Genomic DNA, 72,089 nt, shown 5'->3' with positions numbered 1-72,089 from the left:
TGGTCCCAGCTGTTCCTTGTTTCCTGACTCTTGCCACAAAAGCCTTCTTGCATGTTCATAGACATAATAACGTAATGAGTTATTTTTTATGAGTTATATCTTTCAAACTATTCGGGTTTCAGGTGTGGTGCAGTTATTTATGTTCTTCTTGTCATATTTCAGCTCATGCCTTCCCAGATAATAACTATTGTTCAGCTAACAGGCACATGATGGTATTAGTAGTGAGAGGTGTTATAATCTCTCTTTATCAGTCTGTCAGCAGTAAAAGTCTTTCTTTTCTGGAACACATTAACGCTCCTCTTTACTGCAGTACTGCAACACGGAGAGCACGCATTCTTTTCTAAATATACCCTCAAACAACTGCACTGACAGAGGAGGCTTAGAAAGTTGGTACTTAACTCTTTGTAGTACTACAGTGTCCCATATATACTGTGTGTATATGGTATATGATTAAAAATATAATAATAATAATAATGATACCGAAGACTGCTGGGATAGGCTCCAGCATCCCCCCGCGACTCTGATGGAGAAGCGGCTTAGAAAATGGATGGAATAATAATGATAATAAGTTCTCTACCCTCTTAAAAACTTGGTTCTTCAAGTGCTTAAGTGAAGACAATGATTCTATGTAGAACCATGAACTCTCAAACAGCCATCTACATGCTTAAAAGGTTCTTTGCATGGTCAAATTGTTCTTCAGATTGATGGAGAATGTTTTGTACATGGTTCTACATAGAACCTTTTTGAAAAGGTCTCTATATTCAAGAGTACTTATATTGTTACGATGTCAAGCTTGTAACAACAGAAGAATGCTATTTGTTGCTATATAAAGTGTTCATCATTCTATCTAGAGCTATTTTCTTTACCCTTGAGGAACCATCTTTTTTAATCTTAACTTTAGAAACCATTAAGAAATGTAAGTTTTTAAAAAATTAGACGTAAAGCTTTTGTCAAGTTTACACTTTACAGAATGAGGAATGTTCTGTTTGTCCTGTGACCTAGTCCTGTTTTTTTGTCCCGAAAATATACAAAAACAAACATGCACCACACACACACACACTTCCATGCTCTGCCATTGCCTCTAACTCTTCTCGGAGAAATAAGCATTTTTGGTGAGCGTGAGCTGTAAAGGAGCCGAGCGGCAGATAGGCCGTAAATCTGACCGTAAAAATGCCGTGCTGTCAGTGGCGCTGTCAGCCATCAATCGCCCTGGGCCGCTCTGATGAAGGAGAAATAGGTGATAAAAAAGCAGCATTTTAGGGAAATTATGCCCAGCCTTCCATTTGCAAAGTGCTGCAGAGGCATGGCACCAGAATTCTAATGAAAGACTGGTGCAGAGAGAGAGAGAGAGAGAGAGAGAGAGAGAGAGAGACTGCAGAATAAGGTGAAGGCAGGGAAACAAAGAATACATGGTTGCTTTGTAATGAGACGTGAAGGAATGAAGAGTGAAACATTGGTATGAATTTGTTCCTGCATTATTATGATTTATTCAGAGTACATATAACAGTGTATACAATAGCCTTCATAAACCAGCCTCACTGATAAACATCTGTTAGAAAAGTTGTGTTGAAAGCCCATTTCAGAGTGAGGTATGAAGGGTGAGATGAGCTCCTGGGTGATGGAGAGTGTCAGAGAGCAAACTGAGTCACGGTGCAGACAGCTGATGGATGAACTTGCTGTCTGACCTGTAATTCTACCTCTTAATTGGACCATCTCTCTTAATTAACTGTAATCACATCTTTGCCTCTGGTGCAGATTTATGTAAGAATGATGTAATACAGTCTGTGTGATCATGTGACCTCTGCAGTCCTCTGTTCTCTGAAACGGCTGCTCAGGAAATATAACTGTTTAGGCTTCAAAGGCTTTTTTAAGCTTTTTCGAGCTGTTCACCTTCAACAAATTAGGAAAAGATTCTCAGAAAAAAGAACCCTTTTTGGTGCTATATAGAACTCTTTTTCAGAGAAGTTCCTGATCAGCATTCAAATGCTTCTTTGAGTGTTCATGGTTCTGTATATATTCTACTTAGTGAAGACAGTGGTTCTATATAGAACCATGAACACTCAAAGAACAATTTGCATGCCTAAATGGCTCTTTGCATGGTGAAATTGTTCTTCAGATTGATGCAGGGTGCACTGTATATGGTTCTATATAGCACCATAAAGGGTTCTACTATTGCAACAAGCTTGACATTGTAATAATAGCAGAACCATTTTTGGTGCTATATAGAATAATTTTCAAAATGTTTCTATCTTAGAACGCTATACAACACATTATCCATCAGTCTGAAGATCCATTTCGCCAAGCAAAGAACTATTTATTCATGCAAATAGTTCCATATAAAAATCATAGTTCTAAATCGAACCATTGCCTTTACCAAACAACCTCTGAAGAACATTTTCAGTAGTGTAGGTATTGCATAGCACTGTTTACTTGTTTAGTTATATGCAATCTAACGTTACTGCTTTTTATGCTTACTGTTCAGACAAACAGCTTTGACTTTCTCCAATGTTCTAAGATGTCTGCATGGCACTGTGTTTTCTTAGAAATGTACAGATAGCAGAAATACATCTGACAGGTTCTCACATTCGTTTTAATAAGCCTATATCAAACCTCTGTTTCAGGAAGAATGACCAGATTCTCTCCTTCATTCTGGGGTACTTTGCTGCCACCTACAGCACATCTGTGGCCACTAACATCAGAGTTTTCCTTTTAAATGAGATCTGCACTCTGATGAAACACACCTGGTACTCAGGGAATGTTACACTTGCTCAGTTTGGACATTTTATATTTTTCTTGCAATGATACACTCTCAAAAGGTCCATGTTGCATTCATTTACTTATTTATTCTCAGTGTAAGTGGGCGGGGCTAAAATGCTGCAGGCTGAATAGATGGATATAGTTGATTTTTGTTACATCACAAAAGCAATGAATTCAAAATGGTCATGTTTTTTTACATTTAGTTTTCATACCTGGATTGGACAGTGGCTCGATGTAGAACCATGAACACTCATAGATACATTTGCATGCTTACAGGGTTCTTCGTATGGTAAAATGGTTTTTCAGATTGGTAGAAAATGTGTTATATATGTTCTTTTATTGTTGTAAGCTTGACATCGAAATGATAGAAGAACCCTTTTCAGTGCGGTATGAAACCATTTTCAAAAAGAACCATGTACAATACATTTTTCATCAATTTGAAGAGCCATGTTACCTTGAATAGATCCATTTAAGCACGCAAGTAGTTCTTTAAGTGTTGATGGTTCTATATAAAAAGAACAGTTAAAGAACCATCTTTTTAAAGAGTGTATGGTTGGACACTTTAATAATGTTTACATACTACATCAAAATCTTTAATTATAAAAATGTTTTTTTTCAGAGCGACAGCATAACAGCCACTTTTGTTTCAATTGATGTTCTTTAAAAATACATTTTTGTAAGTGTTAAGTGTTAACCCTTTCAGTAAGTAAGTTCTGAGTGTGCAGGTTCTTTTTAAAGAATTTCCATACAATGTAAACCAGAGACATCACTAGAGATTTATGGATTGAGAGGCTAAGCCTTTACTTGAGGGGTCTGGGGGCATGCTCTCACAAGAAAATTAGAAAAGAGGTGCTAATGTCTTTCACAACAGCCACAGATCAAATGAAGGTACTGAAGTCAACCAGTGCTTTGCTCTTAGATCAGTTACAGCTTATAAGCATGTGATTCAAATGCACAAACTATAGACTTGTGCAGTCTCAGATGGCAGTAAGTCAAAATATAGGACAATTTTACAGACTACAGAGAAAATGTGTCTCCTAACAACCACCTGTAGACACCAAAACCATCCCATCAGATTAACAGCACTTAAAGTTTCATCTTTGAGAGAGAGGAGAAAATCAAGCTGCTGCAGATCTGAAAACATCCACAGGTGTTTCTGTCCATCCTTACACTTTGAGAAGACAACTCAATGCTATGGGTCTGAAAGGATGTGTAGCTGTCAAGAAAAGGAGACAAACACATCAGACAAAGAAGCTGAACAATGGACTGACCACCCCAGAGTCCAGACCTCAACATCACTGAATGTATTTGGATTACTTCAGAAAATGATCAACCAACTTCTAAGACTGAACTTTGGAGAAAATGAAAGTGAGTCTGGAAGCTGTAAAGAAGGGAAAGAGTCACACACTTCCTACGTAAAAAAGATTATATTTAGTTATAGTATGTCTACTTGGGAACCTCATTTGAATAGTGTAACACTGAGGGAAACATACAAAACAATGACATACTGCACAACCTGAAACAGTCAAGTAACCAAAGTTATTTCATCCACAGATATTCTCACTATAATGGCTTTATGCAAATGACAGTGTGATGTGGCCTGGCTGGCTGGAGGCTCATGCATTATATAAGCATTATATGCTGCATGCCGCCGTGCTAGTAGTACAGCAGTAAAAAGCTGGAGGCACACAATTTGACAGCCGGACCATAAAATGTGCGCTTTGTGGCTCAGGCAGTTGCTCGGGCATTTTACACCAGCAGCTGAGTTGCACTGCAGAGGCTTTCTGTTGGTCAGAGTAACTGCTGATAGTATTTGTATGTACATGTAAATAAATAATAGAAGAGCAAGCTGAGATTTGCACTTATCCACATTCTGTGATAACTAAATATGGGCTATTCTCATAAGCATAACAAATGTTACAAATAATGATGTCTGGTTGAAAAATCAAATGTTAAAATAAATTCAAATTTTGTGCAGTTGAGACCAAATTCCCATCACTGCAAAACAATATGAGTTGAAGATAAACAGTGGGCCTCGTTCACTAAGTAGATTAGTGTTAGATTCATTCCTTGTTCTTAAAGTGCAGAACTGTTCTCACCTTTATGCTCTTGAGTATGCGTAGATTCTGTTCTAACAAGAACAAATGACTAAATCTTTGAATCTTTGAAAAAACAGCATATGTGGGTTTTAAGAGGAAATTTCTTCGTAAGGATATTTGGCAAATGAGGCTGAAAGTCTATTCCCAACGTTTCATTTCATAATCTGTATATTGTTGTATGCGAATGTTTGGGTGTGTGTTCTGTTTGCTGTGTGTGTAGAGACACATTTCCACACATTTTAATGCAATGCTACTGTTTATTAGCTGAATTTCACATAATCGGGAAAAGCAAAGCATAATTTGTGACCTAAGTGATGTACCAAAAGTGATGGTATATTTAAAATTTTAAGCTTGATTTTTCCCCTAATATGTTATATTTTCCCCTAATATAATTGAAATTGTAATTTTGCATCTAAATTTGCAGACAAATACCAAGTGTGTTAAAACTTATTATTACATCATATGCATTTTAGAAAATATAGTACTAAGCAGTTTTATCTCATTGACACCACATGTCGACAGTCAGTGAGGCCTTCCTTTTCATATGTGGCACAAAGTACACTATATTTCCAAAAGTATTCAGTCTCCCATCCAAATCATTGAATTCAGCTGTTCCAATCACTTCCATGGCCACGGGTGTATAAAACCAAGCACCTAGGCATGCAGGAGTTGGGCTCGGCTCCTTAGTTCTAGTGAAAGGAACTATTAATGCTTCAGCAGACCAAGAGATTAGTGCTCCCAATTTTGTGGAAAGAGCTTGGGGATGGCCCTTTCCTGCAGTGCACAAAGCAAGGTCCATAAAGGCATGGATGAGTAAGTTTGGTGTAGAAGAACTTGACTGGCCTGCACAGAGTCCTGACCTCAACCTGATAGAACAACTTTAGGATGAATTACAGCAGAGACTGCGAGCAAGGCCTTCTCATCCAACATCGCTGTCTGACCTCACAAATGTGTTTCTGGAAGAATAGTCAAAAATTCCCATAAACACACTCCTAAACCTTGTGGAAAGCCTTCCCAGAAGAGTTGAAGCTGCTTTAGCTGCAAAGCATGGGCCGACATCATATTAAACATATGGATTAAGAATGCAATGTCACGAGCGAATACTTTTGGCAATATAATGTATTTTGTTGTTTTGGTTCACGTCTTTACAGTTTACAAGCAAAAAAGAGAATTCACAGCCAAAGAAAATACAAACTATTTAAGGCTTTCTTTAAAAAAAAAAAAAAAATTATAAATATTCACAATTAGAAACAGATATGTGGACACACTGCTTTACTGAGATTAAGAGTAAAAAATAAATAGAAAAAAGAATAATTGAACTTTGTGCTCCCACTAATCTACTAAATTATATGATTATTGTTTATCTGCTTAAAGATTTTGACAATCTGACAGTTTGAAGCTGTTTTGTGAGAATGTCTGTAATGTGTTTCTTTGTTGTAAGATTCTCAGGACTGACCAAGAGGTATGTGAGAGAGGAAAAGAAGGGTATACACAGAAAGGGAGAGAAAAAGAGAGATGACACTGTTTTTCTGTTTAGTTTCCCACGGGTGTTTGGTAGTTATTGAGAAACCAGCAGTTAACATCACAAAGGACATATATGTGATTACATTTTATTTCCTTGCAGCTGATATCGATGCTTCATGTTTACAAATGAACTCCAGTGTCCAGGCTTTTCACTGCACTACAATTCCGCAATTCCGTCCTTATCACTCCTGTAACAGAGCCACCTTACTGGGGGTCTCTGTTGTATTTCTTCTACACTGCCAAGCACTCTTATCATAGCTTTGCACTGAAGTATCTACACCCCCCAACTCACCCCCCAGCTTCTTTCCAGCCTGTAGCACATTCTTTCTTATACAGTTTCCTTCTGCATGAAAAGGGTTTGTTAGGGGGAAGGGTGGATTTATGAATGAACAGCCAGTGAAAAAGAAGGGGGAAGGGGCAGGTTTGATGAGAAAGCCATGTAATGCATGTCTTCATTGCTAGGGGGCATTGCTATACATATAAACGCATGTAAGGATACATAGTCAGCAGTAGGAATCTGCTAAAATGGAGAATTGTGCAGACTTGAGGGGCTCAGGTCCTGGGGCTTTCCTCAAGTGAGGAAACGCTGTGAAATATTAGGTCTGTGTTGTTTTTACATGTTTTCATTTTACAGGAAGCATGTGAATCTACAAGCTGCTTGGGTTTGTTTCTTGATTTTGCGTTAAAGTGAGTCCTGGCCCCCTTGAATAACCATGTCCACTCACCTAGCCTTCATACCTTCACTGAATAACCATGTCCACTCACCTAGCCTTCATACCTTCACTGAATAACCATGTCCACTCACCTAGCCTTCATACCTTCACTGAATAACCATGTCAACTCACCTAGCCTCCATACTTTCACTGAATAACCATGTCCACTCACCTAGCCTTCATACTTTCACTGAATAACCATGTCCACTCACCTAGCCTTCATACTTTCACTAAATAACCATGTCCACTCACCTAGCCTTCATACTTTCACTGAATAACCATGTCCACTCTCCCAGCCTTCATAATTTCACTGAATAACTGTACCCACTCACCTAGCCTTCATACATTCACTGAATAACCATGTCAACTCACCTAGCCTTCATACTTCAATGAATAACCACATCTACTCATTCAGTCCTCATACTTTTCATCCAAATTACCCCCTACTACTCATCCAGCCTTCATACTTTCATTGCATAACCCCAACCACTCACTCCGACTTCATACTTTCACTATATAACCATACTCACTCACCCAGCTTTCTTACTTTCATCCAAATAACCCGAACCATTCACCCAGCCTTCATACTTTCACTATATAACCATACTCACTCACCCAGCTTTCTTACCTTCATCCAAATAACCCCAACCACTCACCCAGCTTTCATAATTTCACTGTATAACCATACTCACTCACCCAGCTTTCATACCTTCATCTAAATAACCTGAACCACTCACCCAGCTTTCATAATTTCACTGTATAACCATACTCACCCAGCTTTCATACCTTCATCCAAATAACCCCAACCACTCACCCAGCCTTCATACTTTGACTGTATAACCATACTCACTCACACAGGTTTCATACCTTCATCCACATAACCCCAACCACTCATCCAGCCTTCATGCTTTCACCAATTAACCACATTCACATCCACAGCCTTAATCCTTTCACTATATAACCACATCCACTCACCCAGCCCAGCCTACACATATGTACATCTGTTCGCTGAATTTATCTTCTATGGCTGTGGTCACCAACCCAACTTCTGGAGATCTACCTTCTTGCAGACTTTAGCTCATCCAGTCCACCTAATTAGTCTCATTAATGCCTTCAGAAGTCTTTGAGCAGCTGAATGAGGTGAGTTAAATTCGGGTTGGAGGTGAAGCCTGCGGGATGGCTGATTTCCAAGAAAAGGGTTTGTAACCACAATTCTATGGTATCTCTCAAAATGAGCTTCTGTGACAAGAGTCTACTTGAACACGGATTTTAAAGCTAAAGCAATTGAAGTCTAGCCAGACCATTAGTTTACAGGCATGATCCTCTCCACTGCCTGAAGTGAAAGTGTGTGCAACAAGAGAGCTTTATTTTTAGACCACACTTCAAACCCCACGTCAAAGTTTTTACCGTCACAATCTGGAGAACAATATGGGGACTGTGCTGTCCAATATCCACACAAAACAGAGCCTCTTTATTCTCCAAGAATGTATATAGAAAAACATCCAAAGGCTTTGCCATCTCCTGCAGAGACATCACTTCAGTTGCGAGAAGAGCTCAAGAGACATGAGCAAGACCCCAGCAATTATTTTTGATGTCAGGGCATTTCTCATTCTTGGTTTATCTGTTAGTCTGGACATGTTAGTCTGGACATGTCTCCCTCGCTCTCCTGCCCCTTCGCTCTCCTTTTCTCGGTCTCTGGGCAGGGTCGTAAAAGTGTCCTTTTTTGAACTGCTGTGTAAAAAGAACACCTGCATGTCGACACACAGTGAGCTGTGCTGCAATGTCATTGGCATGTTTATGACGTAGAGGTTCTTTGTGGCCCACACACGATAGAACTATTGAACTAACACACACACACACACACACACACACACACACACACACACACACACACACACACACAAACAAACAGTACTGTGCCAAAAAATCACAGAGCACCCTTCAATTACTTTTTTCCGGTGATATTACTGAAGAGATTAGATGTAAGATAATCCACTTGCATGAGGAAGCAAAATAAACAAGTGGAGAAAAAATTTACCTCCTACCTACCATCTGGAAGTTGTGGTAGTCACCAAAAGTGTCCCCATCAGATAAATCACACTTAAAGCTTTCATCGTTGAGAAAGAGAAGAAAATCAAGCTGCTTCAGATCTAAAACAATCCTTCCAGAGAAGACAAGTTAGCGCTATGAGTCCGAAAGAATGTGTAGCTGTTAAGAAGCCTTGATTTTTGGAGTAAAAATAAGTTGCATTGCCAAAAATAAAGGTTCTGTGCAGGTATATTTTTCATGCAATTGCTATTTATTTGTATTTTTTAACATTCAGGGGAAAAAAGAAGACAAAATATGTGAAATATGCAAAAGTTTTAAATATAAATCATAATTGTAAATGGAAATATTGAAATTTGTTTCTTGTAGAGTATGTGGTGACAACAAAATGAGTATTTTTTTTTCCAGAAGTACTATTGTAATTTTAAGCACATAGCAGAATTTAACAATTAAATTTAGTACCTAATTACTGTTTTATGGGGAACTGTTCTACATCCTGCATCCTGCTTAGGAAACTGTTTACTTCTGCTTAACATGTTTAAAGTGTTAGGTTAACTTTCTGTGTTTAATGTCATACTGTCGTAATACATCGGTAAAGTGTCACCACATGACTAGGCTGTAATTAAAAGCATTTCAGTCTCTTCAGCCTTCTGAGCTGCAGTGATTTACAGCCCAACGTGAGACCTGCAAAGACATCTCAGTTTTACCCTCAGACAGCTGCACTGTCTCTTGGTGCTTATTCCTTATCTTCGCAACAAAGAAAAGAGAAGAAAAAGTAGCAAAAGTACTAAAAGTATTAGACTATTATAGTCATCTGTGCAATGAAAGCTTGATCTTTTCATTGTTATCAGTTTATCTGTGGTGAAAGTTGGTGTATTATCGTTACAGCTGTAAAACTTGCTGGAAGAAAGAGTTGTTGTCCTTTGCAGATGTTCCAGCTCACAGAAGCTTAAAACCCTGGGCAGAATTTGCTACTGAAATTCACAACTGGCTTAGACTTACCAGTAGGGCCTTTTTCACTCATCTGAAATGGCTTCCTATAAGACTTCCTATAAAACTAGAGTAGGTGACTTCCTAGAAATCAAGAAGTGTAAAGTAGTTTTTGAAGAAATTGAATAAAAAATATATATATAACCCCCTGCTTTTAGCCCTCCTTCCAAAGCCACTCCCTCAAAACACAGGCGAATGTACAGCCTGTCTAGTCATGACAGAAAGCCAATATAAGCTAACATGAGATAAATACTAATGCAAACTACAGTGCAGACACTATTGAACATATACACACAGATTACATACAAGATGAAGATTTTCAATGTTTACCAAAAAGAAAGATTATGTGATTTTTAAAAATTATTTCATTCCTTGGCCTTTGCTCATTTTCTGTATAGAACAGTATAAGGGAATAAAAGATGTTGAGGTGCTGTGTCCCTTCGCTCTGTTCTCCTACATGGCCTGCTGTAAGTGTGTGTGTATGTGTGTGTTTGTGAGTCTGTGTGTGTGTATGGACAACATTGATATTGATATGTGTTGATTAAAAAAAAACATAAACACCACACAAAGGATGAGGTGGAATGGAAAATTCGAGTGAGAAGCTGGTAAAAAGTAATGCAAATATTAGCACTGAACTAATACATAATGTAGCTACATAAAATGCTAGTTATATTGGCTGCATAATCCAAGAAAGAAACATATTCCCCCATAAACAAAACAAACCAGATAATTAAATGCCCAACAGAGAAAACACACACATACACACACGAGCAGAAGGCAAGATAGAGAAAAATCAGCCTTAGAAAAATAAATCACCTGCTGCACCTTTAAAGTATAAGACTGAAGTGACAAAATCGGCTGATTAGCCATTTTGCTTCCTTGCTGTTGATGCTCCTACCTGCTGTAGCTTCTACCTGGCAAGAAATACAGCTTGAGCTCAAATAAACAAACATTACTCACTGCTGCCCTCTAAAGGTGTCACATTAGAACTTGGGCTGCTTTCATAAGAGCCATGACATACCTCAATTGTTTTCGTAGATGTTTGATCCAATTAAATTTTGTTTGTTATGACAAACATTTGTTGTGAAAATTAACAACCTTGCAAACTAATTGCTGTCAGCTTAAATAACTGTAATAAGATTAATATGTAAAACACCAATTTTTCTGACAGGCATTGCACTAGATGCCCTAGATGTCCTATTCCAGACAAACATTGTTGTCTCTTTATGTTAATATGTGGTAAACCTAATAATGACTGCTATTTTGGAAATGTTTGAGAGAATGGGATGCCAACGTGCCACCCATCATGGCACTACGGATCCCGTGATGCCCAAAACACAAGCAAGCATGCACTTTCTGATCTGAGGGAACAATGAGCAGACCATGAGAATCTGTGAAATCTGTGAAAATTAGGGTTGAAGAATAAGACAAATGAGGAAAATGTTTGGTTCCTCTTGTTCCTAATATTGATTTTATGTATTTACATGTTCAATGGCTCAGGATGCAAATTAGTTAGTGTCAGTTGATCACAACTAGACGAGGATGATACTCTTATTCTGAGCCTTTGAGACTCTTATTTCCTCAGCTCAGTGTGAAGCAGTCGCTCCACAAACTTCCCCATTAATTACTGGTGCTTCTTAGGAACAATGTTTGGACTGTGGTGCAATGCTGTCCATGATCTTGTCCCGGTCAGACTTTTATGTCTCCTGTTGTTTAAGGCCAAGTGGTGGGGGTAACAAACAGAGCCTCAATATAAACCTGCTTTAGTAGGTGAAAGTCCAGGGGTTTAAAGCAATGCTGTGTAAAACTGTATTTTTTATTTAAAGTGAAAGAATTAGCATCATTGAATCAGGAAAAAAATGTTAGCATCACATTGAGATTTTTTCACATCACGCTGTACATCATTACATATTAATATCACACACAAGCTCAAAAAGAAGGTCTGGCTTGATGTTTAGCCCTCAAATGATCTCAAAATCAACGTTACGCTGATGAAGATATGATGACAATAGTAGATAATTCACTCATATCCTCAGAAGATGGATCTTTGCAAGTCTATATAGCACCAAAAAACGGTTCTACTATGGTTACAAGGTCAAGCTTGTAACAATAGAAGAACCCTTTTCAAAAAGGTGCTATAGAACTATCTGCAGTACATTCTCCATCAGTCTGAAAAAACCTTTCATGATGCAAATAACACTTAAATCACGCTATATAGAAACATTTTCTTTATTAAAGAACCCTTGAAGGACTATCTTTTTAAGTGTGTAACAACAGAAGAACCCTTTTTGGTGCTACATGGAAACCTTTTAAAAAGGCTCCATCTACAGCACATTCTCCATCATTCTGAAGAACCTTTTAGAGATTAAAAAAATCTTTCTTCACACAAAGCTTCTGTGAGTGTTTATGGTTCTTTGGAGGACCATATTCTTTATTGAAGAACACTTCTGTAGCTTTAGGTTAAAATTCATCAAACATTTATCTATTGGATATACTTTGGATACTGTTTCACAAGAGACTTGAACTTGGTCTCAGTGGAAGCTGTCTTGTGTTCAAATCCACAAGTAGCATAGGTCTAATGGCCTCCAGGTTCCTTATGTTGAGGAGGTTCCTGATCAATGTTTGACCCTGAACTGGCTCATCCTTGAGGTGAATGCCATTGCACAAAACTGATAAAGGTGCGCCACCCCAAGCATATCTGCTACAGATGTGGAGAGGAATAAGGCATTTATTGTGTGCTGGCCCACTGGAGACAAACTACTGTTTCAGGGTTTGGTAAAACTCTCCATGCAGAACCTTGTGCCTATTACTTAATCAAGCAGCCAGTATGAGAATAGGTGCTGTGAACTTGAATGAATGAGGGCCCTGTGAAAAGCCTCACTGATTCAAGTCAAGCCATCTATTCAGCGTACTGCATCACCGACTGATGTGTGTGAAGTCGTGCTGGAAGACATCCAGACAGAGAGTAATAGAGAACACTTCTCTTACTGCTACTCCCTTAATACAGACTCCATTTTAGAGTTACAGAAAGAAAGTGACAGAAAACAGTTTTAACTTAATGGCATCAAGTAAGCAATAGATCTCTACCATCTATGGGGTATTTTTCCACGACACATTAAAAAAACCTGAATAGGATTTCAGTTCTTGCTATCAGATTGAGAGAGCTGGAAACAACATCTAAAAAAAAGCTATATTCTAAAAATAAATTCTAAATTGTCTCTAAAACATGCTTTTATTGACAGCAAGACTAAACAAATCCAACTTATACTTATGACCCTATATTTACGAATATGTAAAATTTATATGATTTCAATTGGTAGTTGGAATGTATGATAATAACATCATATAAACTTTCCTGGTCATGTGATGCCATAAAATATTTGTCCTTCCAAGGCAAAAGTCAAATTTTCCTCATCTAAATAATAAAACACAGACTTTTTATTACTGCTTTTTAGTAAAACTGAGATGAAGTGTTGTTGTTATATGGCAACACAATGCAATAGAGGGATAATGACTTTAATTTTTTTGTGGTTAGTTTTACCAATCAAAAAGGTCTAATATTACTAATCAGCTTCCAAAATGACCTTCAGTGGTTGCTGAAAATTTTGGAATAATGATTGAAATGACTAACATGAAATGACTTACTGTATTGCTCTGCACTAACACACGCACATAAGCACGTACAATTATACAGGAACATGTACAGAACCAAACAAAGCTTGTTTTTTTCTCTGTTAAATGGAAATAATAATATAAGCAAAAGTCCTTGCACCGAGGAGACTAGCATAAATATTAATAGCATTAATAGCACAAATCTGAATCTTTGTCAGATTTAGATTGACAAAGACATTTTAAAAAATAGTAATCAACACATACTTTACATTTCCTGTGCTCTTAATGGTGATGCAATAGTGCTTGGTCACTTTATCCTCACCTGAAAGAGTGAAGACTTTGCTAAAATGCCATTGGCTTCAGCTGTTGTCAAAGGAAGAGGACATTGTCAAGTGCCATTAAGTCCTGTTGGAACCAGTCTTGAGCAGGTACATTCTTAGAAGAAAGGGGGGCTCTACATAGTACCAAAAAAGGGTGCTTTGGCTTGTAACAATAGTAAAAACTTTTTTAAAAAAGGTTCTGCATCAAACCATCTGCAGCACATTTTCCATCAGTCTGAAGGATACTTTCACAATGCATAGAACCCTGTAATCATGCAAGGGGTTCTTTGACTGTTCATGGTTCGATATAAAACCGTTTTCTTTACAAAATAAACATGCCGTTTGAGACTCAAACTGGGTTTGATGCTGCACTCTTACAACAGGTCATTTCTTGTGGAGTGGAAAATGCCTCTAGTCAACCAAGAGTATTCCCAGGAGCAACTTTGAAGGCTCTTAAAATGCACTTTAGAACATATAGAGAAAAGATAAAGCATCTTATACTTATTGGCTCTTGCCAGTGGTAAGGAAGAGATGTGTTTACAACACCAAAGATGGCAAAGAGTGTATTATTATTGTTTTACAATGATTCACCCAACTTGTAGTTGCAATGATGTCCGGGGATAGATACTGAATGAATGAGCAATCATCTGCATGAATCATGCAATTGAATTCTCCAGACTTTGAAAGCCATCTGGAAGATCTCAAGAAGGTGTTGGAGTGCTTGTAAAGTCTTGTGGTCCAGAAGCAAGCTCTGCAGCCCTAGCCAAAGTAATGCCAGCTGTTTTCACCAGACACTTAACTTAAGTATGAAATCAATGGTGATGGTGTGTTAATAGCAGTAGAAACTGGAACACACTGAGTTCTCCTTAAATTGTACAGTTACTCCTGGGCTTTCCTGGGTTTTATTTTTGAGAGGTGAAAATAATGAAGCAGTTGGTGCAGGAAGCAGCTAAGGAGACCAAACACATAACTGGCAAGGTCAGCAGTAACTTGACCTTGACCTGCTTCAGCTGGTACAAGGCACATGAATCACTGTCTCCCCTCTGGAATGCACAGGAGTTTCAGTCAATTCCTTTGAGAATGGGAATGGCTTAGATTTGACAAACAGTGCATAATCAGCAGGGCAGCTATCTTTTACAAATACACGTACAGAACAGAGTTACTATTTTAAGGATTACATTTTTGTTTTAAGCAGTAGAACAGAATTAAGCAACAAGCCATGAGAAGCCATGCATCACTACAATTTTTTCTTATTTAGCACAAAGCTATGAGCGCTCTTCTTCCCACGCTGGAGCTGAATCTCAGACTTATTGCTCTCTACATAGTAAACTACATATGAGTTTAAATACTGGCTCCTGCATCCCAACACTGTATGATATAAATAATTATTTGGGATTCAGCCACGTTCATATTTGATAAGCAAGTCACTCCCCGGATTTAAAACTTTTACATTTTGAAGTCTCTAAAAAGTGTGCTATGTAAGTACTATTAGGGTGTATAAAGCTGTATGAGATTGGGTCTAAAAAAAACCTTTCAATGATTCTTTGCTTTGTGAAATGTTTTTTTGGGTTGATAGAAAATGTGTTGTTCATGGTTCTGTAAAGAACCTTTTGAAAAAATCATTGGTTCTATATTGCACCAAAAATGGTTGTTCTATGTTTTTTTGTTATTATTAGGGACAGTGAAGGTGGAACAGTTTGGAGATAAAGCCAGAGAGGCCAGGTTGAGATGGTTTGGACATGTGTTGAGGAGGAATAGTGGATATATTGGGCAAAGAATGTTGGAGATGGAGCTGCCAGGCAGAAGGAGAAGAGGTAGACCTCAGAGAAGGTTTATGGATGTCGTGAAGGTGGACATGGAGATGGTTGGTGTAAAAGTAGAGGAGGCAGTGGATAGGGCAAGATGGAGGCCGATGATCCCCTGTGGCGACCCCTAAAGGGAGCAGCTGAAAGAAGAAGAAGAAGAAGAACATTATGTCTAGCTTCAAACAATAGAAGAACCCTTTTTGGTGCTATAAAGAAACATATACAACACATTATTAATCAATCTGAAGAACCATTTTACCATGCACAGAACCTTTTAAGAATGCAAATACTATTCTATTATGGTAAAGGACAGCTATATCATATCTGTGCAGTAGATTTTTGATGTTCTTCATGATAATGCACAACCTTGAAAGAACCTTGAAACCAAACAAGGCAGTTAAATGAGTCAATAAATAGTCAATAAGTAGTTCCAAAGTAATGGGATCAAATGACATCAAAGATTGCATTAAAGATTATATTTTTAGCCATGTGATTTGTAAAAAAAATGCTGTTTTACATTTATTAATTAGTGGACCCAGCAATGCAGTTACTAGTTAAGAGAGTTATATTCTTGTATAGTTTCATGTTATCTAAAAGTACGGTTTAAATGTTATGTTGAATGTGTGCTGATTATTTACAGGTGGAAAATAAGACCCTCTTTTACAAGTACTTCAGAGTTTGCTCCTCTATGTTAAGTACACTCTTAAGAAGATGATTCTTCATGCGTCTTTGGTGAAGAAACTGATTCTATATACCATCATGAATGCTCAAAAAAAGCCTTTGCATGATTAAATTGTTCTATGCATATGAAAGCATTCTTCAGACTGATAGAGAGTGAAGAGTGAACGTCGGATATCCAATGTAATTTTAAATTGTTAGTAAGCCAAAATCTCTTGTATCAGAAAACAAAAATGTGGCTGATAACAATATTCTAGCTGATAACCTGTTCCAACATTTCGTTGCTCAGTGCATTTTTCTAAAGATTACATATCTGAAAATACCTGCACAAACAAACTAGTACATTATGCTACACTATTTTTTACAATCTTAGTTCTATGTAGTACCCCAAAAGGGTTCTTTGGCTTGTAACAATAGTGCAACCCTTTTAGGTGCATTGTAGAACCATTTACAGCACATTCTTCATCAACCTGAAGAACTCCATCATGATGCAAGGACCCTTAAATCATGCAAATTGTTCTTTTAGTGTCCACTGTTCTATATAGAACTTTTTTCTTGACTAAATAGCCCTTGAATAACCAATTTGTTAAAGAATGTATCCATGCATATGTGTATCTTGTTCTGCTCTTAATTGGATTCAAGGTGAGTTCCCTGAAAATTTTATATTAACCATACAAAACTTTGAAGAGATTCTAAAAAGACTATTAAAAGACTGAAGTCTAAACCCTTCCACATCTAAAGACAATGTGTCATTAGTCGCAGAGTTTTTAGCCACAGAAGATTTGCTTGAGCCAAGAATAAAAATGTATGTTAATAGTAAACATGTTTGATTTTACTGGAAGGTCAAGATGAGAAACAAGCTGACTTAAGACAGCCATCCTGCCAAACTTACACCAAATGATTGAGATAACGGGAGTGTGACACAACTCTACAACAGTTTTTTGCACCTATGTAGGGCTTTTGTAAATTTTGTGTCACTGAATGCATAAGGTAAGCCAATGGATAACCTATTTTATTCCTTCATCCCTCAACAAGCAGTGTCACACTATTCTGCCAGGGTATAACCCTCCAGCGCACCAGATATGAAATACATTGCTTTGGCATGTCAAACTGGGCTCCTTTTAGGCTACAGCTCTGTAGGAATTGGCGATTTCCCACTTCTAATGCTTTGAATTAAACTCGTAGTTTTGGCAATTAGCCAATGAGATGAAACGGGCCTGTTAATGAGGAGGAACACTGAAGTTTGCAGTACTTTGGCCTACCAGCACTGGAAACTGACATGTGCGCTACACTGTCAAAAGGCCAGTAGGATGTACAACCCCATTTCCAAAAAGTTGGGACGATGTGCAAAATGTAAATAAAAAGAAAATGCAATGTTAGACAAATCATGTAATCCCTGTTTTTCATTGAAAATAGTACAAAGGCAGCATATGAAATGTTGAAACTGAAAGACGTCAATGATATTTGAAAAACATTTGCCCATTTTGAATTTGATGCCAACAACATGTTCCAAAAAATGTGGGACAGGGCAACAAAAAGCTGCAGTCTTAAAAATGATGGTTCTTCAAGGGCTCTGTAGTTAAGAAAATGGTTCTATATAGAAACATGAACACTCAAAAAAACATTTCAATGATTAAAGTTTCTTTGCATTGTGAAAAGGTTGCTTAGCTTGATAGAAAATGTGTTGCTCATGGTTTTATAAACATCCGCAAAAAAAAAATTCAAAATGCAAAGAAGAAAACAGGACCCAGAAACGCAGCCACCTTCTCTGGGCACTAGCTCACTTAACATGGGTGGAGGTGAAGTGGAAAAGTGTCCTGTGGTCTGTCTAACCAAAATGTGAAATTTTTTTTGACACTGATCACTCAGCTTCTTATCAGTGCACAGTTCAAAAACCAGTATTAATGATGTTATAGGGGTGCATTAGTGCACATGGCATGGGTGACCTGCACATCTGTGAAGGCACCATTAATGCTAAATGATATAAACAGGTTTGGCAGCATATGCCACATTCCAGATGAGGTCTTGTTTAGGGAAATCCTTGCTTATTTCAGGAAGACAATGTCAAACCACATTCTGCACATCTTACAATAGCATTGCTCTGTATTAAAGGAGTCTGTGCACTGAACAGGCTTGACTGCAGTCCAGACCTGTAACCCATTGAAAATATTTAGAGGGTTACAAAATGAATAATATGACAAATGGGCCCTTAACTGCTGAGTAGCTGAAATCCTATGTTAAGTAAGAATGAGAATACATTTCACTTTCAAAACTACAATAGTTGGCCTCCTCAGTTCCCAAATGCTCACAGAGTGATTTTAAAAGAAGAAGTGATGCATCCCAACTTTTTCGGAAATTAGGTTGTACAAATATCAGTCTTCAATGCACAATAACAAAAACAGCCTGTTTAATTATAAGGGGTTGGGAGAGAGGTTGGATGTACAAATTGATGATGACCATTTTTTGGGACACAAACCCACAGAAGCATTATTAGATTATTAGAGGTAAAAATAAAATGTAAGAAAACAGTAGACTAAGGTCCCTTTAAGACAGGAACTGAATCAAAAGCATGGACAGAATATGTACCAGAGACAGAAAGGGAAGCTATATAATGGACAGAGAGAGGAATGGGAGCTGGATGAGGGACAACAAGAGGAAAGGAAACTGGACAAAGGACAGCAAAAGCAAAGGAAGCTGAATCAGGAGCAAAAATGTGCTCAGGGATCTAGACTGTCTAGTAACTGGATAAGTATTTAATTCAATACCAAATCATTAACCACAAGAGGAGCTGAAGTAGGAACAGAATTAGGGCCTAAAAAAGGAGTTGAGTGCGACTGATCAATCAGGACGCACTCAGCAGCGTCTGAGCGAGGAGCAGAACCAGGAACTGGGTGCACAAGAACCCAATCAGGGACTAAAATAGATCCTGAGACATGACAGAATCACAGGATCAGAAACTGGACTAAAGTCAGAGGCCAGATGGGCTTCAGAAATGAGGTCATCAGAAGGCTTGGCTTGTGCAGTTGATGTAAAATAAGGCTGCTATGGTTGCTGTCCAAAGAACAACAAGTATCTCTGAAATTGCTGCTTTAGGAGAAGACAAAAGTGTTCTTTACTTTTAATTCACATTTATGTAAAACGATTTTATCCCAAACCATTCGGCAGCATTTTGGTTGATCCATTCAGCATTAAATTTTCACTTGACATCAAAGGCAGCCACTGTGTTCAGTTGGTAAAAGAAGATTTTTTCGGACAGTGATGATATGCACAGACCAAGTCTAAGGCACATATATGGGCAACCAACTCACTTTATCAATGGGAGCTGTGTGCTGATCAGCTCCTAATTAAAGACAGAAGTTATATGTTTAAACAAAAATACACACTTAAAAAGATGGTTCCTCAAGGGTTCTTTACTAAAGAAAATGTATCTATATGGAACCATGAACACTCAACAGGTTTATTTAAAAAGGTTCCTCAATTGATTGTATATGGTTCTATATAGCACCAAAAAGGGTCCTTGTATTATTAAAAGCTTCACATCACAATAATAGAACAATCCTTTTCAGTGCTAAACAGAACCATCTTCAGAAAGGTCCTGTGCATAAGCGCTAACAACACAGTCTCCATCCTATTGAAGAACTATTTCACTATGCAAAGAACCATTAAACCTGGAAAGGGTTTTTAGAGTGTTCATGTTTTATATAGAATCATTTTCTTTACTAAAAAACCTTTGAAGAACCATCAGTTTCAAAGTGTCACACAGAATGAGTTCTATTAAATTACCATTTGATGTTCTATTAATTATTTTTGGTCAGTCACAACTAATTTAAATAAATTTGAAATTAAATTGTGAAACTTGGGTATTTAAGTATTTCACTGAAATGTTACTTGTTTGAGATAAAGCAACTTTTTTGTACAATGTAAATTTAAAGACACAGAAATCTCGGTAACTGAGAAGTGCAAATAGCCCCCCCCCCAAGGAGGTTATTAATTTCACACTGATGCCACAGCCATCCATAAGTGGGAGTCCAGGAGGAGGAAATGCTGAGTTAACTCAAGGTGATCTGTGTAATCAGTAATAGTTATCTTAGAATTTTAAGTTGAGATGAATTCAGTATAAATGAATCATCATGATTTCTGATTGAGTTGCAGAATGAGGAGCTGCTTAACGTCACTAGTGGAAGATGTCAGCAATAGTATAGCTACATCACAAACAGCCAGGTGGTAAACATCACACTAACTTAGTTACAAACGTTGACAGATTCTGCATTTTAGCCTAACACTTTATGTTATGTTAAAAAATATTACATACCATTCAAATAGAATAATAAGTATTGCATTTAATGCATCACTTACTAACACATTTGATAGAGCTGTGCACCAAATGACATGTACACTGTAGTTCATTTTAACATGGCATTTTATTACATCTCTTTATCCCTTAAAATTAAAGATGTTTTTGGTACTGTGTCTGTGTTGAAATCGATGTATGTAAATGAACTCTATTCTGTTCTGATTGGCTCTGCCACAAACACTGAAACACATCTATTTTCTGATTCTTTGTACCAAAAAGGTTCTTCTGTTATATACCATCAATCTAAAGAGCCATTTCACCACACAAAGAACCACTGAATCATGCAAATGGTTCTTAAAGTGTTTATGATTCCATATAAAAACATTTTCTTTATTCTTTACTAAAGAACCCTTAACAAACAGGCTTTTTTGATAGTGCAGTGCAACTGTATGTGTATGCAATGCAATCATGAAGACAGCTTTCTCAGCTGAAACAGATGGATCAGAGAGAGGGAGAGAGAGAGAGAGAGAGAGAGAGAGAGAGAGAGAGCATGAAATAAGTTGATGTGTACTGATAATTCACAGTGATGTAAGAAATCCGAGCACTGCTGGAGGTGTTAAATTCTTCTCCCGTTTTGTCAGGGAAGGGCTGATGAATGTTATGGTTAGGAAATCAGCATTCAGTTACTGTGAGTGTCATGATTCCTGATCATGAATGCTCTCATAAACATGAACAAATCAAGCCACCAGCATTTGTGATCACTGCCCATGTTTTCCCTCTAACGTTTACTGATAGCTGTTTAACTGTGAAGAAAGCATCTCATGCTATTTATCTGATAAATAAGCATTTAATTGCTCAGATAAATGCTTATTATACAATACACAAATGTTACAAATGAATATGTAACATCATGAGTTGTACTGTATGTTAATGCTTTTGCATACTCTTTCCAAACCTTTCTTGTATTGTATTTCTACTTATTAGCACTAATTGTTATAACATATGGTAATTTTACAAGCAAAAGCACAATTATTGCCATGTAAACAATGCTTTATGCTGTAAAAAATGGTTTTAGTTCAAGCTAAAGAACTAAAAAATACTTCATGTGGATGTTTGTTCAACTTAAATTCATTATTTGAATGAATCAATGCAAAGCAAAATTTTAGTTTGATTTTAGTGAATCTTCAGACGTAATTTATTCACTGGCAGATCACAATCTCTATGCTTCTCTAAGCTTAAGAAAATCAGATTTGACAATATAGGGTACAATTAAAACTGCAGCAAGGATATAGATAATTAATCGTTCAGTCCTAAGACAGTAGTATATATATATATATATATATATATATATATATATATATATGTGTGTGTGTGTGTGTGTGTGTGTGTGTGTATAAACGGCAGCTTTGGTTTCCAGCAGATTAACATCAAATTATTTTAATCTACTGCACGTACTTATACATTAAAAGTCTGGTTCCTGTCACCACCACTGTGAAAACTTTTCACTCGGTAAGATTCTCTAGAACGGAGCATTTCACACCAATCCGGTCTGAACGAGAAAGTTTGCTGTTATGACGCCACATTTATGCGTATGTTCGAGTCTAAAGTGGAGAGCGGTGTCGTGGACAGCGGCCAAGAAAACTTTAAATTAACATTCAGTCAGGGAATGTGTAAACTGGCGGATGTGCGTCACGGTTCTCCGGGTTCTCTCGCCGCTGGGGTCTGTAGCAGTTCTATGTTATTGCGCGGTTTCCCTTCCTCATAAACCACTCATGACAGGATGCTGTTTGGGTTTCAATTTATCTCCGTTTTAAAATGCTTTCAGTGAAAGTTGCGGCGTTGACTGAGCAGAGCTCTCAGACGTCTCTCAAACCTAAAGCGAGAGACACTAAAACAGGCTCGGCTGTAAGAACAGAAGACATAGACCAACATTTATTCAGAATTAATGGCTACAGCTTAAATATTTTTTTTTCAGAGTGATTCGATGAAAAACCTGCCTAGTCAGAATTGTTAACAGAGGTCGTGATAGGAACCAGACGACCACCTCTAAAAGCTCCCCCACAGAAAGCTGTTATATGACATAGTTATGAATACACCCAGACACTGTTTTACAATACTTTTGAGAAGATTTCTGTCTAAAACATGCGAAGCAAAAAAAAAAACCCAAAAATATAATAATGATAAAAATTAAAAAATAAAAAGAATCCACTATTTTACCATCAGTAGTGCTCCATGTAAAACTCAGAAGACACGTATGGGTTCATTGCTGGTTTTGAATAGTAAATAAAATGCCTATATTTGTGTTGTTGTCATGGTGACCCCTGGTTCTTATCACCACCACTGTAAAGATATTTGAACCATTTCACACCAAACTGCTCTGAACCACTCTCAATCTCTACAATTTATTTATACAGACATTTTTTAAATGTTGTATTTCTTTTTTAACTACCTGGCTTAATATACACTCTCAGAAAAAAAGAACTGAACTGAACTGTAACTGAGGAACATAATTGTGCCATAATCCATTGCAGTTATAGTTTCTAAGTGGTACTGACTTCAGTCACCTTATCTTGTCCTCCTATGTTTTCTTGTTTAAACATTAGATTATGAAAAGTTACAAATAGTTACAAATAGTTACAAACTTTTTCCTTCTAAAATCTTACTCAAGGGGCACACTTGGAGGCTTCGAGGGTACTTTTACATTGTTTGTACCTAGATGAACATAAATGACACCTGAAAAGTATTTGTTTATTACAGTATTTATTTCTGACAGTGTAGCATGTTGTTCATTGCTTTTCTTGTATTATTTTATTTTAAGTATCGCATTTTTTGCATGAGTAAGAAACTCAAAAATCCATACAATCATGGAAGGAAATAAATTCAAATAGTTTTTAGTCGAGTCAAAATGTATATTAAATGCCAATTTTACTTTCAAGTGTAGATGGATAATGTTTTAAACGAGAACTGGACAATGCATTTAAAAACTGTGCAGCTGAGTTAGTTTCATAAACACTAAAATGAGCGAAGCCAAATTGACTGTGAAGAAATTCAACCACGAGGTTATTCACTTTCACATGCACAGAATACTTTCCCGCGTTTATAATGATCAATTATGCTGGTATGAATTTTCCAAATGCTTTAAGACTGACTTGACATCCTTTAAATAGACAATATTTAATGTTTGAATCCAAATATAGGCAAGAGAAAAACACAACACATACGTACAGGTGTAAATATATTTTGTATTTTTTTGCGTAGCCACGCTCGTTATTAAATGTAGAAAATCTGAAATTATTTTTCGAATAACAATAAGTTTTGAATATTCATGTCATCTTCGAGGATTTTTACAGTACACTTTTTTAAAATCACTGATTTTAAATGCATAGCCTTTGTGCTGAAATGTTTGGATAATGGCTAGATAGATAGATAGATAGATAGATAGATAGATAGATAGATAGATAGATAGATAGATAGATAGATAGATAGATAGATAGATAGATAGATAGAACTGCATTTAACAATTGTTGCAAACAAAACAGCTTAATTCAAATGTTGTATGTTGTAAATATATGTATCTTTTGCTTGGTTAGCTCGTGCCTGCTTGCCTTTCGTTCACAAATGCTTCGCGCGCATGCGCTCTGTCGCTGAGCAAAACAATCTTGAACTTGAACTTTGATCTCATATAACTTCTAATTTGAATATGGGCATCAGGACGTCGGACAGAAAGCTTTAGAGCTCCCTCAATCAGAAATAAAGGATTGTGCAAATGTTTTGGCACCTGAAAGAATTGAACTTAAAGAAATATAATAAACGCATTTTCTATTAATACAACAAGCTGTGATGCTATGTGTGTCCGTGTTTCTGTTTAACCATTTTCTGCCCAGAATTACTAGAAGTTACCAGCCAATACCGGCTTCATCTAATCAATACTCCATTGTACTAAATCAGGCGCTGCTGATAGATTTTAGTAAATCCACGTGAAGCCAGCAAATCAAATACTTTTTGGAAAATAAGAAATTCCTTTTACTTTTCGCAGTATTTATGCTTATTAATTTTTTTTAAACTTTTGCAGAGTACTACATGTTCATACAACAGCAACATTAAAGTTCAGTTTAGAATTCAAAACTTCTAATGACCGCACTTTTCTAAAAATAGGATTAGCGTCTGATTGAGTCCTGATCTGATTACAACTGTATTCAGGTGATATATTTTCCCATATATACGCTTGTGGAGCTAATATGCTGAGCACAAATTAGAGCTGAAATCGTATGAAGGCGGAATTTTTGATTTCGCACAATTTATCCATTTGTTTTGCATTTTTAAATCAAATGTGTTTAATTTCGCTGCTACAATACGATCAATGGTTCTTCAAGGCTTCTGTGGTAAAGACGATTCTAGATAGATCTGGGAACACCCAAGGAACCACTTGAATGCATGAACGTTTGAATCACGTGTAAAATTCAAATGTTCAGAGTAGCTTGTCGCCATACATGTAACGATATTTGGCACCATGCTCTTCATTGGCATTTCTTGTGCTCATATATAAACTAAACAAATAAACAAACAAAAAAGTGATTCTTTGCGTGGTTAAATAGAAATCGTCTATGATGTTGTGTGTAGTCCTTTGAAGAATCTCTTTGGATGGTAAACGGTTTTATATAAAAACAACATTTTTTCCTACTAAAGAATGTTTTACACAGTTTAGCGAATAGAAGCCCCCTCCTGTTTCAACCTGCTTCGGTGGGTCTTGCACTGCGAGAATTAGTGCTTTTCATGTTTTAATACCACCAAGTCTTTGTTGGTTGGCTCATGAGATGTCAAAACACCAAAAAAGTGTCTCTCCAGGAACAGAAAACACTGAGCCGCAACATTCGTCTTATACTGTACACAAATACATTCATTAGAACAGAGAGTAGTTAAAATGTGTATTCACTCACACTCATGTTTCTCCTTTCATGCTGAGAACTTGGTGTGTTCTGAAAAGTTAGAGATCGCTTCATTTTGGCCCACTTGGATTAAACGTGTTGCTCCTTTCCAGCTACTAGTCTGACGTTAACTTCTAATTCCCTTCCCGAAGCGACTCCTAAAAAATAGCCATAAGCCTTCTTTTAAAAGTTTAACAAGCTCCTACTGCAGGCTAAGTGTGGTGCGGGGAAACTCATACAGAGTATACAGTGTTTTATAAAACCTATTTCCTCCCACAAACCTGGATTAGCAGAAGCCCAAACAAAGCCCTGAGGAGACGTTTTATTTCATCTTAACCACGATATGAGTTGTAACAATATCAGTCTCGAACCTATTGTTTCAGGTTAGGTCTGTGCTCGAGACTGACTGCGGCCCCTTACAATGTAAAATAAATGCGTTGTTTGATCACCCCATCTCTTACTCCATTCTTCACGTAGAAGGTCAGAAGATCTCGAAAGAACTTCATACTCTGAGTAATAAAACAACATTAAAACCAGCACAATTTGCGGTTCACAGAAAACAACGTCCGTGAATGGTTCGAAGCTCGGACTTACAGTCCTGAGGAAAACTTTACAGAACTCTTGCATTCTTTAAACATGAAGACCCTTCACCGTCACACATTTCATTTAAAATAACGGTTTCTTAAAGAACCTTCCAGTGGAGCATGCAGGACCGTGCAAAAACTTTAGGCACCTGAAAAAATATAGAATTAAAGGTATTTTCTTTGTGATGAGCGTTTATTTGTTAAAAAAAACACAAAAAAATAATAAATAATATTAATACTGTAAGTAATGATTTAGTGTAGGTAGTTGTGCTTGGTTAACCCTTTCCTAATCTCTCTTCAAAGATGTCCGGTATTATTTGAGGTAATGATTCAACACCTGGGTTATCTAATCAACACGTGTTTAATCAACACTTAATAATATATGTTATGATCAGGTGCTGCTGATGGAACGTAATAAAATTCATCCAAATAGCTCATAGGACATCAAGTACTTTTTTGAAAATAAGAAATTCTTGTTAATAGTGTTTATTTGCATGTAATCTTTTTCATATAGGGCGGTTTTGCGAGCACAAACGCACTTATTGCCAAAATAAAGGGTTTTAAACGATGTGCTTTTGCACAATGTTACATATGTTTTATATATATATATATATATATATATATATATATATATATATATATTCTATGTATACATTTTTATTTGTTGCTTATATTATTTTTGAGACCACTGCGTTGAAGGAAAACATGTCATTCTATATATTACAGACCATCCATTCATGTCCCGGTTACTAATAATCAGAGCCGCAATGACAGATTATTCATTTTCACTACTTTGAAAATTTGAAATTTTTCTATATCTATAAATGCATTTCTTTGGCACCCTGGACAGACGCCTCATTTCAAATGACCAGCCTGTATGAAGGGACTAATTGGAAAGATCTGGGGACTGCTGTCTGGACAAAGAGCCTTTTAACTTGAACTTGGACGTCTGTAGACGACAGAGGTCTGCGGGTCTTATTGTGATGGGCGGGAAGTGGGCCAGTTCTTTATGACGGCCAGGCTGTTTTGTTTAGCATGTATCTTACCTGCTTTGTAAGTTATTACGCGAATGCTTGGCAATTTTAGAATTGTACCAAAACAGAAACCGTATCAGCAGAAACAATTTGTCAAATGAAAAAGGCTGAACAAATTATTCAATAATATGTTTCTATGCGCTGAACTAGCGCGCCAAAATAAAAGATGAAACATTTGAAATATACAGATAATATCACGGTTTGGTGCATTATTAATCAACGACTTCGTTGTAAAATCGTTTCACTGATGTACTTTGAGCAACGTTTAGGCTTGTCTACGGTGTTTTCTTTTTCGTTTCTTATAAAATATCAACTATTCTAAATTCAAAATAACAAAGAATTCTGGACTCATTTTAACTCTTTTTTAACCTCGATTGTTTCGTCCTATGACTGTCTACATACTATTTAAAGTCCTGATGTATTGTTTCCCTTGTTTATGCTTTGGACTACGAGAAAAGGGAATAGTAACCGCAGTGGTTCATCCCGTCCTTCAAAATCTTGGCTTTTCCTGCGTTAGCACCCCCAACTTCCAATCAGGAAGGACTTATTAATGAGCTGGTTGTTGGATCAGATATGTTAGACCAGAAAAAACACCAAGACTATTTGATGTCTAATGTCTTAGAAAACTCCAGTACAGGTCAGCACCGGACTCATCTTTACTGACTCTGAACTATTAGTCACGTGGCTACAGACAGTAGCCAGTAATGTTGAAAGATGCACATCATTATGAAATGTAAAAATAACAAACAAAAAATGCATATATATATAAAAAATGCATACATATATAAAAAATGCATACATATATGCATTAAAGACGTAATACTATAATATATGCTGTTTATGCTTCTCGACAAAATTTATATAATTCTGCAAATATTGCATCGTTCAGGAAATGGAAATACAGGGGAGCCTAACAATGTTACATGTCCACGTGGTTACCTTAACTGTATCATACCCCCACACCGTATCTAAACCACTGAGAAGTACCTGAATGGATATTTGCTATTTGTGAGCTCTACGTTTCCATTGAGCCCACTTTCAAAAAGTTCAGTTAGGCTGATCATGTTTTAGCAATATGAGACCATTAACACAAGCCTGGTGCTCTGAGATGTTCAGAGAATCGTCCGTTTCCTGATTTAACATGACACGCTTTAAGCCCGCAGCACCGTGTGGATGGTTTTCAGACGGTTCTGGAAGATTATCCAGCGCTGTGACCTGTTTATCTTTCTTTAGATTTCTTTAGTCTATTTGAGTAGAAAACCCTCGCAGACTTTTATTCTACATTTCTGCCACTAAAGTAAATAAAGAATGAAGTATCTTGTTCATTTACGTGCTGAGTTTTTTTTTTAATCCCTCTGCTTTAATCTGTTAGTTGACATTGTAAAACGATTCTTTCGTGCTTTAGGTTTCAGAATTAGAATTTGGATATGAATAAAGTTTATTTTTACATTTTACATTAACGTCTGTAATGGTTGAATGAGATAAATCGATTCACGAATGATTATCACTTGATATTTGTGCCTAATTCAGATTCTAATATTTGTATTTGCTGTGCATTGTACGGACGTTTGTTCATATTTGATAATGAATGTAAGTTTTGTCATTTTTAATATAAGTTATTTTATGGTGCCTTATAACATCTGACCTCTGGCTTATTTACAGTTCTGTTGATGCCTTTTATTAATGGACACTGACAAATAAATAAACAATCCTGATAATAATAAAAAGCAATGTTTTCATGGAAATGGTTTAGATGGTCAGTGACATAAATTCTACAAACTGATGCTCTGAACTGATTCAGCAACAGTGCTGTTTCAAGGCCTTGAGCTCTGCTGGGTTAAAATCAGTTTTAAGTAATGATCAGAACCCAACAGAGCTTTTTAAGAGCACTCTGTTTCCAGTGATGTACAATTTTAAGCGTCTGTTTTTTTCTACATTGCACAATTTGACAAACTGACAAATCTATCTATTCGTTCAGGATTTTGTAGATTCAGGATAGTGTAGTTACTCTTTAGACATACTTGGATGGCCGTTTAAAACTCCGTCTTAAGGTTTCTCTCGGTCGGGCCGCCGGAGGTGTCCCTGAAATCTGGTGTGTTCGCACCAAGTTTTCGCGTAAACTCAACTGCGCGAGTGAGAAGTCCGTTCTTGTCTGTCTAGACTGATTACGACCCTGTTTGTCTGAGTTTCCACCTTGACCTTGGACTTCCTGACAGCTGGCCTTTGAATGGTCAGTATTTGTGAGCTATTTGCCTATTGGCCTAGTTTTGTTCTTCTCTGCAGACGCACGAATTCCATTTACTCAAAAGATTTTGGAATTATGTTTGTTCTTTTTGACGTGCAGACAATGCAACAAAACCCAGAGTAAAAAGAGTCTCTCTCTCTCTCTCTCTCTCTTTCTCTTTCTCTCTGTCTCTCTCTGTCTCTCTCTGTCTCTCTCTCTCTCTCTGTGTCTCTCTCTCTCCCTCTCTCTCTCTCTCTCACTCTCTCTCTTTCTCTTTCTCTCTGTCTCTCTCTGTCTCTCTCTGTCTCTCTCTCTCTCTCTGTGTCTCTCTCTCTCCCTCTCTCTCTCTCTCTCTCTTTCTCTTTCTCTCTGTCTCTCTCTGTCTCTCTCTCTCTCTCGCTCTCTCTCTCTCTGCATTTACTTACATAGAGTAAATTTCATTTTACACTAGACTCTCAGAAAAAAGGTGCGACACTGTCACTGGGGGCAGTACCCTTCTTGTCACTGGGGTGGTACCCTCAGGGGTACATCTCAGTACCTTTATGCAGGGAACATAACTGTACCATAATCCACTGAAATGATATTTTCTAAGACGCATTGGCTCCACACCCCCTGTCTCACCTCCAGGCGTTTTATCCAATGGATCTGTTTCAAAAAATTAGTTTATAAAAAGATACAAATATCTACTTTTCCATTGGGAAATATATAAGGTACACAATTGGACCTTAAAACCACTGCTGTACCTTTGAGGGAACATTTACACTGTTTGTATCTTGATGAACGAATCATGTACCTCCATGGTACCTTTATTTCTAACCGTGTATATAATTAGAGATTTCAGGTAAATGTAACTATTGAAAATGAAAATGTGTTGCTATTGAACACGTGAATTGTGTCTGTTTTTTTTTTTAATAATTTCAATGTAAAATGGACAGAGTGGAATCCCGTGGATAAAAACTGTCCATGTTGAGCCAAAAAAAAACTCAATTCTAGTGAAAGAGAAATAAAATGCACTGAAATGTTTCGAGAATTTTATGTTGAAGTAACAAAGTCCTCGCAAACTGACTTTACTCTGTTTGAGTGCAAATATTTGGCTTAATTGAAATAGTTTATACGACCAGTTACTTTTATAATATGAAAAAAAGGTTTTCATATCTATCTATCATCGCTACCATTATTCTCATCCATGCCGGAGTGTTATTGCATTTACTTTGTCCATGTATGTTTATTTTCTTTTGACAAAATACAGCGCTTAAATATTTGTATATTCCATGCATCTTACACAGACCCCATTTATCTTTTCCAAAGATGATGATCCAGATATTGAACTTGCGATTTGGGCCATTCATTGTTATTTTGCCCAGATATGGTACAGAATTTCTTTTCGACCACTTCTGTAAGATGTTTTGTCCTCCCCTTTAAAGACAGGCACGTCTGTTGTCCCAGCCAATGACAGCGTGCGCCGCATTTTAAAATGCCAATGCACGTCTTGAGGTTCTGGCCACTTAAAGGGATTACATGTCCCGTCCAGTCGCCCGCCCCAAGTCCCTCCAACCCCCTCACTCTCCGTGGTTTTCGATAGCGTCACGTGTCAGCAAAAGCCCTGGTCTTAATAATGAACTGGACACTGGAGGCTTGGTGTGGATACGCATGCGCACAGGAGAAAGAAAAAAAATGAGCTTGGAAGTGAGGTGCCCCTCTTGGACTAGTCGACTTTTAAAAAGGCATCGACAGCGCGTGATATGACGACTTCGCTGGTCCTGCATCCACGCTGGGCGGACACCTTGATGTACGTGTACGAAAAAAGCCCGAATGAAAACAATCCACATAAAAACCAGGCCATGGAGGGACTGAGCGGCAATTGTCCTGCCACTCACTGCAGGGAACTGATCTCGCACCCGTCGCTGGGGCGCCACTCTGGAAGCATATTGAGTCACCAGGGCTCGGTTTACCCGGACATACCCACGCAGGACTCCGGCAGCAGGCAATGCCCGGCACCACAGACGTCCTCGGGCGCGTCGTTGGGTTGCGCTTATCCTTTTGGGAGCCCCTACTACGGATGCCGTCTGTCGCATTCGCACGGCGTGAACGTGCAGCAGAAGCCGTGCTCGTACCATCCTGCCGAGAAGTACACGGAGCCCAGCGGACCTCTGCCCACCGAGGAGCTTTCCAGCCGGGCCAAAGAGTTTGCTTTTTACCCCAGTTTCGCCAGCTCTTACCAAACTGTCCCGGGCTATCTGGACATGTCGGTGATGCCGGGAATCAGCGCGCACCCAGAGCCGCGGCACGAGACTTTAATACCAATGGACGGCTACAATCACTGGGCACTGTCGAACGGCTGGGACGGCCAAGTATATTGTTCCAAGGAGCAATCTCAGTCCAGCCACCTTTGGAAGTCTCCTTTTCCAGGTATACAGGGCAGGGAAAAACACATTGACCTAGACTGTTAAAAAAGATGGTTCTTTAATAAAGACACTGGCTATATATAGATCGATAAACACCCAAACAAACATTTGCAGGGTTCTGTGCATGATGAATTGTTGCTTCAGATTGATAGATATAGTGATATGTAGAAGGTTTTCAAAACGGTTCTATATTGTACCAAACAGGGGGTTTCTATTGGCACAAACTTGACATCGTAACAACAACAGAACCCTTTTGGTGCTATACAGAACCGCATACAACACAATCTCCATCAGCCTGAAGAACCATGTCACCATGTAAAGGACTAAGGATGCAAATGGTTCTTTGAGTGTTCATGGTTCTATGATGAATCATTTTCTTTACTAAAGAACCTCTGAAGAACCATATTTTTTAAGAGTGTAGGAAGCATATAGTACTGTCTTAATTGTTATGGGCCGCAGATTAATGCGCTGCAAATGCCAGCATCGAGGTTGAAAATGCGGTTAAGTCTAGGCTCAACATTCATTTTGCGCTGATTCACTATTTCACAGCACGCCAGAATGAAACACTCAGTCTTGATGTAAACATCACTGTGCGATCAATGCTGGGATAACGAGCAGCTTACGAGCTGCGATTATGAGCAGATGGCCTGGTTAGCGTCAGAATATTTGTGGTCTTATATATTCTTTATCCTTGGGTTACATTCTTTACGCTTGTAAAGTGTTTTGGGTTAAGCTTGAGGAAATGTTTGCACAGCACGCACAGAGGTTTAAGTTTAATCAGTTGAATTGCGACATGGCGCAAAATCCTATTTTTTGTAGAAAGACAGTTTAGTCTTTTATGGATATTTGAATGTATTATTATTATTATTATTATTATTATCATCATTAATGATGTTGTTGTTTGTTGTTGCTTATTGTCAGTGGTAGCAGTGTTCATTTAAATAGCAATAATGGTAATTACAATAGTATTTACAATAGTAATAGTATGAGTGTAGTAGGAATATGAATATCTGTTTAATTTTGTCTATGAATGTTTTGCATGTGTGTGTGTTTGTACGTGTGTGTGTGTGTGTGTGTGTGTGTGTGTGGGTGTGTGTGGGGGAGGGGGGAATATAATGCAGGCGTACCTAGGCCTAAGTGTTTGTTTACAGGCCTCAAATTCTGAAGATGTTATTAAGGCTGATTTGATGAGATAAACACATTGCGCACCCTCTAAACGGAAATTCTAAACTAAAAATTCACAAAATCAAAAACTTTTCGGTTCTAACTCTTAGCTAGCACTACATTCACAAGGCGAACACTAAAAGCCTCAGAGTAAAACGAGGTGTCTACTATTATCTCACACTGATAGCCTGGCCTCTGCTCTTAGTGGACATCCAAAAAAAATCCTGGAACGTTTCCAAATGGCACGTTCCCTGCGGTCAGTCGTCATTTTTAATAGGCTACAGTTTGTCTCTCTATTGTCTTCTGTAATACTGTCTATTAACTCTTCTACATGACCCTATAAACACTGTCAGTTAATCTTTAGTCTTCGTCCACGAGTACTTCCCTAAAGAAATTGAAATAGATTATGTTAATTACATAATAGGTGTACAAGAGGAGAACGTCTGCACTGCTCTACAGTACACAAATGAGAAATCTAGCATTTATTAGAAGTGACCAGCAAAATCGCACGGACGTTAATGATCCTCTTCCATGATCGCAATCTGCGCAAAATAAAACAACCTACTCAGAGATACCAACCCCATTTTTGCTCAAATTAGCACCTACAATAAAAATGAGGGAACCTGCAAGTTGTTCTAATGTTCTTGTAATCTTAATCAGCCTTCATTCAGGATGTCAGGCCAAATGAGACAATGAGAAAGTCAATGAGATAGCACGCCTGCAATATACGCACTTGCTTACTTTTAGCACCAGAAACAATTGCGGCAGGCCTAGTTTGCGGTGGCAGCGCAGTGCATTTTTGGGCTGTTTTACTAACAGTTTTACTTTACCCGTTGATCGTTGGCAGCTGCATTCATTTCTTCATTGCACAGCCCGTTAGTGAAAGTGCGCCAGTTCAGTGCGCCGGTCCAACCACCTCATCAATTTCAATTTCAGTTTTTAATCACATCCGCAAGCGCTATGATAGACCTACAGCTGCATGTAAGACACTTTTTCCCATAAGTAAACTTCCAACAAATGAGCCATTTTTGGATGCTTGGACATGTGTGGCGCTATTTGCGTCATCATGTGTGCTAGGATTTTGCGCATTTTATTTTAGAAAACACTTTTAAAACAATGATAAAAAATAACGCTTCAGAAATGACCCACGTAAACCGTACTTACACTTCCACGTCTTAGCTTTCACGTGCTGGTTTCTCTGGATGTGATTATACTATTTGAACTTGATCTACAGTCATGTGCAAGTTTTGCCACCCCTCGTCAAATGGCATGTTTCATTGAATTTCTTCACTACTGCACATTTTAGCGAGCGATTACTATTTATTTGACACAGTGGTGAAAAAATCAATATATGTAACATAAACTCTGGCCTGCAAAAGTTATGGCACATTATATGTAATGTGTTAAACTAATTGTACACTAAAATTTGCATTTGTGTGAAAAATGTTCCACTTTGAACTTTTGCATAAGACTCTATGTGATCGTTTCTGTTCACTCTCTTAGATAATATGCCTCATAGGAGTTTATATTGATCACAGAAACCAGGCTGACATTCTTAAGACAAATGTAAAACTCGAACTTCCCTCAAATATCCGCCAAACATGATACGCATGCTTCATTTTCTCTTTTGTCCTTACTTAACCCTCCCTGCAGACGTGGTGCCACTGCAGCCCGAAGTCAGCAGTTACCGTCGTGGCCGCAAGAAGAGGGTGCCTTACACCAAGATCCAGTTGAAAGAACTTGAGAAGGAGTACGCCTCCAGCAAGTTCATCACCAAAGACAAGAGACGCCGCATCTCCACTGCGACCAACCTCACCGAGCGCCAGGTTACAATCTGGTTCCAGAACCGACGCGTAAAGGAAAAGAAGTTCGTTTGCAAATCGAAGACCAGCAACCACATGCATGCCACCTGATTCCTGTTCATATTCAACGTACCAAACGAATGAAAAGGTTTTGGTAAAATATTTATATTTGATCTGTCAAGCCTGGCGTACCTAGCCCCCAGTTGTACTGACCACCTCAAAGGAATCTGGTAAATAAAACCCGGTGTGTAAAAATGAAAATTCAATTGTAGTCTATTGCAAATGACAACTATATCTGCATAATTTCATTCTTGCAGAGTGATTGAGTGGTTTGGTGTGAAATTTCTTTACAGTGGTGGTGAAAGGAACAAGAGGTACAAATATAGACATTTTATTTACTATCCAAATCACCAGTGAACCTGTACATTTCTTCTGAATTTACCTGTAATGTTGATGAATGTTTGGCCACTATTTTGCCTCTCACCGCCCTGCAGGTATCCCTCCACCCATTTTGACATCAGACACAGACAGCGTATTCATGACCATTTCATGCAGTAACTTTTTGCGAGGGAGCTTTTAGAGGTCGACGTCTGGTTCCTGTCACCACCACTCTGAACCATTCAGACTGTAAGTAAATTTCTCTAGAACGGAGCCTTTCACACCAAACCACTGGGAATGGCTCTGTTTGCATCTTAACCAATTAAATACACAATTTTAAACATATCATTGGTGGAATTCCCCTTTAAGACATCTGTTAGCAAGAAGCATCAGTGGGAAACAGATCAAATGCATCCTAACGGATTTCTTTGAGGGAAGCAGTGTGCCAACTCTGAGCTGAGAAATACAGCAGTGTGCGTGAAGCTCACGTTTCAAAGACAGTCCGTCCTGTATCTGTATCTGACCCGGAGCGCGTGAGCAAGGCTGCTATTGTGAAATTGTACAGTATCATGCATTGTTATTTAATTAAGACTGTGGCGCGAAAGGAGTTGTATATTGCTTATAGTTTATGGTTCTCTCGTTCACGTTCTCCCAGTGAAGGATGTTTCTCTGTCGTGAAACTGGAATGTTTGTTATTGCATTGTGGATATTAAAGAGTATTACTTATTAATGCACGTTTTTTCCCCCTGCCTGGATCTGTGTAGCGCGTGTTTGTGTCGTTTCATATGTATGTATGTATGTATGTAGGTATGTATGTATGTATATATATACACTGTTTTTACAAGCAGGTTTTCATTTTATAAAGTTGATTTATTCTACATGTTTGTCCCGAATATATTCAGTGCATAAATCTGTCATAATCATTATACAGGTAAACAAGATTCGTCTTATTTGGATCAACTGGAGTAAAAAACGTTTTTCTTTCTTTTCTTTTTTTAAGCCTAGAGGCTGCATTACTGCAATGTGTCCACAAATCTGTTGCTCATGATCATTTTTGTTTGTTTTTTTTCAATTCGAAGAAATAGGTATGTGTTACTTTTAACGGTTGAATGTCTTCTTTTCAAACTGTACAGAAGTGAACCAAAAGCAAAATAGTTTGAGGCAGAAGCGAAAAGAAAAACCTCAGTGGCTGTTAAGGTTGCGGCAATGGCACACAATTGCGAAATAAAACATTTTGTAGAATATACCGTACTGCGCAAAAGCTAGATATTATTTATTATCCAACACCTGCTTTACTCCATCATGTTAAATCGGGTGCTGCTGGTGGAACTTAGATGCTGGAGGAGAAACCTGGAACCAAACTTCGTTTTTCAAACTAGCTCATAAGATATAAAACATTATATATAATATAATATATTAATTATATTATTATATTATATTAATATAATATATATATATAATATATATATATTCCCCCTGTAATTATTTTTATTTGTATGTATTCTATTGACATGATGTTTTACAAGCAAAAGCAAACTTTTGCTGAGATCGTGCGTAGGTGCACAGTACTGTATATGTTTTAATACTAATCTTTAAAATACTTTGTCCATCAATTGTGAAAAGAAATGGGGGAAAAATATGATGTGCATATTTTTCATCAAATCGGACTATGGTATACATGTTATACGAAACTTTGCTAAACATTTAGAATCGATTAAATCACATCGGCTTATTTTAATTATTCAACAAGGCAATATTGTTTGTGTGAAAAAAAATTACCCATCTTTAACAATAACAATACATAAACTAGTGTAACTAGTATAGTTCTCAAGTTTATAGTGGTTTAAATATGTTCAACATTCATATTTTTGAACTTACAATTTTACGCAGAGATGAATTAAGCTTGTAATGTTTATCGAGCTTGTCCTCCTTTCCTGTGCGCCGCTTTCACACTAAAACTTTACTGTAAACATACACACGTTATCCCTGACACATGATATGCTTCTTCCATCTTTCGTGTTAACAAAAGCGCTACAGTCGCGTGCAAAAATCTGAACACGCCGATCAAATTACATGTTTTGTGGATTTTCTGGGTGTAAATAAGTGAAGACCACCTCTACAGAGAAGACACTTCTCCACAATTCAATGTACAATTTTTGTTTATTTGCTGAAACAGAAAAAAACCCATAAAACTCTGCAAAGGTTATGTCACACTTTATAGTTTTATGTTTTATTTTCCCCAATATGTTAAAAAGTTTTGTTCCCTGTAGAGGATATGCTCAGAAAAGCCTGTGCTCGAACTTTTGCACATAACAGTACATCTGATTCACATATCCCGAACTGACGCACTGATTTGTCTGTTAATGTAAATGAAGGTATATTGAGATTTGATGCAGTTAAGCAGGCCTGGGCTACAACATCTAAAACACCATTTCTACATTTGCTACATTTCAATATATAACATATATGAATAATAGTATCATTAAGGTTTCGGTGCTAAAGCGTTAAAATAGAACTGTCGACTAAGTGAGACAAACTTCTGTTTCCCTGAACAATCAAAGCTTAACTTTTTACAGACCAAAACATATTACGATGCTGTATTTCAGAAAAAGGTCCTGAAGAACTTGGAACAGTTTTGTCATATTGTCTAACCACAAAAACGCAAACGATGATTACATTGTCTCCTATTTTATTTATGCAATTCTTGTCTTCTAGGCCTACTTGGCTCCTCTGATTAAACGACACTTTTGCTTTTTTTCTAATATTCTTTACGGAGAAAACTTGCTATTGCACAATTAGTGTTTGTTTGCCACATTTAACACATTGGACGCAAAAAAGAACGTAAATTATGACCTGTGCAAATATTAAGCCACATTTTATATTTTATGTTAATTTCTTTATATTATACTGAACCAAATAAGAAGTTGAGCACTACTATTTGAATACATATGTCTTAATGATAAGGCTGCGCTGCAAAACAGTTTAGTAGCTGCTCAGCAACATACCATAGCAATAAATAATAGTGTCTATATGCTAAAGTTGATTAAGTAGTCAATAACCAAACAATTTATCTTGACATGAGCGAAGTATGTGACTCACAGTCGTTTCCGAAACCTTGACTTAGCACGCTTTTCTATTGCTAGGCTACAATGCCAGTCGCCCAGTCTGAGCAAGACGACTGGCTATCCATTGTGTCTTTATGCGGCTACCCTTGACCATGACTATGCAGTCTCTTTGACCTTGACACAAAAACGCTCAAGCACAGCAAGCTGAGGAAAGGGTGGGCTTCCTTCCCCTTTTAATGGCGCAGTGGTGGTGTTGGTAGCAGACGAGAAACTGTGACAGGACAATTCAGGTTCAATGATAACATGTTTACAAAAGTTGATATCATTTTAGATGCCATGTAATCTTTTTATATGTGCTTTGTTTTGTTATTTTATCATTACAGTGATCCTAATACACCATTTTTTTCCCCAGCTTCGGAGCTAAAACAGTAGGTAGGTTACAAACTGCTCTCACTGCTTTGCAAAGCCACTAATTCCACACCACACTCAGGCTGAGTCTACAGAGTGCGGTATTTTACAGGTAGAGCACTGACGTCTGCAGTGACTGCATCACGCTGACTTGGACAAGTTGGAGCTGTGAAGTCTCTGTCTGGCATGTCGTGATTTACTGTTCGCCGAGGAGGACAAATAATGAACCTGCCTACATGGAATCAGGAAGATCTGTAAGATACAGGGCACACCCGGAGCTGGTAAGCTTTCTCAATGCTCCATAGAACAGCGCACTGTCCAACAGTTGTGTGATTTTACCTTAAAACGCTGAAAATTCGCGCTGCTTCTCTACAGCCTGTAGTGGACTATTGATTATAGACTGATGTATAATATACTCTCGGAGAGCTATTACTTTGCGCAATATGCTCCTACAGTCTTCAGTCCGCGCTTAATTCAAAGTGGGATTGTACTGCACAGTTTGCTTTGTTTGGGAGGCTTTTCTCTATTATGACATTTAGAAGTTCAGCATGCAGGCCTACTTCTCGCAGTCGTTTCTGTAGCCGCGGTCTGAATGATAAACCGCTTATTTTGCGGCTATTTTTCTACAGTATGAAGATCGTTTTATCCGAACACAGTTAGACATGTTCTAGTCAGTCTTATTATCAAGTTGCGCCGCAGCCCTTTTGGAAAAATCAGCTCAAGTTATGGTGATGCTGATTTCCAAGCAATACCGACTTGTTATCGCCGTCATCGTCGTCAACAGCAACAACAAAATAAATAAATAGCAGCAGGTTGCTTTTGAATAGAAAGGTGACGCAGGTTCTTAATAAGGCAGTGCATTTGACTGGTTTCCGATTGTGCTTTGGAAGTGTTTTGTGTACATTTCCTTCACATGGATATGAAGGCGATATATGGGTTGACTTATTGTTGCTCATTTTGGCGCAAGTAATTAAAATAGCAAAATGCCGCCTAAAGCTCTTGCACTATTGACCAAATGTATGAGCCAACAATCAAACAACAATAGCTTAACCAATTACAAACAGCTTAACTAATCTTCGCCTGTGGGTGGCGAGAAAGACGGAGGTAAAGCCACTAAAAAAAGCAATGCACTGAATTTATTTCATTCTAATGTCTACATCGTGCTCACGCGAATAAACTATACGATCTCAACACAGCTGTTGCCAAGAATAAGCAACGTTGAAGAGAAAACTATGCTCTATAATTCCATATGTAATATATTTTATGCACTATAAAATGAATAAGTTGATCTCACTGGAATTAAATAGACTTGTTATGGTGAGTTAAATGGAATCCAGTTAATTCAATTGCGGCGATAGCGCTTTCATCTTAGTTGGTTCACTGAGCCGATGAGTTATATGAAATTTTAGAAGAAATGACGTGATACGTTGTGACGTAATATACAACATTGTATAGGATTACTCGACACCCAATTTCTTTTTTGTTAAGCTCTTAATTTTAAGTGCTTGAAATGTGATTTTTGTTTTCTCAGACAAAAGTTACAACCGACAATAATGCGTGTATGTAGAACTTTAATAGTGTTACATTCTGGAAGCATATCACGTTCCAGTGTTCTCAGCTGAGGTCTGGTAAGCCTTCACTCAAGACCTGCACTTATTTTCAACGGCTTCACTTCGCCCTTAAGAGTTTAAGGCTGATATAAAGCAACGTTTTAACCTGTAGGTTTTACTCAACGTAAAAACCTAAGGCTCATTAATGGCTGTAATAATTATGCAACATGTAATGCTGTCCCTTAACAGCTGCGAACAGCTGGATAACTGCGATTATCCAGTTTGAGAGAAGACATGGAGGTTGTTCTGCTCTTCCCTCAAGCGGAATAGATCGCAGGTTTATTTGCCTCCACAAAAAACTCCACAGCTGAGAGAATGATAGCACTCATACAGGCCTGTCCAGCCTCGCATTGGCGTTTAAATCTGAAACCATGGTGCATGACAGCCCCTGGTGGCGAATAGGAGTTAAGGCAGGCCTACTTGATCAAGTGCAGGTTTAATATTGCTATTGTGTGCATGCCTGATTTCACTCAGTCCGGGTGTCCACTCCAACAATTTCCTGCATTAAAATATTCAAATCTCTGTTTCAAATACGTACAATTGTTTTTTTGACAGTAGGTCTCTCTATATATGTTATGTAAGCACAAGGCTGTTTTAACAGTTGTTTGTTCAGTATCTCGTTGCATTTCATATATTTCATGACAAATATAATGTATATTTTTTGTAATTCATAATACTTGAATGTATTCCAGTAACGTTACATAGAATGTACGTCCATGCAATTCAATTCAATTGGCCTAATTTACTCATGGCCTGCTCTCTGCGGATGCCTGGCAGATGTGATTGTATATGATCTTGTGTAGATATATTACATTAACTCAGATGCACAGTGCACTTAAATTAGTTGCATTCACCTTAAAATAAATCATGAAAACTTATGGTCACAAAAAAACCCCAAAACAAAAACAAACAAAAATAACGATACTTAATGGATTGCAGCTTTTACTGATCCACTCTTCTGCAACAAGTATATAATAAAAACAAGAGTTTATTAACAGAAACCACCAAAACCGCTAAGAATGCTGGGAAGCTGTTTTGACAAAAGACTAGTCTGCAGGACTGATCCAAATGAACTGATCTGAGGACTATACAAGAAACAATGTTACTAGATTTGAATTATGAATTTTTACACATTAGTAAAGTAAACCCAACAATTGTGCATGGCTTATGTCTTAATGCTGGTTTATTTATTTTTTCATACACGGTTTACATGTAATTTCAGTTTTTTTACTCCTGGTACGTGTAGATATGTTTTGTGTCTGTCCGTTAATTTCTGGCTGGCTTTTGTTTCGTATTTTCTGTTTTTAACGTAATTTCATTCCAAAATGTCTATTTGTAACAACATTTGGATACACTGCAAAGACATTTTGTTCAGCATTAGTTCTTTTACTAGCATTTACTTGGATATTACTTGTAAAGCCCACATCCAACAACGTCTTAAAAACTCTTGAATATGTAAAACATATTTATATACACCATGTAAAAGTTTGGGCACCCCTGGCCAAAAGGACTCCTTTCTAAGTGTAAACAAGTTAACACATTGTCTACGGCGAACACAACTTTGCACATTTAATACACACTTTTTTTCTAAACCTAACATATTGTTATTCAAATTGTATTCAAATATGTTAAACTCAGCAACTAAAAAGAAATTGTACACTAAAATTCGAGAAAAATGCAGTATTTAGGTTTGATCTCTGTGTAGGACGTATACTCGCGATTGAAAAATAAGCAAAACATGCAATTTGATCAAAACTTTGGCGTTCGACTGTATATACAGCGTGTATCTCATGCAGTTTATTACACTTTATTTTAAAGTTGATGAACAAACAAATAAGCAAAAATCAATAAATATTAAAAACTAGCACTTAGACCGACAATCATGCAGCGCGCTGTAAACGATGTAGATTTCAAAACCACTATACTCTGAAAATTAAAGAAAGTTTTCTTCAGTTTTCTTTACCGTAAACTTTCAAGCTCAAAAAACGAGAAAAGCAGCATTAGAGGTTTGGAATTCCAGAGATTAGACATCACTGGCTCATTGACCCCCTTCCCGCTGCGTTTTAATGTTTTTCCATTCAGATTTAAAGGCTGGAATTTTTGTTGATTTTAAATTTCTCGGTTAGTGGTTGTATTTTAATTTTCCTGCGCTGGAAACTGAAATCCTCCTTTCACGACGGTAGCAACCTTTGTGTTTTTCCTGTCTGGACTGGGATTCCAAGACGGTCGTTTGGATGCGCCCAGACATCAGTGCACTAGACAGTGACCTTGAACTGACGACGCGCCAATGAGAAGCGTTTCTATCCTTCAAAAACAAAAAAAGAGGGGGGGGGTCACTTGAAAGCTAACGATAGGAAAGCACAACAGTTTCAAAACATTCTCAGCAAAGCCTGCTTACATTTAGCTCAGTTGTATATATGGAACGTTTTCGAAGACCTTAATTGCTTCTCGGACGAAGGTTTCGGGATGTTGGTGGGTGACATATGCAGTACAGAATGTTTTTTTTTTCCCGCGTGCTTTCGGGGAATGTACACGCGAGGCCTGTAAGTTATTTACTAAACTCATAAAGAAACGCCTGATAAATGGTTCGTGTTTCTAGAAATAACATGCATTTTGTTCAGCAATATTTTACACGGAATAACTCACAAATTCCAGCGTCACTCTATTCACGCTTTCTTCTTCAACATATCGCCTCTTAACTTCCTTTGCTTGTTTGGCTGGACAAAGGCCACTCGTTTACATTTTGGGAAGACCGCAGATTTAACCATGTCAATGTGGTGCTCTATTCCTACACAGTTCTTTTTTTCTTTTCTCAAGAGCTGCGGTGTTTGTTCCTTCACAGCTCTGACTGTATTCCAGTTGTTTGTGAATTAGGATACATTATTGGTCAAATGGACTGCTGTGGCACAAAATAGCAAAGATCAAGGCTCAGTCCTGCTTGAAACCAAAAGCACCGTAAATATAATTTTGTGGTTCAGGTTTAAAAAGAACCTCATTGACCACAATCAGAATCTACAAGATTCATTGAACTTCTAACAGTAACAAGTACAAGGCAACGAAACTCAGCATCTACCAGTAGTGCAAATAGAACAATCGTGCAAAACGGACAGTGCAAATGTGCAATAACAGGCACAAATATGACGTATCTATGAGATACGTAACTATATAAATAATATATAAACAATTATACATCTATCTATGAATAATATATACATACATATATACACATAGTACTGTAAATACATATACATAAACATAGAAATACAAATAACAGAACAACAATCTTTGTTTTACATTCTGTTGAATTATCATTCAAAGTTTAAGGAAATCAAAAGTTAATTACTTTTTAAAATGAAAACATTGACTCCTTTTTTACAGTGTGAAGTCAAGGAAAACCTACAATGTTTACATTTACACTTTACTTGACCTATTAAATTAGGTTACGTGTTATGACAGTCTTCACCAATAAGTAATTAAGAACTTAATAAAACATGCTGACATATGGAATTATTAAGCAGTGTTAAAGTTAACGTTTTAAGCCTTTTCTCAAGTTCTTAAGCGATGAAAAAGAAGATGTTTGTGCGGATAAATACCCAGCGCATGTTTTTTTCTGTAACATTCACTATCGGAGCTAAAATCTTTGCGATAGATGAATCTTTTCAAGCGCGCCATTAAACATTTTTATGCAGGTGGTATAATAACGCCATAGCATGAATAATCTTCAACTAAACATCTCCACAAGAAGACTTTTTAAGCCTGTGAGACCTTCATAATCTACGATTCGTAATACTACTTGAGTTGAGATCATATTAAATGGCCTAGTTCCATCACTTTTTTAGATAGGAAAGAGAAAGTGAAGGAGAGGAATGAATAAAATATTTCAGTGCAGCCAAGAAACCAGCACAAAATGCTGACGCAGCACCGCAGGGATAAAATGATTGAGTGCCTTCGTGTGTATATATATATATATATATATATATATATATATATATATATGTGTGTGTGTGTGTGTGTGTGTGTGTGTGTGTGTGTGGGTGTGTGTGTGTGTGTGTGTGTGTGTGTGTGTGCGTTGCTGCTGATCAAACCCTCGTATCTCCAAAACGATTACTTTACAGGAGAAGGAAAAGCAATATTTTACTTTTAATATAAGTTAATGAAACCAAACTTCTTTTCAAATCATTTTGGAAGTTTGATTTGGCCCATTCATCATGAAAATTATACACAATATAAAGAACAAAAGCCATTTTTAAACTGTACCAAAAACTGAAAAACACATTTTCGTTTACTTTGTTAAAATAGCCACCACAGAAATGTATTTAGGCATATTTCAATCCTACCCACTGGAATGTCACCGTATTTAGCTATCCAACTTTTTAAACGTGGTGCATTGGATTGTTTTTCCAATTAAATGGAATTTCAGTCGTACACGAATTTTATGTCTACTTGGCAAATAACCAGCGCATTTGACGTAGCACCTTGATTTTGCATGTCAAGCAATCTCACAGACACAAACCTGCTATTGTTGCACTCTTTGATTAATTATGACAAATGCATATTGTTGCACTCCATTCAGTAACTTGTAAAATCCAGATGCAAGAGTTCTGATGTCTTTTATAACCAGGTTCCCCTTTGTTGCTTATTTTACCTGCTGAAGATTGCCTTTAGATGCGAGAGATATCAACAGAAATAAAGTCTAGTATAGTTAGACACAAGCCGCATTGACGTGCTTTTATTTTTACAGAGTCACTGGCCTCTTCTGTATGACAGTATTACAGGATTACATGATTGTAGCTTTGGGCATCTGCCTATCCCTAAAACAGGCCTGTAAAAAGGAGGCCTCGCCGCTTTATATGACACTCAGTTTATTTGTGAGTTCATCTAAAACCAGGTCCTTCACTCCATAGCTAAGAGAAAAAGGCGTTTGGGTTTTGCTCACACTGGAAATGCAAACAACAATCAGTCAGCCTTGTGATTTTACGCACAGGTTTATATAAGCTAAATGAACACATCTACACGCTACGGCATTGTGTATTATGTGCCTTAAATTGTACCTTTGGCTGACCACATGCTTTACTTTTAAGTCTTTACAGTGGATTTAAACAGCTTATAAAACCCGTAAGACAGAAGTGAATGTTTTGTTTGGTCAGAAATGGAAGCCGGTGGGTGGCACCTTCTGTAGCGCGAGTCCATCGGCGCACGTGACTCAAGCGCAGCCAATGGGGCGCGCCGCTCGTCTTAACTACGTTAAATGTCAGATTGCTATAAACTAGATGCTCTTGCTCGGGCCCGCCGAAATGGGCGAGCATAACCTCCTAAATAGCAGCTTTGTGGGACCTTTGGTGAACATCCACACCGGAGACACGTTTTACCTTCCCAACTTTCGTGCGTCTGGGGGACAACTGGCGGGTCTACCCTCCCTCCCTTACCCAAGAAGGGACAATGTTTGCTCCCTGCCTTGGACTCAGTCGGAGCCTTGCAACGGATATAGTCAGTCCTTCTTTAGCAGCCCCGTGTCCCTGAACCCTGCCTTCAACCGAGCATGTGAGATCACACGGCAGGACGAAAACAAATGCTTTTACAGCGGCGCTGGAGGTGGAGGTAGCAACCGGGAAAACGGCGCCGACAGCGCCAACCTCAAACGTGATGAGAGGGCACGAGATGACACACTGCCAGAACACGGACTGCACGGTTCCAGCATGATGGCAAGCGGGAGAATATACTCCAAGTACGACTACGCACCCTCTGCTGAGCATCTGACCCAAGACCCTCCATCCTGTCACTCCCTGGAATCGGACTCTGGCTCTTCGCACAACGAAGGGGGCAAAGCACCGTGCACCATCGCGCATTCACTCACATCCCCGGGCAGCCATGCGAGCATCACAGCTCCAGGAGGAGGTGAGTGGACCACAAAAAGCTCAGTGCACGTTTGCCAGCATGTTTTGTCTGTTTTCGGATTTACAGGTAGCCCAAAGTTAATACAAACAGTGCAACAGGGAGGGGGAATACTTGCAGATAGACACCACTAGGGGAGGCTTTAGAAAAGCATTCTAGCCCTTTACAGAACCGTTAACGCTTACTAGACTATAAAACAAGACATTGTAGTGCAGTGAAACAAGTGAGTCGCAAATATTTCCGAGCGTTGATTCATCAAAGGGGCACATTTCACACACCTGCAGCCAAAAAGTAGCATTGCTTTCAATAAGAACCAAGCTCTTTGTGTTGGCATCCATTGTTATCTCCTCACCAACCAATAAAGGTCATTGCATATGAAGTGGATGATAAGAACACTTCAAGTTATGCTAGACAGATTTACAAATGTTTCTTTGCGGTCACTCTAGTAGTAAAAAAATATGAAACTCTACGTTCAGTTGAAGACTTGGGCTGCTGTATGAGTAGCACATGCCTCCACTGTGCAAAGCTAGAGCATAATATATGTGATAACTATCAAAAGAGTTAAAACACCACATGGCAGGTTGGCTTGGGTCCACAGCAGCTTAAACCTCACTTGACGAGGCCCCATGCGCCCCACTGCTGCAAGAAAAACACAGCACAGGCCCAAGGCTACAGTGCCATTAAAATGTTGCATGGAAATGATGGTTGAAATTTAGAACAAACAGACAACACTGAACTAAAAGACAACGTATCTTTACTCTGACCGCTTCAGTCATGCGCTATTTGCGTGTCTGCTCACTTTCTCCATCTGTCGTCAGGTGCTCCATGGTACCCTATGCACACGCGGACCCGAAAAAAGCGCAAACCCTACTCCAAACTGCAGCTGGCAGAGCTGGAGGGCGAGTTCATGCTGAACGAGTTCATCACCCGGCAGCGGAGGAGGGAGCTGTCCGACCGCCTCAGCCTGTCCGACCAACAAGTGAAGATCTGGTTCCAGAACCGCCGCATGAAGAAGAAAAGACTGTTGCTGAGAGAACAGGCTCTCTCCTTCTTTTAGGGCTGATACGGATGTCAGAAAGCTATTCATTTCAGGACACGGGCATTCATGCCTTTTGCTGAACGTTCTTCACTTAGACTGTGGAATGATGGCTAGATTTCGAGTTTAGTGACAACAAATGTTTTAGCACACTTGAAACTTTAAGACTGTAGACCAACAACCAAATAAGCTAGAAGAACAATATGTACGCTTAATTGAATGCTTCTGCAAACGTAGTCACGTTTAAAAGTAGCGTCACCCTTATGAAAAACAATGAGCATCTCATGGAAACAAAACGCGACAGTTTGGTCGAGACCAAAACCAAAAGCCAAACATGACATACAATAGTACAGCATGTGAAAGTGTGAAATAATGTTTTTTCCCTCTTGCTTATGCCCAAAATTATTAGAGATTTTGCTTTATTGTACATCACCTTTTAACTAAAAAAAGTGATGCATTGAATTTGCTTAATTCAAATATAGAGTTTTTGCCCAAAGTGATCAGACTAAAGTGTAAAATGCTTACAATATACTGCATTACGTTGATGGAATCTATTTTAGAAGTAAAAATAAGTAATTCCATCGTTTCATTCCCACTTAATTTCCATCCAGGCAAAAGCTTCACAACTCTCACAGCTATCATTAACAAACTGAATAAGTAAAACCAAGATTAATGCAAAATGTCCCCCCCTTGGCTTGGGGTTCACTGCAATGTCTTTCCTAATAGGAAGCTAGATTATGAAGGACAAATACACATTTGTGCGGTGAACGATCTTGCGATCTCAATTCTGCACCAGCTGTATTACAAACACCAATTTTGATATACCAAAATTAAAGATATGGGTTAAGTAAATTTTGTGCGTCGAAGGTAGGGTCAGAGGGTGGGGTCAGTGTCGGGTGCATGCAGAAGTGGGCATACTTGCTGCTATTTTGGGACGCAGTCGTGGTCAGCAGATTCTGGTGGCTTGGACGCTAATTGCGGTTCTGGGATCATCGCAGTTTATCAACAGCGATTTGTTCTGCAATAATAAGACAGTGTATTGAATGTTTTCCTCCACCCTACTTTTATACAGCCTATACAATATTCATATAGATGTTTAATAGACGATTTATTATATGTCACAAGCAAATATGATTTATCTTAGGTCAAAGAACACGTCTAGACCGTATTAACTGGGAAGAAATCTGGTTTTCTTCACTCCAGCGTATTAAAGTAGAGGAAATTGGAACCACGACCCTTTTCCCCCATGGATAAAAATAATAAATCCAAAGTGTTGCATGTCTTGCAACACTTGCAAGACATGCAACGTTAAAGCATGTCTTCCAGCAAATGCAAAGTTAAAGCATGTCTTCCAGCAATCCTCGTTGCTTTGACCAAAAGTCATATTGAGCAGCAATATGGAATGGTTGATCACTATGGCAAAGTAAAATCTTATTTTATGCATTTAGTCGAGGAAAAATTGATCTCGTGCACAAGCTTAATCTTTATTTGAACCATAACAAAGCTTTGTCCTAGCGCAGTATGTGCATGCATTAGTAGCTTAGTTGAATAGTTCAGCAGCTCTTCCTTCTTATTCTAAGTTTTTAAGGCTTAAAAACAAAACTGTGATATTTGTTGCTACGATATCTAAAATTGTCTTTGAATGATTGATGTGACGCCCTATTTCTCTTTCCTTTGTATTTGCAGCACCTCTCGTTCGTTTGTGAAGTCAGTACAAATAAGTGTATCAATGTAAGTGTCTATTAAAATCTGTAAACGTCTTTCTTGCTGTATCATTGATTTCGGTTTCTTTTGCTTCTTTGCCTTACAAATACAGGCACGCGCTTCTTTAACCCTCACTTCCACCAAATGAAAAGCTCGTTCGATTTCGAACGCAGATAGCCTTCGAGTTCAAACAAAGCATTTTACGGGGTAGTGCTATGAGAAAAAGATAATATCAAATCCTGTTATAGCTCGTTTTATATGAATTGGACACAGTAAGCAATGCCTTTACAAGACTGCAAAGAGGATGCAATAAAATAATACATCTGCAATGAAAATCTGTCTCCTCTGCCTCTTGCGTTCGACTGCTTGTCTCAGTAGTTTGTATATTTATCAATATATGACACGCTGCGTTCAGCTTTGAGATTTGTTTTGTTCCGTTTTGATGAAGACCCTTGAAAACACGGTTACTACACAATGCTTGCTTATTCCATTCGTCAAAGAGAGAAGTGTTATGCACAAGCATATGTATGCATGTAGTGATTTCTGTTGGTTGCCAATCTTTGGACCAAAAACAACAAAGCAAGCAGCCTAGTGTAAACATGAATCACTTACCACAGCACGCTCTGCTCCGCAGGGAGCCTTCCTGAATCGCGCTTTTTGTTTTTGCTTCTGAAAAATAAACGTGCTGGCTGTGACGCCAACATTCATTGAGACTGATGTACATACCTTTTACAGAACCAGTAACAAATGAACGTGTCTGTCTGTCCTAAAGAGAAAAACCTTCCAAAAATATGCTGCACTGTAAAAGTTGCTAAACTACTTTTGATTGCTAATTGTGTTGCATTACTCCAAAGTTTTATTTGAGTAGAATAAAACGAGTTAAACTGCTTGTTACCACGTGACGTTTCAGATGGAATTGACACCTTTAATTCTATTTTGCAAAATGAAGTATTTCTATTCGTAAATAAATGCACACATAAGACTTGCACTGTTTTGACATTACGTTGATTGCGATTGGGAGTAGGATCACAGTGCAACTCAAATGTTGAATGAAATGATTCAATGCTTTGACTTAGAAAGATAAATTACCTGGTTGCCTTAATGTTTAGAGTTAATTCAAGTTTAAATAATATGGCAACAAAATATTAAACAGAAAATACCGTTCAATTGACTTATTATTAGAAGTTCAAATAGCTCAGGTAACCGGGTTACTCTTCTAAGTTAAAACATCAAATCACATTTTGAATGTCTGCTAATTAAATAAAATTCGTTCGCACATTGTAAAAAATGGCTCTTTAAATTCAGCTTAAAAATACTTTATGTGGCAACAAGTAAATTAACTACTTACTGAGCTGAATCACACTAGTTCAACTGCTTGTTACCACATTAAGTCATTTTTATTGATCTGACGAGGCGTTTTTTATAGCGCAGGAATATTTTTGGAACTCGTTATTGTTCGTCGCACCAAACAAAGGGGGTTAATTCCACAAATATGATTAGAGCTACTGAATACATTTCTTATTTTATCCACCCACGTATCATAATAAAAAGGCGTTTTACATGTACTTTATTCAAGTATGCCACATATTTCTATTAAATCAGAGTAAAGTCCGTTTAAACAGACTTTCAGTTCCATTGGAATGGAATTATTTTCATGAACAGTTTTCATTGCCTGTAATTGCAAACTAATGCTCGTCCTTTTTACATAAAAGGTACCTTAAAGTAGACACAAACCGTATGTTTCATATTGATATATAAATGTCAATATTATTATGCATAATCAACCAGTTCTCAGTTTAGCTGTTAGCCTGTAGAGTCGTGTGCCATATTCTGCGATATACGAAAATATAGAAAACGCACAGATGAGACGGACGTTTTATAAGTTTAGTAAGGCACCTCCAGGCCAAACATGGTCATTCTCAAACTTGTTTTGCACTTTCAACCTTTCTTTCGTTGGTCAGTCTGCACAGAAGGCGTTTGGCCTTTGGTATGCGTCCTAAATGCTTTGCGTATGGCGCGGTTTTGACTTTGAGACAGACTTTGGCCACTTTACAGCGGGTTGTCTGTGGTCATTGATTTGTGCCGTTGACGCAGACCTTGAATGTGGCAGTGGGAATGAGGGGGGAGGATAGCGCTGGTGAGGTGTGGGGTAGGGGGCACGAAAAGGCAAAAAAGGGGCAAAAACAGATATATTATTGAGACTGTAGGTTGATGCATGCCGTAAACTGATGCATTTCTCTGGCTAGCGTTTTCCTTTGTGGTGTTTCTTCTCAGGAGTCTATTCTATTAGCCTAGTTTAATTTCACATCCAGATGTTCAGCAGACGCCAGCTAGCCTTGCAGATTCAGCCCGAGAATTCTAAACAAAGAAATGATAGAATTAACTGTATCTTTTTGATCAGGATTAGCGATTGTTTTTGATTAACAAACGGTTTATTTTTCATGTTTACATTGTAATGACAATCAGTTATATTTCAACAAATGTACTGACTTGTTTTGTGGGTGTGTGCATATGATGGTTAACCTTTATGTTTCGGGGCAAGTTAGAAGTGTATGGTTCTCTATCTCTCTCTCTCTCTCTCTCTCTCTCTCTCTCTCGGCTTCTAGTATGCATTTGTGCCGTATAAGATAAACCTTTTACACTTTACCTTTTTGTTAGCCCAACAGACGTTTTGCCATTATAAAATATAATGTAAGAAGCTGATATTTATACTAAAAGAATACATATTAAACAGCAGTGTAATAAGAGAAGGAGTCGATAGCGCGTACAAAATAGCCGTTGTCCAGCAAATTTGAGCAATATACTTTTATTGAATTGTATATTATACCTCATATGTGAAAAACAGTATTACAGTCTCAAACATGCAACAATTCTTGAAAATAAAATACGCAATAATAATATTGCACAGGCAAATTGAAGACGTGGTGCAAACTGAGCGTTCGCCTATCACACTATATACAATTGCTGACGCAAATAAATGGAGAAAAAAATTGTAAAGCAATTGTATTGCATTAGGATATATATATATATATACATATCAACAAGATCAGATTATCTTTTTATACCTTTATACTCTCTGTTAATCCACACTCGATTTTCAACGCCAAGTTTACTGTATTGTAGAGATTGGTGGTGTAAAATTGGTTTAATATTTAAAGTTCAGTTCAAATAGTGCGTGCGTGTGTGTTGTGGAGGAGAAACAGTAGTGGAAAAGAAAGAATCCCCACTGTTTAATCTGTGATCTACATTGTGTTCTTGTTAATATGGGACTCTCAAGCGGGCGCGTGTCCATATTAAAGAGTTTTACTGAATGTAAACAGGCCTATATAGATTTTCATTGGAGGACTGGGCGTGAAGGTCTCCACGGAGGTGTAACATCATTTTTAATACGTGTTTACAAACTGCTTTTCATCGGTCTCAGTCGAAGTGAAAAACTCCTTTTAAACCAATATTTCTTTTTCCAGTGTGGAGGCAGGTTTTGTGAAAGCCTTATTTGGTTCGAAATCTGGCCGTTAAGGTTTGTGCCCATTGCGGAGGGTTTGAAAATCCTTTCAGTGCGTTTTAAGATAATTTTATTTTTAAATCTAATGACATGTGCACTCTATGTTCCAAACACAACGTGACAGCCAAGCAGCAAACGTGGCATCGTCTACACGGTTTAATCACGCCTCACACGAATTGTTTGGTGCTAGAATTCGACGAGGAAAACTGACAAAATGAAGCTGTTGTATGAATTTAATTCAATTATGCCTCTCATTTCTTTAATCAAACAGAATCCCTATGCATAGGCTTTGTTATCTCGAGATAAAGTTAAATAATTGACGAAAGAAAACAAAAATTTCCGTGCAAATGCTTTACTTTCAACTGCAACGGGATTCTATTTGGATCAACATGAACAGTTTCATCTATTGAAATGCACTTTCATTATTTTTTTTGTCCATTTCACATAAACTGATTACTTTCAGACAATACAACATACGTGTTTAATGACAACAAGTTTTCAGTTTATAAGTCGAACAGACCGGTTGGTCCGTTTTTAAAAGTTTTTAGAGCGTTAAAGAAACTGATAAAAGGCAAAGCAAATTATTTATATATCACCTTTCATACACTGTGGCAATTCAAAGTGCTTTACAAATCATGACATACAAAGATCATTCAAATTAGAATTTAAAAAGTGACCAAATAAACGAGAAGAACAATAAAAGGAACAAACTAAAAAATACACAGATTAAACGAATAGTTCTTCGAAAGCACGTATTTAGATTGAACTAGTTAATTTACTTGTTACCACATGAAGTATTTCTTTCAGGCTGAATTGACGACCCATTTTTACAGTGTATGAAACTAAATAAAGCACCTAGATCAAAAACAGTCCAGAAATATTCAGTTTATATTCTACACTCTGCCTCTTTAAAAAATAATAATGATAAAAGTCTCAAAATGAAAGTTTATGTGCGTGTATACGTGGGTGTAAACGTTCTATGTCATGAGGCACTGAACAAACTGGTGCCCAGTTACCACATTTTAGCCTTATCAATTGGAATAAATTACGCTTGAATTGTAATGTCCAAGAAACCCAGTGCAAAGTCGCTCTTTTAGGCTTACACAAAGATATACAAAATCCCAAAACACTGGCCGTCCGAAATGGTTCGTGAGTCATGCGTCCATCTGTCCCACTGGAGGGAAAGATCAAGGTCCCCCGTGTTTTAGGCCGTCTATGTGGGCGGGAACCCACACAAAATGAAGGTCAAGTTAGTAAGCGCCTTACGGGGGATTGTGATTTTGAGAAACCCTTCTGAGGTCAGGGTGCTGAAGCCGCAGTCCGAGGAGTCCAGCCCCGAGATTCTGATAAGCCTCGGTCGGCTGTGTTTTATCTTTAATGCCTCGCAGGTATAAAGAAAGACTTACAGCGCGGTTAGATGGAGCGCGACAAGAGGGAGAGGGCACCGGGGGTGCATCTTGGAAGGAAGAAATTGTTTTGCAATAAGAAAAGAAGATGTCATATATTTAAAGTGATGGAACGCCGACTTCAAAAGCAGAGAGCCTCCTTTGACCCGAGAGAAACAGTGTCCCGAGTCGGAGAGGAAATTAAACGTCATAAAGCCAGAGACTCAATTAGGGCCTAATGCTTAGCGCAAGAGAATGCAGTAGGAAGCAAAAACGGATATTCGGTAAGAAAATGCAGATACCATTTCCTCTCTCATAAATCTGTTTTATATATCAGAGAAGAAGAAGAAGATGAAGAGGAAGAAGAAAAACACTTTGCTGCTTGTTTTTCTCTTTCAGTTTGTTTCCGGAAAGCAATTCTTAGGGAGGTAAAGTTCATTAGTTCAGAAAATAGATCGAGCTTAAACTTTTATTTAGTAAAGAGTATTTTATCTTAGTTTATATCAATACCAAGTAAAAACAAAAACATGTCTGGGTTTTAACGCAGTAATAATGTATCTTTATCAGAGGCAAAGAATTGCGACAAAGGTATAATTATTATTGTGGACAATAGTCAGTCATTTTGTCAAACTGAGCCACATTTGTGATGAACCGTCTCATCTCTGCGCTGAAGATATTTCCCAGTACCGCGTTTGCACGTCGTCAAGGAAAAATTCACTCTGCGCAGGCTATTAACAGTTAATTAACGCACAATTTAAAAAGCAGAGTTCAGAGGAAGGGACATCTACACTTCATTCTATTGGAGTCCTCTTTGTATAATAACACTTTTCAATGCTTAAATCGTGTATTTACGTATTTGAAAAACAGTCTAATTTCATATTTGCTATTTCAGACGTCATCGGTAGGAGTTATTGCGTATTTCGAGAACAATTATTTTGACTAAAGAGTGTTATAAAGTGTTATACAGTAAGATAGTGGGCCATGTGTTTGTGTACACTCGCGGTCCAAAAATAACACGTTCAAACAAGATTGTGGTTATGAAATGGTAGTTGGAATGGTGTTTCTGGTCACTGTTTACAATTTTACCAAAATAATTATATTTAAAAAGTTATTTTCTGGACAGCACGTGTTGTTTACACACAAATACTAATATGAACACAAATACAAACAACAACAATAAAACAAGTTGTCATTTTCTGCGTTATTGTTCAACCATTTCCAAACTTCTCCTTATTGCAGCCCAGTGTTGTCATCCAATACAAATGGCTCAGTAAGATAAATCAAAAGTGATGGTGATGCACAAATCGAGGCGTCCAGGAGAACTTTATTTTTTTGAAAATGAGAAATTCTTGTTACCTTTTCCATCATTTGTGTTAGTTTTTATGGTAACGATATTAATCGTTATTTTTACAAGCACAAACACAGTAGTTGTCAAGATGAATAATGTGCTTCGGTGCTTTTGCACAGATTTTTGTATTATTTTTTTAAAAACGTTGTCGTGGACAGCCGCAAGCCACCACACAGATTTTTAGATTCCATCAGTAGCAGTAACTTGATGTAATTTCATGAAGGACTGATCAGATAAACCAGACACTGAAAGATGACTGCAAATAATACGGCAAAAGAAATTTTAAAGGGTTAAATGAACACATTGAAATAAACTTGATATTTTTTGTATTAATATCTGTTTCTATTTATCATGTAAATATACAAGAGCACCATTCGAGCCTTGTAAGAAGTGCAGTTATTCATTTGACCACGACCATTAACACATGCCTGAATTCGGTTAAAATGATCAAAAGTTCTTTGGTCCATTTGCTGTTTTTATTTTTTCTAGATTTATTTTCGCTTTTCTGCGGTTGCAACATTTCACCGTGCATTTAACACTGAACACGTAAGAACAATGAAGCCCTAACTCTACGGCAGAAGCCACTGGTGTTAGCGACGACTCTTTTGTTGATGCACGAGACTGTTCACAGCTCATACAAGCGTATTTAATAGCTTGGCTTACATCCAATTAAAATGATCGGAGCCATGAGGGGACAATAACGTTATTTAACACGCTTGCCACGTTTAAGGCTTGTTTCAGAGCCGATGAATGCACAGAGAGGGCAGTGGACAGCTATTCTGACCATTGTTTAGAAAATACGAGAAAGGTTTGATCTTCTTTTCGTTTTAAAGGTTTATTTTTTTCACTTTCGACGCAGCAGAACGATTCTCATCGTTTTTGCTAACAGGACAAAGAGTGATGAGGCATTGCTTGCATTCGGCAGAAACTCCCATGTCGTAAAGTTTGCTTTCCAACGGTGTGTTTTTTTTCCCCCTTCGCACTCAGAATGGCAGATATTTAGCTCACTCCATAACGCTGAAAACCCAAATCTTACTGAAGCTTCTTGTTGGAACTGGACCTCACTTCTCAAGCACTTCAATTGGCAGAGTTAAAGCTGTATTTAAGAGTTAGCACCTCATGTATGCATTTTATGACCTTGCTTATCGAGGAATGTATATTTGACAGTGTTCATCTGCTGTGTTTACTCGTACAAAGGGTGCAAATAGCCGAGCTGTAGGAAGGCAAAGCCAGTGAACATAATTAAATGAAATGAGCAGCAATCTAAAGCTGCACAGTGGCTACCATTGTGGGATATAAAAGAGAGAAGGGCCACGTAATGGTCGTGTACGGTCTGAGGAAGAGGATGCGTTTTATGTTCAAGCTATTTCTTTGGAAGCTTCACTGTTGTCCAAGCACAGCCTATGTTGGCGTAGACATCAACTAATCTCCCACTCAACCGTCTTCATCTTTTGAATACATTTTATTTAGTCATGTTTGTTCAAAAAACTTTATACCGGTAACAAATTGATATGGTTCCACAAGCCGATAAAGAAGTAACCATACATTTGTTTCATGCAAGCATATAGAAAAATATCCTTCACATTCGGAAATGCCTCGACACCTATTTGAGATTTTATGGTAGGCTTGTTGCTCCCAAGATTTTAGTGGTCAAATTCAAGGGCTGTCTGGACAGCTGTCTGGCTCCTTTGTACTTGTTTGAAGCCTTCCAACCTTTTATCTAAGGCCATTTGTACCAACTCCCCAGGTCCTAGGCCTGCGTAACGTCAGTAAGGCAATCTTCAGAGCTGTATGCATGAGGTGGCACCCTATTTTGCAGTTCTTCAGATCAGCTTGAAGGTCACATGCAAAAAAAAATCGTTTTAAAGCAGAATATGACTTTTGCAAACAAAACGTGCTTCATTTTTGACTCGCGGGCCATTTTTATTTCCAAAAGCTGCAGTCAATTCTGCAGGATTCTTTAATTAGGGCCTCTACTTCAAGGGTATATCTCAATGTCAGATATATTAAAAAAAATATGCATCAGTCCGTAAATACTGTTGGCTCAGATGGTGCGACTTTAATGTTTAACGCACGTACATGAGATCTTAAGAACTCGTTATGCATCAGATGGAAGGAAAAGTAATTCCACATTCATTTGAAAGAGGTTATTTGTGAACTGGCGCATTTTCATAATTTGCAGTGCGCAGTGATTTAAATCAATCCCAGTGTTGTAGAAAGCACTTGGTTCAGTGCGCGCAATAGATGTTAACTGTACATGGCAAAAAAAGTATTATTTAGAATTTATGCTCTACAGGTTTGAGCAAAGATTGAAATTTCGCTAAGACGATTATTAAAAACAAAATCAAAGTTTTTTCTCCGTTTTGGTTTATGTCGTTAGCAATGAGTGAAAAAAGTTTAATAAGAAACCATGTGTGCTCCATTCTTTCTTCATTAGACCCAAACGATGATGCAGAACAGGCCGAAAACATGTGACGCATAGCTTATTATACAGATGGTTGCGTATCACGCGCCTTATAACGATCTAATTATCAAAATGTACTAAGTATATATGTGTGCATGTGCTTGTTATAATGCTTGAACATGTGTCACTTTGTATATGCACTGGAGCGCTACCGCACTGCGCATGTGCTGTAATATTAGTTTGACTGAAATGTTTATGCGTTTCCATCAGCCAAAAAAAAAGAAAAAAAAGAAGTAGAAGTGATTACCGCAGATTTTCATAATGTTTCTGCGGTCTTTGAAAACCAATCGTTTCGGCCGCCTATATCTAAGCGAACCACTCCTCCAGCATGTAGGTTTCCAAATTGATATACGACAATATCTACTTTCGATCACGTGTTTCAAGGCGACTTAGACGGAAAGCGCGTCATCTCTCATGCCCAAATTTTCCCCCTTCTGCAGTCCGGATCCAAAACATCTATCTGCGGTGGCGGGGAACGCGGCTTAGAACGATGTTTAACTCGGTCAATCTGGGCAACTTCTGCTCCCAGACGCGAAAAGAGAGAAGTTCCGAGTTCGGGGAGCGGGCGGGCTGCGCCTCCAATCTCTACCTCCCCAGCTGCACCTATTACGTTCCCGAGTTTTCTGCGGTCTCCTCGTTTCTGCCGCAGGCCCATTCGCGCCAGATCACCTACCCCTATTCCACGAACCTCTCACAAGTCCAGCCTGTTCGAGACGTATCGTACGGGCTGGATCCGCCAGGGAAGTGGCACCACAGAGGGAACTATGCATCCTGCTACACGGGGGAGGACCTGGTGCACAGGGAGTGCCTTCCGCCATCATCCACCATGACGGAAATGTTGATGAAGAATGAAAGCGTCTACAACCACCACCATCACCATCACCACCACCACCCCGGCTCGAACCACCCGAACGCGGGCTTCTACTCGGGCGCGGGCAAGAACAACGTTCTCCCGCAAGGCTTTGACCGCTTTTTCGAGGGCGTCCACTGCGGACAGGAGGCTGGCTCACTGGAGAACTGTGCGCAGAAAGGCGACACCGGCAAGCCGGATTCGGCGCCCCCAGCCCTCCGTGGAAGCGGAGCGCCGGAGAAGGAGCAGGACAACGAGGAGGAGAACACGACGTCGGGCTCGTGCGCCTCCTCCACGGGGACAAAAGAGGACAACTCGTGCAAAAACGACCACTCCAGTAGGTATCCTCAGCTGTAAACGGGAGAGAGAAAAAAGAGGTGAAGGGACAAGCCCAACGTTTCGTCGGTCAGATTTTATGTGGAGTTTTATAAGCATTCAAAGGATTTTATTATAACCTACAAAGCTCTTTCTTCCAACAAGAAGAATTTTTACGATGGGAAAGAGCTTTGAAAAAAGCGATATGTTACACACAGGCGAAGCTATATGCGAGTCTGTGAAATTTAAAGAGCGCTCTATTGTGACAAATGCTAACTTTGATCATGAACTTGCGCGAGGCGTTTTAAGGGATGTTTCGCCGTGCTGCCGAGGGTAAAAAGCAATTGGGCAGAACAGTGCTTTCGGCGGCTGGCTGCTTAAGCCTAGGTACAGTGTGGCTCGCTGATTGTATTTGAGCGGCTGCGTGGCTTCACGTTTCATGCTAGTTGCTAAAAGCATCTGCAGTGTATTCACAGTTTGCGGCATCAGTTTCTACGTACGCTTAAAAATGGAAAAAAAAAGATGTACAATTGCAGAGAAGGCCAATGCATCTTTTCAACTCTGATGTTGAGTAGTGGCCAATAACAATAGTTTTCACAATTTCATGACAAATGTTGGGCTTTACTCTGAATGCTATGTAAGAATTTTATGTAAGAAGGAGGCATGGTTCAATTACTAACATACTCTCGAGTTTATTTAGATATTTACATGACCAATACACGCTTTGTTATAGCTGGCATACATTATCGTACAACATACGAGGCGTTTCTAAACGTATGAAGTGAATTAGATTTGAGATTATCCTGCTACAGCAAAACTACTATAGATATCTTCACCATGAATGCACTAAGCTGCAACGAGCCACCGCCAAGGTTATTCTGCTTAAGCAACTGGCAAGCTTGTACTGCATGCTTTGCTCATAAGAATAAGAATTGATAATGATGCAATATCTATTGATATATGCCATATTTAATCAAGCTGTTGATACTGTTTATTAATTTTATCCACGGCCCAAGGGCTTGCTACATATTTTCAGATCTGTGAGATTGAGGCAGGGAAATACTGACGTGTTAGTCTTCCATTACAACCACTTAATGCGCTGTTTACGTGCTCTTGTCGCTTCATTATAACGAGCAGGCGCAAATATTAAAAACATGTGCAAGCACAATTCACATTTATTCCATACACTGGGCAATGTGTGTGTTCTTTACCTCTTCTAGCTCATGTTTATGGGGGGTAGAGCCTGCAGCGCATTTGACCTTGCCCTCTGTTTTTTGTCCTCTCTTAAATTGTTCTAAGGTACCCCACGGACGAGGAAGAAACGATGTCCGTACACCAAGTTTCAGATCCGAGAACTTGAGCGAGAGTTCTTCTTTAACGTTTACATCAACAAAGAGAAGCGGCTGCAGCTCTCCAGAATGTTAAACCTTACCGACCGACAGGTCAAAATCTGGTTCCAGAACCGGCGGATGAAAGAGAAGAAGTTGAGCCGAGACCGCTTGCAGTATTTTTCGGGTAACCCTCTTTTGTGAACTGTGAATGGCGGATGTGTAACTTCCAAAAAAAAAATTAGATAAAAACGAGTTGTAATGAAGCCAGCAGCGAAGCCCCAGCTTTGGATTGAAGCGCGTGGTTGTTGCACCCAACGAAAGGACTGCGATGGAAAAAAAATAGATTGTAAATTCAGTACTTTACTTTATAACGCCGTCAACTTCAAACTTTGGAATAAGAGAAAATATTGGGGTAGATCGTAAGAAGAAAGCACGCGAAAGCATAAGGCGCTCATTTGCATCAAGTGAAGGGCCTTTTGAAGTTGGGATGTTGTCATTTTGTTGCATATACAGCAGTAATATTTCATATTTCTAGTATTATTATTATTATTATTATTATTATTGTTATTGTTATTATTATTATTATTATTATTATTATTATTATTATTATTATTACCCAACGTTAGTCTTGCAGACTCTCCTTATTTACGGGGGGAGCAGCTGCCCTTTTAAAGTTTAAGACACTATGCAATAGCTTTATCACTCTTTGTGTAGTATTACTTCTTGTAAATATGTAATTTTATTATTATATTTTTTTTTCCTTTTTTTTCCACTCAACTATCCGCTTTAGAGAATCGGAAAGCGTACGAAGTGAAGGCTGCAGGGTTTTCTATTTCTACTCCATTGTAAGCTGTTGTTTATGCTTGCTGTTTACATGTAATGCAGTGAAAAGAGGAAGAAAGCGTCACGTATATGCATCAAAAGTTAAGAATGTAACAACAATAAAGGAAGCGTAATTCCTAAATTGTCTCTCGTGGCTGGAAATTGAATTCAGTTAAGGCCTAAAGAAACGAGTGCGTTTATGTCTTCTTGTACTATCGGCTACATCTTATAGCGAGCAAGCATTAGTAAGATTCGATTGTGGTGAGCTCATTGATCATGTCGGCGAAAGGCTGTATGCAAATAGCATATAGACGCCCTGTGAAGAGGCGATATCAACAGCATGCAGGAACACCAGATGTATGCACGAACACCCAAAGTAAGCCACGGATCTAGTTAGAAAGTCTCATAGCGCTTTGTGGATGATTGATGTTAAGCATAAACAAGCTTTAAAAGCAGGATAGCCTGCTGTAATTGAAAAATCAGAGAGTGTTTCCGTCGCAAATCAAAAGCTGTGAAAAGTCATAACTACTCATGTCATATGGAAGTTCCTTGAGCTAAAAAAGAGGTACAGCTAATGAGGCTTGATTCATAATTTGTCATGTTTGAGCGGCCGAATTGTCAGTCTAGCTAATTCTGAGTTTAGCGAAATGTCTGCAAAGAATTAAGGGAACTTGCGAGGGCGAATTGGTTTGCGTCCAGGTATGACCCTCATATAGCCTAGAGAAAACACGTGTGTGTGTGCGTGTGTGTGTGTGTGTGTGTGTGTGTGTGTAAAACTCTATAGGAGTCTGCTAAGGGTGGGCACTAAAAGAAATTTCCAGCGGTCATTTGAAAACACGTCCAGTCTAGACACTGTCGTAAATGCACCAGCACTAAATGGTATTTTTTTCTCTAAATTGCACCTTCTGCTGTGAGCAATGAGATTCCTTCCGCCATAAAAAACGCAGGGATCGATACCGCAACTAATACATGGGAAACAACGAGTATTTTCTATTTTTTTAAAAATTGGTTTACCTGCACTGTCCACTCCTTTAGAATGCAGTGAGGGCTATCATTCAGTGTGGTGGTTTTGACAGAAACATATTTGATGGCTTGATTCTCAAAGCCATGTGGTGCACTACACAGTTTTTAAAGCAGATTGAGAGCACAAGGTTGCATTCGGTTGGGTACAAATATCGGATTTGTACTCGCAAACACGGATTTGTTGACTTCTTTCTTAATACATACCACAGACCCAAAGAGCTGCAACTTTAGATTGGTTGAACTTTCAAAATATAAGGATCTGATAACAGGATCTGTTCAAGGTCCACGCTACTCCAAAGCACAAATTGTCTTTGAACTTCCGCGAAGTCAAGGCCAACACCTTTAACCCCGCGTCATAAAGCGCCATCTAAAAGCTTCTATGCTCCCGGAAATATAGGCACTGAATGAGTGGAGGACCAATGGGGGCTGAGAGCAGGAAAGTGGAGAGGAAGGAGGCATAAGGAAAAGTCAATACTGACGACCTTCTCATGGCAGCAGGTAATCTCCATTATTTTGTAAGGCCACGACAAAAAAAAAGAGCATATGGCTTAATAAAAATAATTTGATCACATTTTGGATACAAGATTACCTTTAACCATGATCTGTAAAACAGGTTTTGTGCAATGTCAAAGCAAATGCTAAGATTACAGTAGGCTTAGGAAACTGATCCCAGTTAATTTCATACAAGATCATCTTAGAAGTGCTCAAATTGCTCACCAGCATTTTATAGTGGTTGAACAGTCTTCAAAGAGAGAGAAGAGGCTGGTAAGAAAGTGATGGGTAGGGAATAATATGATAGATGGTGACCATATTACGAAGTCAATAGTTACAGATATGTTAAGGAGTTCATCTATTTGGAATATGTATCTTTACCAGCTCCAAAACAAGATCACCTCATTGAATCTACAAAATCCTGGGACCTAATGGACCGAATGGCATTGGCCTAGATCGAAGTTCCCACCGAGGCTATGAAAAAGCTCATTGAACATCTGGGTAACATTCATCTGAGGTCGATGGATCGTGTGTCAACTTCTGAATAACATTGTAAAGCCATCATCCTGGTGGTAAGAGGAGAAGGGGGGTGGGCATTGCAAAATGATTAGGTACAATGATTTGGTTTTACAGGATAAAACGTATCTTCGGTATGCTAAACGTGTTATTAAGTAGGCTCACATGTTGGAATTTGATCAACCTCCAATGAAGGCTTAAGGTAGAAAAACACATTTTACAACAATGTACCTATAACTGGACCATTTCAAGTTTGAGGTTGATTATCTCAGAACTGCAATGACTGCCAAATGGAGAACAAATTTTGATGGGTCATTCAAGTGAGCAACATACCTATAGAGTTCTGAAACCACAGACAACATTACTAAAATTTGGGATTTTCTAAAATAAACACATCTCAGAGGGAAAGCTGTCTATTACAGCAGCATAAAATAAAGTAAAGAGCAAAACAAGAGCAAACATTTTGTCATACACTGTTATACAGGTGCATAAACATAATAAAATATACTAAAACAACCATAAAATATAATGTGCAGCAATAGTCCACTGCCTCATGAGTTTCAAAGTCACATTTTGGGTGCAACATGACAAATTTTCCATTCCTGTTGTTATTTTAGGTTTCAATTTTAAAAGCAACTTAATGATTCATGAAAAACACCAGTAGCACAATCTTTGTTTAACATTGTGAAGCTGCCAATTTTTTCAGAAATATAAAAGTGACCATGACCTTCTCAATTTCTTCCTTTGAGGCATTCATAATGACATTTTATATTTCTGCAGCACCACTGACAAAAACTCTTGGGCCAAGGTTTATTATGAATAACTACATTTTCAGAAAGAAAAGTACTGAACTGTCAAGGTTACATCTTCAGCACCTTTAGTTAGGGAACAGAACTGTATTCAATAGTAATTATATATTTTTAAGCTGATTCCATACAACAGTCTTGATGTCAGACCTAAATTTCCTATTTTAAAACATTAGGCCTTGTCATGAAAAGGTACAAATATACACATTTCCTCTCAAAAAGTAAATGCAGTGTATTTGAAACATACAAACAAACGTACACAACCTGACCTCAAGATATTTAGCTGAAAAAATGGTACTTGGAATTGATTGTAAAGTAACAAAATGTATGACCTGAACACAGTTATTAGCAAAACACTTCAAATTAAAGAAAGCAGTTGTGTTGTGTGTAACTTATTTTCTTTTTTTGCAACTACTTGACACAATGAAATCATGAAGCTTTTTTCAGTCTACCTTTGAAAGAGCATTAACATTGTTTGTTTTTTGACAAATACAAATATAGTACATATTTATATGGTGAAAATTTTTTTTCCTATATAATGCAGTTGTATTAATGCATTTTTTCAGTTTAGAGTGAAAAACAAGTAAAAATAACACTTTTCACACAGGGCATGATGAAAAGTCACTAAAATAAAAATTCATAAAGACAAAATGGCCATTTTCAACAAAGAATAATTAAAAACCATCAGCGACTGTGGTTTGATCTGACTTTGAACTCATATACATGGCTTTAAAATCAAGCACAACGGTAAACGCAGTGGTTTTGTTGAAAAACCACAATTTCATGCTCAAGTGGTGATGGTGTTCTTCAGATTGACGGAGAATGTGTTGAGTTTAGTTCTATAAGGAATAGGAAGGAAGGCTCAATATAGCACCAAAAAGGGTTCTGCTGTTGTTATGATGCCAAGCGTATACCAATAGAAGGAGATTTTTTGCTGCTATGTAGCAACATTTTCTAAATGCTTCATATAAAACTCTCGGTTCGAAATACAACCATTGCATTTACTAAAGAACTCCTGCAGAATCATCTTTTTAAGTGTTTACCTTTGTCCTGGAAAGAGAGAATGTGTTTGTGAGCGCAAATGAGTGAATGAGAGATCAAGAATCTCAGACTTTTACGCTTGCTCACTCCCTGCCGGGAGACTTTGGCTCTGGCCCCAAATTTTTCACGACTATGTACTGTTTCTCCAGCATCAGGTTGCCAGGCCTCTCTCTCAAAACCCGCCTCCTTCATCTCCTCCTCGACACTAGTCTGGATCCCAGCAGGGATATCGCGCGTTCTCTGGCGGCGTCCTGCGTCACTCAAACTGCTGTACATAACTGAACTAATGTTGTAGACGTCGCTTCAAGGGAGGAGCCATTAAACAGTCCTGTGAGTGATCGCTCCTGAGCCTAGAAAAAGACGACCTCCATATGCGTGATATATGAGCTCAGATCTGGTGCTCCAACTCTCCTGCGATAAGCAAGATCTGTTTGTGTGCCAAGAGGACAACATGAGGCTACTACAGTAGCTCTAAAGAGGAGCCATAGTTCTGAGGAATATCGCGGCTGTAAATTTTGAAAAAAATAGCGTCTTTGTAAGTTTGATTTTGCGTGACGACTTTGAGCTCATCTTTAATAACATGGATGGTTGGAAAAGTGTGCATGATTTTCTGATGTAGCCCACTTCTGGGTAGCAGATTACAATTTTGCCTCAAACGTACTAAATTGTTTGGACACAGATTAGTAAATAGGAAAGGGTTCTCCCAATAGGCTCGCGAGCTTGAATATTACTATATTGGAACAACTGGAGCAAAAATAGTTCAAATTTCATGTTGCAGTAGCTGTCTATGTTGTAGTCGCGTACATGACGTTGCTGAATAAGAACAGTCATTAATTGTGGATTTACTCAATGTTCAATAATTGTGTAGTATTTGAGGTGGGATTAACCATAAAAGCAGGAACGCATCGTCCAATGCAACTTATTCTTTTGCTGTGTGGTTTGTCGTATAGCCCTGTACAAAAGGTCTAAATTTCATTTTGCTGTTGCAGCGCGACGGTTTGTAATTGTTTAACATGCTGGGGAAAATTTTAACTGCAAAATATAACATTTATTATTAATTTTCTACAGGCAACATTTGATATTTAATTCTTAAAATTTGACAGTATAATTCTGCATTAAAATGTGCAGAATGGTGTTTTTTGTAGAGGATGTGTAACTTAGTCACATGGAATTTGACCAGGCGCGTCCAAACTTTTGCATTAGATTGTATTATTGTTTGTGTTCACGTTCATTGCCTTCATTTGCACGTACTAATACTAAACGTCACCAAAACATTTTCCGCTGATGCCCGGTATGATCTTGGTTATGGTTCCAAATTTCATGATCAACGTTAGACGGTGAATAGGCTAATGTATTGGTTCACATTCCGGTCCTCAGGGCCCTCCAGGCTGTCCACAACGTTTGCGGTCGAGAAGTAAAAGCAAAAAGGTGAAGCATTAAACTGGTGTGAGAATCACTGAGCTACTGTTTTAGCTTGACACAATGTCCAAGTTATGCCTTTAATGCAGGAAGATTCTAAGTTTTCACCTAGTTCACCGACGCAGTCTCAAATAAACAATTGTGAGGGGAAATTATTTGGAAAGGTAGTACTGCCCATACACGGAAAGCTAATGGATAAGTGTGAAAACTAAGCATTCATCTCGATAGCCTCGAGAGTGGCCTTTTTGAAAGTTAAGGCAAAGACAAAATAATAATGTAATGTTCGAAAAAGCATTAATTCAATCATTTTAAATTATCATCAACTTATTTTGCAGTTGGACATCAATATTAATCGGATTTGAGGTATGCTGAATAGTGCATCTACATTTTTTTTGCTTTTCTGCGTCATGTGAGCTTAGCAACCTCCCTTTCCATAGTGGGAAAATTTTATGATGAATGGACCGACAGAAATGCTCCAAAATCACTTGGAATAACATCGTACATTAAATTACATTGGAAGTAATACTATTTTTGCCCTCTCCTGTAAACTTACCATTTGGTGATACTTGTTTTTCTTTGGACATGTTCGTCTGACGCGTTCGACACACTTGAATCGCAATTCAAAGCATGATTAAAGCAGAAAGGGTTCACCGGGATCCAGTTACCTTCTCTGCTGCATTTTTCAGTCTATACATTAACATTTCTATCTAATTCATTTCAGAAGCGCGTCTCGAAAAGTCTCCTTTTTCTGCGATTTCCTGCACCTTTTCTGAAATCCTCCACAAATGTTACATCATAATTGCTGCAGTTTGAATGTTTGTTTAAAATGATTAGACAGTGTCGACACTGCAGCACGTACAGCGTTGGGAACAAAGCGTGAAACACTGTTTAACTTCACATCCGCAATAAAGCTGCACTCTTACTGAGTGTGAAACAACCTTCCCACACAACAGCAAGAAGAAGAATGTTGCGAAGGCCTTTACTGAGGCTGGAAAGAGGAGCAGAGTGTCTGAATACATTTATTCTAACAGTCAATGGAATCTCCTCCACCTGCAGTTTTTTCATCTACATTCATTATCATATCATATTTAAAATAATGTTCAGAACACGAATAAATGGAAAAAAGCATCAGAATGTCTGTCGTTTTTGTAGTGCATCAGGGGAAAATAATGAAAACTTTCAGCAATTTAAGAGTTGATATTTCTCGGCACACAGAATGAACACATCGATGAGTGAATGCTTTAAAAGGCGTATTTCTCAAGCTGTGATCTTGACGTGTGTTTGGGCCTATTCAAATATCTGCCCAAAATTGTTGTTGTTTTTTTATCACTACGAGTTTTGCCACTTATCACCATATAGGATATAGTCTTATAAAATTATACGTCACAAAATGGCTTATGACAATTATGTAGAAAAAGATAACATTTGTTTAAAAATAACAACAACAACAACAACAACAGCAACAACAACAACAATGTAGTGAAGACCTAGACTTTTTTGTATTTTCATAGGCCTGATATCCAGACAACACTTTGCACTCAAATGAACCAACAGAGTTGTTTGGCTTACCAATTGGAAATATGCCGACATTAAATAAGTGAATTGTGCTGTCTTTCAGTAACTGCTTTACATAAAACTGTTTATGGGGATCCAAAGAGAATTCCATTCCAGGGAAAGCCAAATAAATTGCATTGAAATATTTTAATTTTGCATTTTTCCATCAACAGTTCAACTTTATTTTAAGGTAACAAAACCTGAGCACACAGATTTCATTGAATGGAAATGTGAGGCATACCTGACTCCATGCAACAGTGATTGTTTTCAGTGCAGAATGGAGGTGATATGAGTATTTCTAGCTGTCAAAAAGCAAAATTTAAAGGGAGAGTTTGTGCTATGAAGCAATGGTCAGCGTACAGCACAGATAAAATACACCAACTTAAAGCTTTAATCGTTTTTAAAGTAATTACCCTTAATTATATGTTTATGCATTTGCTGATGAAATCAACTTTGCACGTTGCCTGTAAATTATGCAGATGTGGCTCGTGATGTTGACAGATCCATTTAATATATGATAGATGCACGGCTTTATTTTTAAAGCTGCAGTTACATCTTGTGACCTCCACGGTGGCGCTCTTAGCCCGCACAAAAGATCTGAAACCCAACAACTTGACCATATGACGCGTTCCTGTGTCTGGCGCGTCAATGCCACTTTCAAGCGCCTATTGGTCTCACACTCACGTGGTAGAGGCTCCTTCACCCTCCATTTGTCATGCTCAAAGCTGTGTGCTAGCGACAAGGAAACGCCCATACTTGACTCAAAATACAGATCGCCTATATAATGGATTGTCCAATCGGCATGTCAACACGAAGAGAGTCTTTTGTTCACAGAAGTGAGTCCTGCTCCGGCACTTCCTGTTTGTATGAATATAAATTAGTGAAATAGAAGGATCGAAATGGGCTACTTATGAATTTCTTCTGGCTACAAGCCTTGAAGTCATTTATCACCAACGTACACTTCAAGGGAAGACAACGGATCTATTGCTTCTTAATACTTTTTATAACTAAAATTTAATCTTCCATGTGCTGCGCCATCAACAGCACTTCTTCGTTATCTACTACCAGACATAGATGTAAGGATATGTTGGAACCGTACATCTACGCTGTACAATCACCGATATAAGCATATTTAAGCGATCTCCTGATGCAGAGATTGGTCTTGATGTAATGAAAATGCTTCACAATGTATGCAAAAGAAACATTCGAACAACAACCGTTCATCGATATCTGCGAAGTTAATAAAGATGTGACGCGTTCTGCAAGAACGGTAGTTTTAATTGATTGTTTTAACAATAGAATTCCATCTCTCTTTTCCCACATTTCTCCGCCGTAAGCCTATTTTGGATTTAGTCAAGCACATGCTTGCTTGCAGAGGTCACCTACCAATGTTGAATGTCTGCAGACATCCACGACAAAAAGGCTACGATCTTGCAGCGTCAGCTGCAGAAGCGGCAGCTCCTCATGCAGCTGCTGTCTGACTGATAGTGCGGAATTACTTAATGATGGTACAAACGTATCCCAACAGATGGAGTTGATTTCTATGTAAAGAGATACAGATTCCAGGAAATGTGTTGTAGGCCTATTTCAAAATCGTGACATTCATTGTTTTTTGACTCTAAAAACATTTAAATTCATAATCAACTTTTGATCAAATATATTCATTTCATTTAAGCAATGATAATATTGGTAATGTTTATTCTTCCTTAGCAGGGAGCATTCTGTAAGTGCAACGACTTTACTGAGGGGTGCCTAAACCTCATTTTTAGAGTCTCTTTTATTTAGCTAGTTAGTTAGTTATTTTGTTATTTAGTTATTTATTTACTGGCGAATAAAATTGCTCTTGTAATTTTCTCTTGTAATGCTTTTCTGCTGTGATATTGCTAAAACTGTTGCAATAGACACACCGATAATACACACACACACACACACACACACACACACACACACACACACACACACACACACACACACACACACACACACACCTTCTTAGTCGCTTCTCCTTCTGGGTCGCGGGGGGTGGTGGAATTTTTTTCAGTAAAACAAAATATTTTATTACTGATTAAAATGATCTAAGCCTATTTTACAGTGCAGGTTAATGGCATTTTTTTCTTTTAGTTTTAACAAAATACATTATTAGTTATTTTATATATTTAATATTATTATTGGAATTTATATGTTATTATAATTAAATTCTGGATTACACTAAATACACATTGCGACGCTATACTCTAGAAACTCTACTCACGTCCACAATGAAATGATCGTATATACACTGCTGTACTTTCAGTGTTGTCAGATTAATGTGACTGTAAACAAGCTAACGTTTTGTGAACTTAGATTCTTAGTGTTTTAGAACACATTCAGCCCCTGAGAGTCCATGTACCACATCTACAATCAGCCGGAGGGAAGATCCGTATCTTTAAACGCGTGAGATGGAGAAAGAAAGCTATACTTGACCCTTTAGCGCCGCCATTAGCTCGAAAAGAGCGTCGCACTTTCGTACGAAAAGATCGAAACGGGGTCCGATACCGGCACAGCTGAAGAATTGTCGCCATCCGGTCATCTGCATGATCTAAACCAACTCTGAGTTCATCTGAGTAACATCCGTGAGCTACATTTCCAGACCCCCTTAACCACATTTGCGCACAGACCACAACACTGTCAATAAACAAACAGATAAATGGAAAAAATGCTCATGTTTGCGCCTGTATTTTTACACCAGCGCCTTAAAAATAGTTCATTATAGGCTTGCACGTTTTTTAAATAACTTACCTATCATCTTTTCTGTAAGTTAAATGGTTGTGTATGTGCACCATAGTAAAAAGAACCCTAGCGCACAGTAGCACAAACGCTGAAAGAGAAGCAGAAGCCAAATAAGAAAGTAAAGGAAAAAGGCTTTTTATGTGTCTCTTTATAAAACTCTCTTACGTCAGGTAAGAAGAGACTGTGGAATGAGAAAAAGAGAGAGAGACAAAGAGAAAGAGAAGGAAAGAGAGAGAGAATCCTTCCAGAGTAAGTGGAGAACTAGCCATAACGTTGATTTAAATATTAGCCAGATGACCATAATAAGTCAAGGTCATAAAATATCAGTGTCACTGTGTTAGAGCTGGAGCGCTGGAGCCGGATTTTATGATCTGCAAATTACAATGTGCTGCGCCGCAGTAAAGTGTTTTAAAGGTGAAGAGGAGGATGGGCTTATGCGCCGAGCGAAATGCGGCGATGGTGCCGACTCCAGACGGACACGGAGAGGACCCACTTCCCTCATACTGCTGCGCGTGTGGAGCTCGCTTTGGAATAGTGGAACAAAAACCGTACGAAACGCGGAATGGAAGGGAAAGGATATGTTGAAATGCGCGCGCTACCGTCGGAGGAATACAGGAGAACGGAGCTAGACTCAGTGAAGGTAGGAGCAAGCATTGGGCACTACTTTTCTCTTGCTTCGGGTGGCAGCAGGCTTAGCAATGAGTTTGCACGGGCGTAGAGTCATTTTTTATAGGCTGTTTATTATTATACAAATTGACGAATAGTATTTTTCCTGGAGAGTCCCTATGATCCAAACATCGCGGTTTTCTTTCCTCTGTATTACGCACTTTTGAACTTTGGACTATAACAAGCCTTGGTTAATGCCTTGCTTCATTTTTTAATATACCTGTACATGTTTGTGGTGGAATAAGCATTTCTGGGCGCGCAACAGAGACGGTCTTTGGATTATGTTCAGTGCATTATTGTTCGATTTTATGTTTGGAATGGTGAGAAGCTCTTGTTTTATGGGCAGTGTCCAGCCTTTTGGCCACATATGAAACGGTCTCAAGCTATACCTGGAGTCCTATTTTTGTCGACGGTGATTTTGGGTGGACTTTTTTTTTTCAGAACTCACGCACTGGATCTCACGTTCAGCTGATGCGTGGTTTAGGTAGTTTCATGTTGTTGGGATTGACTTCCTGCCTCGGCAACAAGAAACTGCCTTGATTACGTCAGTTCGCCTTCATCAAGGGCGTCCATTTCCGCCAAATTATCCCCCAGTCTCTGCAAATGGCATTGTAAATGAACCACCCTCGCCTCTGTTAACTGCAGAGCCCCCACCTGTTCCTTTCCCATCTCCGCTGGTTTTATGCGTCACTAAAAGTTTCTATAGTCTTTGGTGGG

General features: G+C 38.3%; 3 protein-coding genes across 3 annotated transcripts; all 3 read left to right on the top strand.

Annotated features, from left to right (window-relative positions):
- Nucleotides 1-31,347: 31,347 nt before the first annotated feature.
- LOC108424576 (homeobox protein Hox-C13a) lies at nt 31,348-35,087 on the top strand. The gene is made up of 2 exons (XM_017692706.1): nt 31,348-32,014; nt 34,828-35,087. Exons 1-2 carry the CDS (start codon nt 31,348-31,350, stop codon nt 35,085-35,087), a joined length of 927 nt encoding a protein of 308 aa, XP_017548195.1.
- A 10,644-nt stretch (nt 35,088-45,731) lies between these two features.
- hoxc12b (homeobox C12b) lies at nt 45,732-47,386 on the top strand. Its single transcript, XM_017692705.1, has 2 exons — nt 45,732-46,332; nt 47,148-47,386. Exons 1-2 carry the CDS (start codon nt 45,732-45,734, stop codon nt 47,384-47,386), a joined length of 840 nt encoding a protein of 279 aa, XP_017548194.1.
- Nucleotides 47,387-58,243: 10,857 nt separating this feature from the next.
- hoxc11b (homeobox C11b) lies at nt 58,244-60,772 on the top strand. The gene is made up of 2 exons (XM_017692704.2): nt 58,244-58,955; nt 60,233-60,772. The coding sequence occupies exons 1-2, from the start codon at nt 58,259-58,261 to the stop codon at nt 60,463-60,465; spliced, it is 930 nt and encodes a 309-aa protein (XP_017548193.1). The 5' UTR covers nt 58,244-58,258; the 3' UTR covers nt 60,466-60,772.
- Nucleotides 60,773-72,089: the final 11,317 nt, after the last annotated feature.

The sequence above is a fragment of the Pygocentrus nattereri genome, chromosome 21 (assembly GCF_015220715.1).
Source record: "Pygocentrus nattereri isolate fPygNat1 chromosome 21, fPygNat1.pri, whole genome shotgun sequence".
Classification (NCBI taxonomy): domain Eukaryota; kingdom Metazoa; phylum Chordata; class Actinopteri; order Characiformes; family Serrasalmidae; genus Pygocentrus; species Pygocentrus nattereri.
The sequence above is the reverse complement of the archived record's forward strand: the minus strand, read 5'-3'. Positions and strand labels throughout refer to the sequence as shown.

What these genes read in the sequence shown, in the direction of transcription:
- LOC108424576 (XM_017692706.1), top strand. Translation starts at nt 31,348, where the DNA reads ATGACGACTTCGCTGGTCCTGCATCCACGCTGGGCGGACACCTTGATG. An exon ending in TTGGAAGTCTCCTTTTCCAG is followed by an intron (nt 32,015 to 34,827) that starts GTATACAGGGCA and finishes CCCTCCCTGCAG; the next exon opens with ACGTGGTGCCACTGCAGCCC.
- hoxc11b (XM_017692704.2), top strand. Translation starts at nt 58,259, where the DNA reads ATGTTTAACTCGGTCAATCTGGGCAACTTCTGCTCCCAGACGCGAAAA. An exon ending in GTGCAAAAACGACCACTCCA is followed by an intron (nt 58,956 to 60,232) that starts GTAGGTATCCTC and finishes AATTGTTCTAAG; the next exon opens with GTACCCCACGGACGAGGAAG.
- hoxc12b (XM_017692705.1), top strand. Translation starts at nt 45,732, where the DNA reads ATGGGCGAGCATAACCTCCTAAATAGCAGCTTTGTGGGACCTTTGGTG. An exon ending in CATCACAGCTCCAGGAGGAG is followed by an intron (nt 46,333 to 47,147) that starts GTGAGTGGACCA and finishes ATCTGTCGTCAG; the next exon opens with GTGCTCCATGGTACCCTATG.